At 36.3% G+C, this 72,089-nt stretch overlaps 1 protein-coding gene across 4 annotated transcripts; it reads left to right on the plus strand.

Annotated features, from left to right (window-relative positions):
• Nucleotides 1-13,109: 13,109 nt before the first annotated feature.
• On the plus strand, nucleotides 13,110-58,715 carry LOC131052173 (two-component response regulator-like PRR73). 4 transcript variants are annotated; one of them, XM_057986785.2, is made up of 9 exons: nucleotides 13,110-13,898; nucleotides 35,320-36,164; nucleotides 53,866-54,027; nucleotides 54,135-54,274; nucleotides 54,539-54,769; nucleotides 56,018-56,180; nucleotides 56,316-56,751; nucleotides 57,005-58,202; nucleotides 58,357-58,715. In XM_057986785.2, exons 2-9 carry the CDS (start codon nucleotides 35,834-35,836, stop codon nucleotides 58,459-58,461), a joined length of 2,766 nt encoding a protein of 921 aa, XP_057842768.2. In that variant the 5' UTR covers nucleotides 13,110-13,898; nucleotides 35,320-35,833; the 3' UTR covers nucleotides 58,462-58,715. The 4 variants fall into 4 exon arrangements, with proteins under 4 accessions (XP_057842768.2, XP_057842769.2, XP_057842770.2 ...); XM_057986786.2 differs by having other exon boundaries at nucleotides 54,135-54,268; XM_057986787.2 differs by lacking the exon at nucleotides 13,110-13,898 and having other exon boundaries at nucleotides 35,991-36,130.
• The last annotated feature ends 13,374 nt before the right edge of the window (nucleotides 58,716-72,089 follow it).

The following is a 72,089-nucleotide window of genomic DNA, read 5'->3' on the forward strand; positions in this document are numbered from 1 at the left end:
ATATAGCAAAATGAGCCTCTTGGCCAACAATAAACAAGGCATATTAAGCCATCAAATGCTACCATCAAATAAAAGATAACATCACAGTAAGGCCAACTCACTTGTTGGTTCAAATAGCATAATAATAATCTCAAAGATCCATGGCTTATCAACATGGAAGAGAGTCTATAATATCCACAAAACATAGAGAAACAAATATACTCAAAACCATCAAAATGCATCAAAACTGATCAAACCCAAAACTGGAAAATATTAACAGACCTCAAATAAAGCCTCTGGTACAAAATCAACTTGGGAAAATACCTCAAAAATGACCAAAACTGAGAAAACACAAAACACAGATAGTTTAGTGCTTTTGTCCCATAGAACAATGCTTCTGTCAAATAGAACAACTCTTTCATTTCATAGAACAACGCTTTCATTTCCAGAATCGTGCATACGTATCCTGAGACAACGCATTCCTACCCAGATTCGCACTTATGCCTTTTGAAACAACGCTTATGCTGAGTAGAACAACACAAACACCAAACAGAACATCGCTTTTACACATATAAACAACACTTTTGCAGAAACAACGCATTTACACAAATTTCATGGAAAACTTAGAAAACTTACGGGTAAAATAATAAAATCCACAGTTAACCAAAGGGCTAGAAAAATACATGAAAAGAGACACCCAAAAACAAGGAATACATAGGTGAAAACAAAATGAAACAACTCAGACTATAAGCCAAGATTCAATCAAATGTCTTCACGACATAAAACATACAAAACCACTGCAAAACTCACAGAGAATCCAATGGAACCAAAACCAAACACTCACAAACTAAAAGGGGAAAACCATTCATTCAAACTCCCATACCAAAACAAGGATTTATCACCAGAGATTTTCACAAGAATTTCACAGAGCCACAGAGCCGAGAAATGACATACATAGGAAGAACCAAATATATATATATCTCCAACAACTATATGAAAACCGAAATAATATAAGGTTCCCTCCCCAAATATTAATCTTCAACCATATTAAAATTTATAGAATAACTTAATACTTCAACCCAAGCCCAAAACACTTGCAGACACAATGCATACACAAAGGAACCATTAAAATCAAAATGCAAAGGTACAAAACTCCAACCTGCAACCTGAAGTTATGGGATGAAACTGAAGAAGAACTCCCACAAAGCCAAACCAAAATCCAACCAAGCTCTAGCCCAAACCAAGAGTGAAGAAATCCAAAACCAAGGAAGAAAGCTTGCTGGAAAAATTTCCAGAGAATAGCCAACCCGAAAACCATCACCATAATGAAAATTAAAAAAACAATAATAACCAAAAACCCTAGCCTCAATCTTGGCCAATCAAAATATTCCATTTTGGAATATATTTTACCAACCCACCATATATTATAATTCATTCTCCCATTTTGAATTTAACCAATGAGAGTAAAAGGGTAGGTAAGGTAAATATAAAATATACTTATCTAGCTAAGTGGGAATGTTTTATTATTATTTTAATTTAATGTGTTCATACACCCCACTTAGGAATAAAAGTCGAAGTATTAAATAAACATAAGATGCAAATAAATAATCCAAATGGGGATTAAAATTAAATAAACGAAAAGCTAATAAAATAAATTAAAGAACCAAATAAATATAAGATATCAAATAAATATTAAACCATAGAAAGTCAAATAAATAATTATAATCAAATGCCATTAAAGATTAAATCACAAATATAAGATAAATCTTAAACAACGATAAAGCTTACCAAATATTAAATAATCATAAAATCAATAAATGTTAATTATCAAATAAATATAAATATCAAATAATTAAATATTCAAAACTAATAAATTAAAATGCATTAAAATAAACATTACTAAATATAAAACCACACATCCAGAGCCACATAATTACTCTAACATAATCAAGTAAAACCAACCAACATAAACTGAACTCACAATACCAAGAAGACCAAGCTTACTAACTGACAAGGCGAATTATGCCAAGACACTGACTACTCGCGGTGAACAACTTAGACCTAGAGTATGCAAGGGAAACTCATGCCATCTCCAAACCCCATAAGCCATTTGAAATAAAGACACACTCAGACCTGTGAAGCCAGGTGGAGTCGATGTCTAGTACTTGCAACCACAAAACGACAATATAACATATACATATACATATATAGAACAAGCAAGTGAAGAGAATCGCAATGACACATCCCACTCGCAATGAGTGATGTGGAATCATCTCTATCACGAATACAGACAAACAATAGTCAAACACATCTCATAAACATCTCATCAAATGTTATCATGAAGTAGGGTTAGCGTAAACGTAATCATCATCAAAATCATGATAAATCTAATATATCAATAATCCATCACATAGTGAGCATATAAAATCCATCGAGTACATATGTCATCAAATCACATGATCAATCATGATAATACCAACATCCATATAGATCATCAAAATAGCATATGTCCAATAGTGTCTAACATCAATCATAAGTAACTGAAGCACACGAGCAATCATCATTCAAATCATTAAATATAGACTAGATAAGTCTATCAAGCATAATATAAAAGTCAACTCTAGTCAAAATAAGTCAAATCAAGGGTGGACACTACACCATTAGAGTAATAAAAAACCATCAACTATATTTGTATTAGTCATGGTATAACAACCTTTTTCACTAATGTACTCCAAACCTTGGTGCCATAAATATATGCATTTTTATAATTATAAATTATATTTATAGAGTTACAAAATATGGAGTCATTCAACCAATACAAAGTACCACACCGAGATCCTCTAGCTTCCTCCAAATTTCCTCTCAACAACCTATAACTAGGTTTGTCAAATGTCACATGAAATCCAAAATACTTCAACTTGGATATAAAAAGTATATTTATTGCAAGTCCTAAAGTACAATTCAATGAGTATTATTTTCACCATGGATATTTCTCCTCCATTATAAGATTTATATAACAATAACTACTCCTCATGGGGAGTCATATGGAAGGAGCAACCTAAGTCAACGAGCTAAACATCATCACTAATAGTGCTAGTAGAAATAAATAATGCATCACTATCACCATCATTAGAATATTTCTTTATGGCATCATTATGGAGTTTATGTTTATTTCTACAATACTTATTCAAATGTCAATCTCTGTCCTGGTGTGATCCCACATAGTGTGTTTCACTTGTGGGACATCCTTATCTTTAATAAAATCATGTAAGTGCTACATCTAAATTTGTTTCATGATATAAGCCTAGAGATTGTTTCATCTAAGTGTTAGAAAATGAAGGCAACCACTACAATATGTAAATATGACATAACTTGCAAATCTAAAATATAAACATGTATAAATTAATGGATAAATGATTAAAACTATAAAGAAGTCACACTACTCAAAATATATACACATAACACACAAATTTATGTGGAGAAAATCCTTTCAAGTAAAAAAATCAAACAAGAAAAGAGGGTGAATATGTATTATTCTTCAAATAGATTACAATATACAAAATTTCCTCAACCTTGCATTGAATCTAGCAACATCTATGTATTTTTAAAACATCTCATGTTGTCTCCAACTCAACTCCTTAATATATGGACTCATGGGGGCTCAAAATACCACCATAAAACATTACCGTGGGTCGGAAAAAGGTTCCAAAATACCATGGTAAAAATTGATAAAACCCCTACATGTCAAATGTAGTCTCTTACATGACATTGTACCCTCTTATAAGTTGTCATAAAAATCCCCCCAAAATATAGGATACTCTTACATGCGTCACAAACTATCAATAGCTTATGCAAGGATTCTCTTACGTGTGTCATAAATGATTCTCACATCCAAAATGATCTCCCCTATTACTAGCTCTTACAAAATTTGTCATAGAATCTATCATAACATTCTTAAAAATAGGACCTCCATGTTAGACCACTTGACGAGCATATTTTGATAACTAATAACTTGTTTTTAAAGGCACCAACATGTGGCAAAACTGCCAACTCAAAATCCCACACCCATTTTGATGGAGCTTGAATATTTAATAGAATAAATGTCAAATAACCATGATAAAATATAAAATAATAACAAATATCCAAAATTGCTAAGGTTGAGACACCTTAATTCCCAAAATTCTCCAACTTTTTGAATACCTTGCAAGAGCCTAGTGAATCACATCATCATGGAGTCAACTAGGCCCAAGAGAAAACACATGTGACCTCTCTACACCAAGTAAAGTTTCTAGTGCTCACATATTTGATGTTATAATATAAAACATTCACTTAAGTGTCAAGTTTTTTCAACATAATTTTTCCATTAACAATCATTTTAAGAAAAAAAATGGTATTGAACATCTACATACTTAGTTCGATCATGATACATAGGATTATTGGCTAAATGAAATACACTTTGTCTATTGCGACTAATCTGAAGAGTCTTGCGATCAAAACCAATACCTGAATAAAATATTTGTAACCATATTGCCTCCTTAGAAAATGGGTAGCAGCCATATACTCTACTCTGGTGGTGGAAAAATCAATTGTTGGCTCCCTCTTACTCATCTAACTTACAAATCCTCCAAATAAAGTAAACACATACCCACTTGTGGACCTTTGACTATACAAGTCACCTACCCAATTTGTATCAACAAAGCCTTGTATTTCCAATGTCTTATCCATATTATCAATACTTGAATAAACTAAAAAATAATTAGAAGTACCACACAAATATATTAGCACCCTCTTTGCATAAAAAAATGCACTCTATTAGGGTTAGACATAAGGCTGCTCAAAACTCCCACTACTTGGGCAATATATGGTCTAGTGCACACCATTACATACATAGAAATTCCCACAACACTAGCATATAACACATTAGACATATCCTCCAAATCCTCTTCATATTTAGGACACATATATAAAGTAAGCTTAGTGCCAACTAGTAAATGAATTCTAACTAGTTTGTAATCCTACATTCTAAATATGTGCAAGATAGTGTCCAGATACTTAAAATTTGTAATAACAAAAGCTTTCTATTACCTCAATCTCTTTTAATTTTCATACTAAGAATATACCTTATAGCTCCAAAATCTTTCATGTCAAATATTTTTGAAATTTTAGCTTTTAGCTCACTAATAATTGCCCCAGTGTTATTGAAAAATAACTTATCATCCACATACAAGACAACATTTAATATATGATCCTCAATACATTTAATATATACACAATGACCTTCTTCACTTTTGACTAAGATTAATTTTTAAAATAAATGGGTCAAACTTTTGGTACTACATTCGCTAGGATTGTTTCAAACCATAAAGAGACCAATTCAACCTACAAAATAAGTGTTCTTTCTCTTTTACCTCAAAATTGCATATAAATTTCCTCTTCTAGGTATCCATGCAAGAATGCAGTCTTAACATCCATTTGCTCAAGTTCAAAATCATAATCATCCACTCTGGATAAAATAAATCTAATAATAGATAATTTTTACTAACATTAGAGAAAATTTCACCAAAATCATCTCCCTCTATTTAGGAGTAGCCCTTAGCTACCAATATAACTTTATGCTTCTCCAATGAATCGTCTACTCCAAGTTTCTTTTTATAGACCCATTTACAACTAATGGCTTTCCTTCCTTTGGGAAAATAAACACGATATTAGGTGTCACAAGAGTCTAAGGCCATCATTTCCTCCTACATGGTTAGTTGTGAAGACTCACTATCACTTGCATAAATAGCTTCCTATAAGATCTAGGTTTATCATTAGTACTTAATAAACAAACACAAATGAAAATTTGGTGGGCCATACCTATCAACTAGACTTTGTTGTGGTGTGGATCTTCATATGGGTGGAATAAGAAATTATTTCTCATGTTCTACAATATGTTCAACTTCTTTTGCTACAATAGAGCCTTCCACTTCAGATTTTTCACTTGAAATATCTTCTTCTTTCCCATTCCCCAATCCATTATTATGTTATTCTCAATGTGTATCTTCTTATTGTGAATAAAAAAGCACTATCTTTTTCATTTGTTTCTCTTTTTGTTCTAGAGGATCAGAAATAGATCAAAGTTTCTTGAAAATAACATCTCTAGAATATTTTTTTGGGGGGGTTATAGGATTCCATAGCTTATAAGCTTTGACATTCTCACGATATCAAATGAAAATGCATTTATTATTATTTTGGATCCAACTTCTAGAATGCTTTTCTTTGCACACATGAACAAAATCCTCACAACCAAAAACCTTTAAATGTGAAACAAAATGTTTCTTACTTGTCTACACTTCATAAGGTGTATAATCAAGAGCATTATAAGTGGATCTATTAATCAAGTAGCAAGTAGTACACTCGACTTCTACCTAGAAGAATTTATCCAATTATGCATCACTCAACATACTTCTATCCCTTTCCATAATAGATCGGTTTATCCTTTCTGCAACAACATTCTATTGTGGTGTATAAGGAGTTGTCTTTTGTCTTATGATACCTCTATGCTTACAAAATCATCAAATTCCTTACAATAATATTCCCCTCCTGTAATATCGCCAACAATTTTTTATATATTTTTAACAGTTTTACAAGCACACCAACACCCATTGAGGTTAGAATATTGAAATCTAAACTAGCTGAAAGAAATCCTACACCTTTTGATCACCGAGAGCCCAAGCTAGGAGGGTGAGAGCATATGGTGGCAGGGGATCGTTAGATGCAAACTTTTGAAAATTCTTATTACAATAATGGGCGGCAAGCCAACCCCTTCCACTTTTTAGCAAGATATGGAGAATATTAAAATCTCTTGGCGGTAAACCAGCCAAGGATGATGCAAGAAACTAAACAACAATCACTCTACTGCTTATGCAGTGGGAGGACTAGAAATGAAATTCACTATCAACTCCACCGCTTATTCAGAGGGAGGACAATAAAGAAATTACAAAATCAACTCTTCTACTTATACATCGGGAGGACAGTATTACAGAGCCAAATGTAGGCGGCAATCCGACCTCTTCCACTTTTCAGTAGGAGTTTGCTTTATAATCCAAAAATGGTTGTTAGTACTATTATCCAACCTTACAATAAAGAGATACAATACATAGAATAGAGAGATTGTATTATCCAATATTGATGAATACTTCCAATCTTAACACACTTAGCAAACTCAAACACACTCATAGATAAAATAACACACCATTGTTCACTAAACTAAAAGAGAAATATGTTGTACGCATAACACGCAGAAAAAACAACCACTACCAAAATCGTTGTTATGCTCATAACTCACCTAAAACTTCACTGAATGACACAAAAATAGAAGCAAATGAAAGCTAAGACAAAGGCAATGCAACCAGAACCTCAAACCTGCACCACAAACACCACCAATAGCCTACACACAACCCAAGGTAACCAAGGAATGGTACGACCAACAACCAAAAATTGACTTGCAACCAAAAATCAAATTGAACACCAAAACACACGACAAACTAAGAGAATGATCGTCTTCCTGATACGCTTCCAACGAGCCAATACCCAAAATGATGGGTCACACAAGCAAGGATATCAAATCTTCGCTTCAGCCACACCAAACCAACAACATTGAAAAACCACACCACACACTGAAAATCTTAAAAATGCACATTGAAAACTTCACCAACATTCCTCCACTCATCTAGGTACTATGTCTCAAGTACAAAACTGGCAAAACTAGGGAGCCACAACTTCGAAGCTCAAGTTCACTCACCATTCCGACGACATAACGATATGATCTCTTCAAGATGATCAAATGAGGTGCCCCACCTTATATATATAGAATTTTGAATCTCAAATTCACATGAAATGGTGCCCAAATTTTATTACATTCATCTACATTTCATTTCATAACCGCCTCCAAGTATGGCGTCCACTTTCCAATCTCCCTAGTCGCACTTTTCTCAAAAAAATTGCCATGTTATGACATTAACATTACAAAGCATAAACACATTCATTTTTTATGCCATCAGCTAAGGGAAAAAAAAGTGACTTAGGACAAATAATATAATATTTTTCTTCCTAAGTCATTCCTCCAAAATATAATCAGTGAAATAATTAAATATTACTTTAGAATAAAGTGATAATATTTAATTAATCAATTATAAATCGCCCACTGATCACTGCCAAATCAACCATATGAACTGGAGCGCAGAAAATACAAATTTTGGACTGGATTGGAACTCTACTCAAGACTACCACAAATATCTCTACCTGAATTGATACTTACTAAAAATAGTAAGTCATGAAAACATCTCCGAAAGACATGCTCGTCGAACACTGTGAGAGAGCTTGGAAAACCCAAAAAAACCTCAAAATCTAGTCATCTGCCACCAACTTACTAAAAATAGTAAGTTTAGAAATCACTCTAGAACAAAATGCATGTTATACCACCATAAAGCTCTCGAAAACCCCAGAAGGAATCTTTAATTCTTTTTGCCAAACTCCAACCAAAACATCCTTGAAAACTGCGAGGAATCCTCCTAGAAAATAGGAAACCCTAATTCCTCATTCCAGTCAGCCTACGACTTTCCAGAATAGGCTAATGGACCACTGATTACCTCCAACTGAGAAGGGGACATTGCACCTCTATTAAGTAATCTTAAATTTTTTATTTCCAATCCTGATTGGTTTTGTACTAAGACTTTAAATTCCTTAAACTTAGTGAAAACTTCAAATTTATTCATAAAGTCAATCCATGTAAATTTGGATACATCATCAATGAAGGTGATAAAATATTGAGATTTTACAATAAAATACTTATCCACATGACCAAACACATTTGTATGAGTAGTTTCTAATTTCTCTTTTGCTTTATTGCTTGATAAAGGAAAAGATGCATTGTTCTATTTTTTAAACACACAATGCTCATAGAAATCAAAGTTCTCCTAAAGATAAGTTAAATTGTCAAATAAATTTTTGTTAATAATATATTTCAAAATATTTTTACTTATGTGGCTCAATTTATGGTGCCACAACATACATGTATTTTTAGAATTTTCAGCCATACAATTAGACTTCCAAATAGTAGTGGTATCAAGCTTAAACAAAGTTCCCATTTGAGTTCCCCTTGCTACCACCGACCTTCCTCTTGCTAATCTGCAACAATGCTCATCAAATGTTACATGCGTTCTTGAATCATTCAACTTCAAAATTGAAATAATATTTCTAGCTAATCGAAGAATATGTAAAACACCAGAGAGGGTTTTAATCCTTCCATCAATGAAACACAATTTCCCCATCCAACAATCAAATGTGTAGTGTTGTCCCCAAGGTAGATATTACCTCCACCATATTTCTCATATGTGGAAAACCTCTCCTTATGAGAAATCATGTGATACGAGCATCCCAAGTCAACCAACCAATGTTCATTAGGAATTACATTACAAACATAACAGTAAAACATCATCATCTACATTGGATGATTTTTCTAAGGACGAATCATATTTTTTCTTTTTATTTCTACACTCCTTCACATGTCCTCTTTTCCCCCAATTTCAACAACTAACTTTGTTCTTCTTTCTAGGAATCTTAGAATGACCTTTAGACTTGTCCTTAGTCCCTTGATCTCCTTTTGAATCTCTTTATTTAGGCCTGTCCCTAATATTGAGAGCATCACCCCAAGCTATCCGTAGCTTATCTCTTCATTTCTTGTGCCAACAAAGTCACAACAAGTGCATCCATCTTTGGATCTTTAAGGTTAGCAGTGATAGAAAGAATGAAAATTTCACAAGATTCAATGTAAAGAACAAAGAAGCGTAATGCATCTATCTTCTTCCTCAACTTTAACATCTATGGAGACTAATTGACTCAAAATCAAATCAAATGAATTTAAATGCTCAACAATACATTCACCTTCTCATCTCAAGAGCAAACAATTTTCTTTTCAAGTATAGTATATTAATAAGGCTCTTGGTTTGGTAGATCTCACCCAAATGTTTCCATAAAGAAAATGCAACCTTTTCTTTAGACACATTTAAGAAGACAAAATCTGCATCACATAACCAAATAGTACCTCGCACCTTTTTGTCTATATTCTCCCATTCATCTTGACTATTTTTTTTAGGTTTCTTTTCTTGTTTTCCAGCCACCCTTTCATCTCTTTCTTCAAGGAGATCCTCCATTTTTAGCTCCCACAAATCATAGTTGGATCCATTGAACTTTTCAATGTCCAATTGAGACGCAAATGCAACCATAATTCCTACAAACACAAATCTGCAAAACAAAACTCCCACTACAATACAACTTTTTTTTTATGCTTCCACCTAATAAAAAAAGTTGGCCAAACTCTGATACCACATGTTAGAAAATGAAGGCAACCACTGCAATATGAAAATTTGATATGACTTGCAAATTTGAAATATAAACTTTTAGAAATTAATGGAGAAAAGATTAAAACTGCAAAGAAATCACACTATTCAAAAGCCATACACATAACACACAGGTTTACATGGAGAAAACCCTTCTAGGTAAGAAAAATCCACCAAGAAAAGAAGACAAATCAATATAATTCTTCAAAAGGATTACAATATATAAAATTTCCTCGATCTTGCATCAAACCTAGCAACATCAATGTACTTGTAAAACATCTCATGTTGTCTCTGTTGGCATTTTGATGATGTTTGTTGTCATTGATGGACACACACTTTCTTGATGTATGAGTTATGCTCAACTGGTAATTGCTCCAACTGGTATTGTGTATTATTGAATGTATAGTCTTTAGACTATCGACGTTTTGCAGAAAATGGTTTATCGGTCACAGATTGACTGAATATCCCAAGCGGTAGTTAACTTTTGATCGGAACACTACGATTTTCCAGTCTTCATTTTTGTCAACTGGTAATCGGTATATTGTATTAACCGGTATATATCTGTGATGAGTTACCAACCGATATTACTGTAATGTGTGATGAGTTATCATCCACCGACACTTTGGCGATGTTTTTGTGTCATGTTACCAAATGTGTCTAAATGCACTGTACCTAGGAACTTGTAGTCTAATTCTATTGGACCGACATGAAATTAGTTTCTTTTATAAGGACATCATGTCTAGGGTTTGCATGTATGAGAAAGAGTGTGAGACATAGAAGAGAAAAGGTTATGTGCGATCATTGAAGAGAAGAGTAGGTCTATGTGAAGAGATAGAGTGTGGAAATATTGAAGACTGAAGTAATGCTGAAATGCATTAACAAGGAGCTGTCAAGGATCTAATTAAGCAGACTGTGTTATTAGCTAGATCATTCACTTGTTGATTACTCACATCTTCGACAAGTCTAGAGCCCTTAACTGGGTAGGCTCATCAAAGGCTTTGTAAATCCTCTAACAAGGTGGTTCACAACTATGGATCTGAAATCCTTTAACAAGACTTATCTCCTAACAGATATCTAGATTCCTAATAGGATCTGTTCTAGTGAAGAACATTGTATGACCTTAACTAGTCTGGTTTCTATTCTACAGATAGTTACTTGTGAGTTTCTGCTCACCGTGGTTTTTCCCATTTGGATTTCCACGTCAAATATCTCGTGTTATGGTGATTGTACTCTTGTGGGTGAATGCTTTGTTTGCTATTTGGTTTGCATTTATCTTAACCGGTTTATTAGTGAATCTGCTGTATCGGTTATCTGCTAAATTGTTTAAAAGTTTGTTTACAATATTTTTTGGTATACTAATTCACCCCCCCCTCCTCTTAGTATTCATCAGCCCAACCCCTCAATATATAGACTCATGGGGGACCAAAATACCAAATAAAACATTACCATGAGCCAAAACAAGGTTCAAAATACCATGGTAAAAATCCATATGACCCCTACATGCCAAACATACTCTCTTACATGACATTATACCCTCTTACATATTGTCATACGAATCCCCCCAAAATAGGAGACACTCTTATATGCATCATAGACTATCAATAGCTTATGCAATGATTCTCTTACGCATGTCATAATGATCTTCATGTTTAAAATGATCTCCCCTGTTGTTAGCCCTTACGATTGTCATAGAATATGCCATAACATCCTTAAAAAAAAGTTTTCCATGTTAGGCCACTTGATGGTCATCTTTTGACAACTAATAACTTGTTTTTAAAGGCACTGACATGCGACAACAGTACCAACTCAAAATCTCACACCACTTTTGACAAAACAAAAAGATTTAATAGCATAAATGCCAAATAATCATGAGAAAACATAAAATAATAATAAATACATAATCCATAATTACTAAGGTTGAGATACCTTAATTCCCAACATTAAATAGGCATAAATAAATGCGGTTAAATCAAACCCCCTTAGATTAAACCCGATTGGATAAAACCTGCCAAGACTTAAATCAAAATTCTAACATAATCCCCTCTAAAGCTATCAAAATTTTAATTAAAAAGCAATTCTTCTTTTCCTTTTAGAAGATCAAATTATTTCATTGAAAAATTACAAAAAATTATATATATAAAATATCTTATCTTATAAATAAATAAAATTACAAATAAATGAAAGTTTGTTTTAATAACATCCACAAGAGCGAAGTATCATAGAATAATTAAAGAAAATTTATAAATGAATTAAATTAATTAAGACGAGAAAGATATTTTTCTCCGGGCAGTAAAGTTCCCTTTGCCCGGAAAGTACATACCGGCCATCAATAAACTAATTTTCAGGATTTGCGGCCGCGATGGAGTCTACGCCCACCCATCAAAATCTGACGGCCAAAATGCTGCCACACAATCTTTAAGCCAATTTCGGGAAGTCGACACATACAGTATCAAAAAAGCAAAGCATATCAGATAAGCCATGACATGTGTCAAGCAACCCACGGTCGGGCAGTATGGGAGGAGGCCTTTTCCACCCATCACTCCACCGGGAACAGCCGGTCATAAGGCTACAAAATATCTTTGCTGATGCCTCGCCACGTCAGCGCCGAGGTGGCATCAACCACTCTCCACTCGAGGCGGAAGTTTTAATCTCCACCTCGTATTTGATTTACTGTGCCACGTGTGCACCCTCGCGGCCTTTCTGTTGATCTCAGAATATCTTCTACCGGATTCTCACGTGGCGCACAGTGAAAAAGGAGCTTTTGAGGTCGCCGGTTCGAAACCCGTTTTAATATTTTCCTTTTGTGTGCAGTGTATTCTACAGCAGAGGCGGACAATTCTTCGGAAAGGAAAATGATTGGGAGTGAAGAATCTATCTGCGTTGGAATTATCAAAGAGTGAAAGACATAGAGTAATGTTGAGTTTTGCTAATGTTTACAGTCGCGGACAGAACATGTCCGCTTTACTGTTAACATGATGAGGCTTGGTTAAGGTTGTTTGTTTGGCCGACGAGTATGCCTGCAGTCATTTATGAAATTAGACTACCGGTTGATTTTTGATTCTATGCCCGAGGTGTTTGTCTTATAACAAACCAAATTTTGAGAAGCAGACGAATTTATAATCATAATTATCCGTCCACCAGAACGAAGCTGCAGGGCCGCAAGGTTGATCTGGTTAACCTTGATTCTATTCGTCGTGCCACGGAGTCTAAGACTGTTTTGATGTTATGGTGCAGATCTAGTTGCTTCAAGCCATTGATTTCATAAGCATGTCCAGAGCTTAAATTTAACTGTTGGAGAGCTTAAATCCATTTACTATAAGCATGTCCAGAGTTTAAATTTAACTGGTTCAGAGCTTAATGATATATATGCTTGGTATTTTAAGCTCTGGACGTTAAATCTTGTTTCTTTCGGTCAAAATGAGATATTCGCTCTCGAAGGTTTGACCGAGTCGAAGGATTTTTCTGTTTGTGATGCACGTAAGGGTAATTACGATCACTCGAAGTGTTTCGAGTGAGGGTCTGTGGACTGTCATGGCAAAGGTCAGAGGAATTCTTGAATGTTCTTGTTATTTAAATTAAAAATCTCTTTTTATTAAGTTGGAACAGGGCCGTTGTTGTAATGGAGCCTTTTGGTGTTGTTTATCTTTTCTCTGATGTTTATTAAATGTTATTTATACTTCTGTTTTAAGACCGCTAAGATTTTCAAAAAGATCCAGTTCTAGAAGTCCCTCTGCTCTGTTTTGTGCTTGGCTGTGAAAGAATTCTGTTAACTGATGTCATTTCAAAATGATTGCTCTGCTGTGATATCCCAAAATTTCTGACTTTCATGCTCATGCAATTTCAAAATAATTTGTGAACGTTTCTTATGATATCAGGCACAAATTTGCACCTATTTGCAATCATAACCTATTACATGATGATGAAATGTTAAATTAACACCATTAACAAAGCTTGCAGAATTTAGGCTCAGTTCAGATGACGAGCTATGATTAAGATAAGGCCGAGCTTCTTGAGGATAACCAGGAGCTTTTAGGTTTTCACTGTTCGATCTACAAAATGATTGTAGCAACTGGACTTTGTGGCTCTAAAGCCTAAACTATCTTCTTTTGCTTCGTATGAGAGTGTGTTTGATGTTTGATTAGAGACTTGTGTTTGTTAATTGTTCAACGCTCGTCTGTTTAGCCTCGATGTTAGGCTTTCTCTATAAAAATAAATTCAAAACAGAGGACAATGCAAATTTTCTAAAAACCAGTTGAGTGATATTCTGGTAACACCAAGAACCTACACTACCACTTCCCACTAGAAGGGTGTAGAATTTAACAAATTATGGTTTTTCAATGCCCAGAAATCATGGCATCTGCTTGAAGATTTGTTGTAACCTTATGAAACTTTGTCTCCACTCAAGTTTGTAGTCATTAATCATGTTATACTTGTAGTGTTGTCAATGTCAACTTAGTTGTATTCCCGTCGAGTTGCAAAGTTTTCCGGTCATAGACTAGGTTTTTCAACTAACAATGCTTGCAAATTGCTCGAGGATGGACTATGCCGAATGAAAGATGGAAGTCCCTGATCAATGGTGGCTCCAGCAGTAGAAAGAAGAGACAAAAATATCAAAGATTTGAGTCTGAATACGGGACTGGCAAAGGTCTAAGTAAATTCCTCCAGCACTCCATTTAGTGACAAGGTCAGCACAAATTCCCACCTAGGCAAAATCCAAAGACAAATTATAGAAGAAGCAGACTTTTTCAGTGACAAAGTCACATCAAAGCTCCACCTAAGCATAAAGAAGGGCGACTAAGTAATGAAAGAAATGTGCTCTAGGCTTCAGTGTATGAATTGGCAAGAACTTGGTCCACATACTTGATGATTTGTCCTTTGCAAAACTGCACTAAGAAGAGTTGGCAATGTTAGTCACAAACCACGCCTAATATAATGTAGAAATAAGTGAAAAGGGGTGCTAGTTCAAGGAGGTAAAGCCAAGTCAAAACTCCGCCAATGTTTTAGATGTGTCAAATGTGATGAACCCTTGCTGGTTCAATCCTTCAACCCGCTGTAATTTATTATTCTTTTTTTTGTGTTTTAAATATTAGAGATGGTCTTTCAGAAATAGACAGAAGTTGCAGAAGGGTTTCTTTAATTCTCAACACATATTGAAAGAATACATGAAATTAATCAACTGAAGCAATAAACTGGAGAATTTAGAAGCATACCCGTAGGTCCTGTTGGTGTCTGTTTCATCATCTACCAAACATTAGGATAGGATACCTTTGGGTATCCTATCCTCTCCTGAAAAATCACTACTGATTCCAAGGTCTATATGTGCGAATAAGTGACTTTAGTGGAATAGCTTCTTGGGTAGTGTATGCTGAAATTTTCAAGGGGGACTTACATTTGACAAGTATCTTGAACTGCTGGACTTAGATGGATTTAGCAATTTTAGGCTCTTCTTTTTTTGGGAATTTTTTGGGATTTAGACCTTCAAAAGAAAGGGAAAAAGAGATAGGGTTCAGGAAGGCTAATCTAATCCTACGAATTCTGGAGACGGTATCAATTGGGTGCTCTCGAGAAACCAAACCTTGCTTCGCCACACTAGGGACAACTACACAAGGCCGGTGCAATCTTCAATGGGTTGTGCATATGATCGAGATGTTGGGATGCACAGGGTATGGGCTCAGACTAACTTTGCACGGTAGAATGGAAATCATCCATTTTACCAAAAGTATGAGCGGAGATACACCATTGATTGACACTTATCAAATTCTTTATTCAAATTAACAACAATGAAAGCAAATCTAAACTAATTCTTAACTAAGTGTTGAGGCAATTGAAACCATGCAAATCATTCAAATAATAGAGATTACAAAGCAACGCACATGCAATATATTATCTGGAAATGACCTTAAGCAACAATACATCAAAAACCTCACCCTCTCCAAATGAGAGGAGGTAGCCTTATATAGTTTTCAAGAATAAATGAATGGCCGAGATCAAACAGTGATCAAGGGCCCAGATTGAAAGCTATAAACCCTAATTAGGGTTTCCCAAAACTGACTACCCTCGACCAATTACATTTGGGACACTTGTCCTTCTTGCTAAATATGAACCATCAATGAAAATAGAAGGTTGTTGCATTATGAAGTGTGCCCTTCTAGAAGCTTCTTGATAAGTCATGTTCATCGAACCTGGACATGCTGACTTGGAGCGATTTGATTGGTTGGAAAATGACGAAGCGCCACCTCAACGTGTTGGATGTCTTCCTTGAATTCTCCAATTTGTTGCAAGAAATCATCTAAGTATGGAAATTTGATTCCTTCTTGTCGCCATTTGATTCTGCTTGGGAGCTTGTCTTTTTAATTTCTTCAGGAGATGAAATCCTTCAAGAAGTTGGAAGTTTATTTAACTTTCCCATATTTTCACCAAGTCTGAGAACTTTTCTTTCTTGATGCCTTGAGATTCTTTCAAGTGCCTCGAATTTGGAGAAGAAATCTCTTCGCGAAGTATTTCTCATACTTAGCCAAATTTTGTCCCTCTCTATGCTCAGACGAACCTTGCTCGTGGTCCTGTTTTCAATTCTGAAATTGGCTCGAAACTCCATTTGTGTTTTCTGTGATGATCCTGCCTTCAGTTGCCGATTTATGTTGTGTGTGGGAGGAGGGTTAAAAAGCTCTGGGTAACCCCTTGCAAATATGAAATGATGGGATCAAGCTGTTCAGGCATTCGCTGTGATCATGTCCTCCTTCTCGATACCCTGACATTTGGAGAAGAATTTCTCCATGCCTTCATCATAATTGAGGAAATTGGAATTTTCTTTGTGAAACATTTCCCATACTTAGCCAAATTTTGGCTATCTTCACGCCCGGATGAACCTTGCCTGTGAACTTGTCCTCAATCTTTCGTTTGGCTTGAAACTCCAGCTGCGATCTCTATGATGATCCTGCTTCTATTTCCTCCTACGACCTGTAAAACCAAAGGAAAATAAGTTAGAAATCTATCTTGGATTAAAGAAAATCGAGGCTGCGAACGGCTAAGTGTTTGGGAAATTTCACTTTATTTTCATACTTAGCCATAAAAATCGAATTTTCACCTTAAAACCCTCAGTCTTAAGGCTGGTTGTGGTCACCACCAAGTGTCAAAACTTTCAAAAAAAAATTTCATACTTAGCCAAAAAAATGATTTTCTTCTTTCAAAATTTTCGAAAAAATCATTTATTAAATTCTGGAAAATATTCAGAAAATTCACAATTTTAATTTCACCTCTGACTTGGATAGAAGTAAGGCTAGAATTTTCTCCAAAATATTCAGAAAATTCAGAAAAGTTTGGATGATTCTTCCTCGTACTAGTTGTCTTTCTCCAGAAATTTGTAAACCTTTTGCCAAAAATATTTATCCAACTTCCAGCGATGTCTAGAATTTTCTCCAGATGATCTTCAAACTGACGTACTTTACTAAGCTCTCCTTAGTAACTTTGAACTTCTTGGTGTAATAATGAAGTTGATAATGAAGCATTTGTAGACAAGGTTAAATCTTCAAGTAAAACCCCTAAAATCATCCAACTCATACTTCTAATTTAAAAAAAAAACTTTCCATTTTGATTTAAGTTTGAAGATATTCATCAATTCTCCAATATTCCCTTTCAACAAAACTTTCCATTTTGGATTTAATTTTGAAATCTCAATGGATTTTGTGACATCACCGGCATCTTGTTGATTTTGTTTGACTTTTCAATGCGTAGGTGGATTTTTGAAATTTATCTCCATCTTCTCCAAGGTATGGCGGACTTTGGAGACCTTTCCTCATGGCTCTCTTCAAGGCGAAATTTTTGGCGAAGGCATGGGGCGGACTTTAGCCTTTGCTCCTACATGGTGAAATTTTGGCTAAGGCATGGGGCGGGCTTTGAAGGTCCCTCCTCATAACTCTCTTTACCCTTGGCGAACTTTAAACTTGGCACCCCCTACCTTGCTCTCTCACTTTGGCGGACTTGGGTGAGGGCTCCTACATGACCTCCATCTTGGGCAGACTTTGGTGGCGGCTCCCATCTTGGGCGGACTTTGGTGGTGTCCCCAACTTGGGCGGACTTCTATCATCTCTCCCACCTTGGGCGGACTTTGGAGACACCTCCTCATGGCTCTCTAACCTATGGCGGAGTTTAGACTTGGCTTCTCATCACTTGGCATGCTTGGGCGGACTTTAGGCTACACCCCTATGCACCCTACACATACATGGCGGACTTTGGAGTGTTGGCCACCATGGCCTCTTCAACCTATGGCAGACTTTGGAGTTGCTCCATGCAAGGCGGACTTTAGGCAACACTCCCACCTTGAGCGGACTTCGGAGACACCTCCTAGGGCAGACTAGGCATCCCTCCTCTTGGGCGGACTTCAAGACCTTTGCTCTTCAAGGCGGACTTTGATCACTCCTCCTCCTTAGCCTCCCAACCTTGGGCGGATTTGGAGAGTGCTCCCACATGGCCTCCAAATGCATGGCGGACTTTGGCTAAGGCACCTTCATGGCCTCCATCATTGATGTTATTTGGCTAAGGCATTGGGGCGGACTTTAGCCTTTGCTCCAACATGACCTCCTTCAAACTCATGGCGGACTTTGGTGAGAGCTCCTTCATGGCCCCCCTGAGGTGTGGCGGACTTTAAGGATAGCTCCTCCATCACTTGGGCGGACTTTAGCCTTCCCTCCTCTTGCTTGGGCGGACTTTGGAAGGCTCTCCACATTGACCTCTTAGACCTTGGCGGACTTTAGAGTGAAGACCTTCATGGCCCTTTTACCCTTGGCGGACTTCAGAGTGTGCTCCCATGTGACCTCCCCAAACATGGCGGACTTCAGGATGAGCACCCACACAGCCTCCTAAGGCATGGCAGACTTCAGGCAAGGCTCCTTCATGACCTCTCTTGCATTGTGGTGGGGTTTGAACCTGCAAAAATACTTCAAAACCCTTGTTAGCCAAACTTGGAATAATTTTCAGAGAAATTTCAAAATTTCACAGTTTAGTCTAATTTAATCGGATTAACTTGAAATTTGAAATCCATGCCTAGGTGGATCATCGGAAGCAGCAAAAAGCCTAAAATCTAGGGATTTAGCTTTTTAGGTCGAAACTTGGAATTTTTGAGTTTCGATCGAAGCTGGTCAGTGGTACAAGTGTAAACCCTAGGTTTGCATCCCGAAAAAGCAAAAAGCCTAAAATCTAGGGATTTATCTTTTTTAGGTCGAAACTTGGAATTTTCGAGTTTCGATCGAAGCAGGTCAGTGGTGCAAGTGTAAACCCTAGGTTCCCATTCCGAAAAAGCAAAAAGCAGACATCCCTAAAAAATAGGGAAAACTTTCTAAAAATAGCCACACCGGGGATTGGGCTATAAAAAGGCCAAAAACGAAACTTCCTAAAAAATAGGAAAAAGCAAAAAAGCAAACTTTCTAAAAATAGTAAGTTGTCCAAATTTGTCCAAATCAATTGCGATCTTCGTCCTTTGGCCTCTCTAAGCACTCTGGTGGTGTTCGCATTTCAGAATCACATAACTTGCAAAAACCAACTTTCAATCGTCAGGCCTGAAATGCTCTGAACTGGACAAGGCTTGGTGAAACTGCAGCAAAAGGTCATAGGACACTAACAAAACCCTAGAAAGCAGGAAAAGAGAGGGTCCCCATTTGCAATGGGGCGATGTGTGAAAAAGGTCACAACAGGTTCTTAGCCAATTTATTGAATTAAAAGAATTCAATCAGCAACTTACAAAGTTCTAATTTTTTATTCTGAAACAATTCAGATATGCTCTTATTCAATACTAAGGCACCCAAATAGTGGAAGATGGCGCCAATAAATGAGCAAGCTGTGTGTTTGGAAAAAACAACCTCCAAACCACAGAAAAATTAACAGCAAAACAGTAAATAGGAAACCTACAATAAATCTGCCTTGTAAGAAGCCAAATCTGCCCCAATTTAATTCAATTTGACTTCTGAATGAAGCCAACCAAGCTGCAACAATTCGATTGATCTTTCACAATCTCAAAGCTACTGAATCATGCTCTCCAAAACAGGTCCAAACCCTAGCCGCCATAGCCAAGTGCTCAGAAGAAATGTCAAATGCTCAATATCAATGAATGAGGTTTCATTTCATCTTGGCTGACTAAATACCCAAAAAGTACGATTTTTGGCAATTAGGTTTTCTAAAAATCATAACTTGCTTTTAGGATTCCCAACTTAACCCTAAAAGCAATGCCCAACTTAGGAGATATTAAATTTTCACTTAAAATAAATTTAAGTGATGCACTTTGTGGTTTTATTTTAATATTTCATTAAAACATTAATTGCCTGTGGGAATCACTTAAAAATTCATATCTCCCTCATTATTGTTCAGAAACTGAATCTGTCAGAAGCTGGGGCCAGAGTTGGCCATGCCAATGAAAAATAGGACCATGTCTATTTTTAGCAGTTTTTCCCTAAAAATTAGGAAATCCTCATATAATGTCAGAAACTGATGAAATGAAGACCAGAACTAAACTCAACAGTGAACTAGAACAAATAGACAAACCACTCCTCAAGATACTGCATCACTGACCCCCTTATCCATACCCTGTTGGCCTACAAAGGTCCAAAAATAGGCTAACTACTCAAACCACTGTCCCTGACAAGGATGGGGACATTACATCAAACTCATTATGAATCTCCACCAAGTAGGAAATTATATTAAATAATAAATAATAAAGTAGGTACACTTTTGGCTTGGCAAAGCCGGATGGAATTAGCACTCAAAGTGGCCAATGCTTTAGTGAGCCATGCCCAAGGTAAAACATTTAAAGATCAATAAAGAGAGGCACATTTTATGTGTGGCAATGCCAATACCAAGTTCCACCAAATTATGAAATTGCACGGAGGACAAAAAGTTGTTGAAAACATAAATTAGACATGCTTTTGTTTGGTCTTTACTAATTCCTCAGGTGTGGTTTAGCAGTGATGTCGTCATTATGAAATGGCACTTAAACTTAAAAACATGAAAGTGGCACATTTTTCCATTGGTGTGGCCACCACAAAACTCTGCCATAGCTTATGTTAGTCAGCAGCATTCAAAACTCATCCCCATATTTAAAACAAATATCAGATAAAACATGGTGCCAACTTATCCCAATCAGCCTATGTTTTGTAGAAAGCAAAGGATTAAAGCAGAAACTGCCTATATATGCATGCTTCCAGTCATGCAACACATGAACAAGTTTTCTTCTGCTGTTCATAGCAGAAAACAATCATTTTCCTCTTAATTATTGCAGGTTTGAAGACTGATCTGCGGTGCTATGTTGAAGAATTCTTTGAAGTTGCTGTTGTAGGTGAAGGATTTCAGCATCAACATCATTTTGTGATTCAAATTCGCATTGTCCATTGCAGTTGTTCCATCTGAGTTTCTCTTCCAAAGTGCTTTTTGCCTATTTCTAGCAGGGTTTTTATTCAGTATTATACCTTTCAGAAGTCATTCCATGCTGGAGGCCAACATCAAAACGTGCAGTGATATTGGTTCAGATTTGCAGTGAGTTGTTGGCTTTGGCTTGGGTGCCACCTTTTTAGAATCATTCGCACTTGATTTCAAGTCATTCAAAGGTGTGTGGGTAAAGTTATGAGCATTTAGGTGATTTGTCTCATTGCTGGTCTGTTATTTCAATTAGCTGTTCTTTATATCAGACCTGAATTATTTACCTGTTTGGTTACTTTCCATATGCTGGATAGCTCATATTTGTTAGAGGATCCATTCCTAACATTTTGGTGTGATTAGATATAAATTTTCTATTGTAATCTGCAAGCTAATGCTCTCATTGTAACGCTGAAATCAGTAGTACTGATCAGCCTTTGCTTATGGCATTTTACATTTTGTATTTCCCACTGTAGAATTGGAAGAGAATGGCTTAGCCGCCTATCTGTTACTTCAATTGGTTTTCAAGTCCTTTTGAATAAGTGGTTGAGTGATATCATTTTCAGTATTGTAATAGTTGTCCTCCCACTGGAAAGTGGTAGTGATTTTAGATTTGAGTTGTTCTTGCCCGCTAAGCAAGTGGAAAGGGTTGGCTTGCCGCCTAGCATTGTACTTCAGTTTGTCTTTGGAGCTAACAATCCTCTATTCACCGTATGCTCTCACCTTCCCATATTGGGCTCTTGGTGAACAAAAAGTGTAAGGGTTACCTTTCAGCAACATTGTATTTCACTTTCCTAACCTTAACGGGTGCTTTGATGTGTTAAAAAATAAAAAAAAGTAAGGGGGTCATTTCATGGAGAGATCCCTTACCGGATCAGCTTTGAGTTGTTATCTGAGCTTATCTTGGAATTGACCTCATGTATTTGAAGATGCAATTTTTCTTAGTTCACTTATTTCTATTGCAATGAGCATTCCGATAGTGAGATGCATTGTAATCAGGCAGTGAACTAGTTATATTATCTTGAGAGTTAACCCTCTCTGTGGTTTTTCCCATTTGGGTTTTCCACGTATAAAATCTAGTGTCTATCTTGTGATTATGTTTTTCATTTATTTTGCATTTGCTGATTCAACCCTCTCAGTATTCCGGTCCATTCAACCATTCAACAGTTGTGATACCCTTTTTGGACACATGAAATACTTGATTTGAAGATGGATGAGAGGATCAGAGAGGGGAATAATTTGGCCATCAAATTGGTGGAAAATGGACATATCCAAGCTACCCCGTTTCCAATTACAATTAAATCTCTTGAATTGATAATAGCTTGTGCTTTCCATTACAAACTTGGGACAAGAAGAATTATGTTTTCAAAGAACTAAGTGATATGTAGTTTGGCTGTTGAAATCCTTGATTTTGCATTTAGGTTGCAACCTTGTGAAGGAACCCAATTGATTAACTAGGAAGAACGTAAGGAGCAATGGAATAATAATGTGTACGATTACCTAAAGGAGAGTGAGCTTGGTTTGATGATTACATATTTACAATGTTTAATACGGTGATAGGCAAATCAAAAGCAAGAACTTTCTAGAGTTGGATGTTCTACATTATCAGCCTCATCTATGAAAGAAAGAGGCATATTGGTTGGGGTCATCTCATTAGCAATTACATCCTTACCAAATTGATGAGATTTTCTAACACAAGTTCTTTACAGATGGTGTTGCACTTAGTTTATTTTTTGGTGCAGGCCAATGCATTCATAGGATTGGAAAAGGTCCATAGCAAGGATGCTTTCTTTTTTTGCAATATCCCTAGCTGGAGTATCAAGAGGCTTTGAAGCATTTAAAAGGGGTGAACGATATTTCCAGAGTGCAAGCAATCAAAGACTTGTTGATGCCTTGTTTAGTAGATTCGCTGTGACTTAATTTGCTATTGTTTAACCATGTCCATATCACTGCCTTGGCTTATGATGTTGCTGATCAAATGAAGTCGATCTATTGTGAACAAGTTTGACGCCATAGATATATTCATCCTAGTCGTAATCAAAATTGCATTTTGGATGAACTCATTGTGGCTGTGTATGTTTAGCGCAGCCTAGATCAAGATTAAGCCCAAGGTGGATGTGCTGAAGCTAGGTGTATCACAAACTTGTGCAAATATTGCTGCTATCATCAATAATCATAGAGTCATCACTTTGAATGGCGGACTGTCCTTACTTTGATCCAAATCGTTGCTAGATGAGGATCGCATACTAATCGCACCTAGTCATGATCAACATCTCTGCCACAAATGGATGAATTCACTGATTGCATTTAGAGGTTGAATCAATGCTCTCAAACTTGACGGTGATATTTATCAAATGAAATGATCAATATATAAAATGCTTGTCATACTTCATCATGAATCGCTAGATGGTTTTCATTTAATACAATGCATTTAGAATAGTAAGGCGATCTGATTGCATTCAGTTGATATTTACATAAGTTATTGGTTCGATTTGAAAATGAAAACACCTCATCAATGTTGTGGTGCCTTGGAGGAACAAATTCGTTTCACTTTGCCTCTTGCATTAAATGTTTCTCAATTGACTCATAAAGGCGAAGTGTCATGCACTAGATGATTCGCCACTAACTTTAATAAACTTCTTCGATCTTTGCATCTCAATTCTTAAATGCGTGGCAATTGCCGTTCGTGGCCATGCTTAGAACTTCCAAATTCGAATTAAATGAAAAAAAAACGTCTTGCATTGATCGCATGAACTCGTTCTTGAACTTCAAAACTCTCATTGAATGTAGCATACAAATTACTTCGTGGAAGCTCAAGTGCTGAAGTGGCATCATCCAATGCTCATACTTCGCAACCACTAAGGTTGTCATTGTTTCTTCATTCATCGCATTCATTGAAAGACCTGTATCGTTTGGAGTTCAAGGGGTATATCTCCTTTCTTCATCACATTCGAACTTGACTTGATTGCTAAGAGATTGCTCATCTTGTAAATCATTGTGATCAAAGATGGGGTGTTTGGGTCAAAGACAAGGTGTTCTAAGCAATGACAAGGTGTTCAAAGCTATGACAACCTAGATCATTTTCATGCCTTAGCCAAATTTTTTATTTTTTATTTTGAAGGTAATCAAAGATAAATCGTGGGCTGAGTTCATACTTCTTAACCCAAAGGAAGTGCTGATGTCAATTTAGCCTCTATGTTGAAGTGGCATTGTCAATGCCTTAGAAACATTTTTGCTCCCTACTCTAAATTTGGTGGGGCTTAAACAATACCATACACACTGCCATAAAACCTTTTAAATTTCCTCCATAGTGTCTTGTGGTCCAGCATGCTAATACCTTAAAAAAAAGCTCCTCCTTAGTCCCCACGTTAAGAGCTTGTGGGCACATACAATGCCATGGTAGTAAAGGGGAGTCAAAGGCAAATGCAATGGCTTAAGAAAAACTTTTTTAAGTCTCCATGCTAAAATTTGTGGGCCCAAGCATGTTACGTGGCAAGGTTGTGAAGAGGGAAAGTTAAGGTAATGAGTTTAGAAGGGGTGTGCGGTGAAGAGAGAGTAAGAAATAGGATGTGGCAAATGGGAGATGCTGCGGGAGGTATTTGAAGGAAGATATGGGGGTAAGGTGAAGGGAAAGGTAAAGATGGGAAGTGGGTACTGATGGAGTTGGCGGTAAGAAAAGGGAGTAAGAGGGGTAAGGAAGGCAGGGGGTAGATTAGGATCTGTGGGGTTATAAGGAATGAGGAAAGGTAAGGATGTAAGCTAAGTTACTATATTCTTTTGCAAAATCCCTAGGTCCTGGTTCAATTCTCTCCAAATTCTAGTTCGCACAAAATTCTCTTTAAATTCTGCCAGGGTTTGTATATTGCCCTGTGGGTTGGATCAGAAGGACTAGGAGCAAATTTTGCTGAATTTCTAGCGAGTTTTGATTCCAGTGGCAAAACCTAGGCCGAATTTGAGTGATTTGACACATTCCTATTTTTTAACTATACATGTGCGTTCTGTAGATTTAAAAGGACTGCAAGAAATACCATAGTTTTATTCCCTCTTGATAACTTGTAAGAGTAAGAAACACTTATTTCAAAACTTCGTGAATTGACTTTCCAAACAAAAACAAAAACTTAATTGAATGCTTGAACTGAAAGTTGGGCTTTGTATAACACAGTATATTAGAATCTACAACATTTTAAAGGGTGATCCAAACAACAACTTGTGTTGGCTATGTACTAGTTCAAACCATCATGAGTCACCACCCACTGAAAACACCTTTGAATCAAATTTTCAACAAAAGAACAATTCACCTTTGTCCAATGCTTGAGCAATGCATTTGCCCTCCACACCACATAGATCCTTTTCTTCCCTAAGAAATAGAGTGCACTCATAGGCCAGCCTTGAGTGAATGAAGAAAGTACTCTTTTCCAAAAGTTATGTTCAAACTTTCAAACAAAGACTTACATTGATATTGAAATAGATTTACTAGATGGAGAGGCGTAAACCTTTGATTAAAACAAAATGAGTAACCTCTCAAACAACTCACCTACACTGTCATATTGACTAGATATAATGTACTTAAAAGTAGTTCCATGCACAACCTATCTACAATGTGGACATGTCTCCACCTGATATATTTAAATTGGTTGTGTATTTTGCTATGCTACTTTACTATTAGTCTATTAGCATAGTTGACACTTGACTGTGGTGTATTATGAATTTATTTGCTGCTGTATATATATGTGTGTGTTTTTGTATGGACGAACCCAAATTGAACTCGAATCCACCCCCCCAAAAAATTGAACGAATTTGCGAACAAAAATCTCGAACTAGAAACCAATTCTGTACCGGGACCGACAACTTAGGATGTAAGGTGGGTGATGGAGATTGGGAGGTATAAGGGATAGGCTAAGGGGTTATGAAAGGATAGCAAGGAAGGGATAGGGTTTAGGCTAAGATGGGGTTGGGTTTAGTGAGGATAGGGGTTATGAAGGGTGTTAAAAGAGGTATGGGTAGTGGATGGGCAGGTTAAAGGGAGTAAGATATAGGATGGGTAGAACAAGGGAGTGAGAGGTTAATGAGGTGTGGGTTGTGTTATCACAAAAGCTTGCACCCTTGCTGAGCTATCAACTCAGAAACCTTGTGAAACATGGAAACAACCCCGAAGTGTGGGACCTTGCGCAAGGGGGTTGAATCTCCGGAGAAGGCCGACTTCCTTCTCAACCCAGGTGTAGGTGTTGAACCAAGTCAACACTTCAAAACTTACTCCTAAGCCTATCCTAACAACTTGCAGAGAAAAAGGGAAGAGAGAAATGCTTAAAATAAAAGGAGGTGATGCACCAAGAAGAGATTGTTTCTCTCCCTACCCGAAATGACACAAAGAATCAACTTAAATACCCAGGAGATGCAAACTTCAGTTGTATGAGTGACCCCAACGCATGTATGTAGGTTAGAATTTGCTGAATGTCAAAGGGGAGAAGATTTCCCACAAGTCACACTCAGAAACAAGTAAACACAGCATATATGAGAGAAGAGCCACAAAGCATACACCTATGATGAAGGTAAGGAAACATACACAACATATATAAGTTGAAGGAAGGCAAGAATGGTGATTTCAATTCATTATAAGGCCAATGGCCAAACTTACAGTTGCAAAAATGCAAGATAAATACAAGAGAAGTGAAAGAGCATAGAATAGCTCAAGCCAGCAAGGAGAGAACCCTTTACAACGAGGCTTAACAACCTTTATATAGAAAATTGGTTACAAGAGTGATCATGACCCCTATGTGTGCAGGGAAATGTCAGTCTAGGAGTGCAAGGAAGTGCATGCACTTGACTTCTTTCTATACATGCAAGCAACCTAGCCACACCTTGAAAATGCAATCTTGAGAAGGGTGGATTGACTGACCTTCCAAAGTCAGAGCATGCAGACATGACATAAGTTATCACAACAAGCATGACCCTGTACCTCTCTTGATGGAAATCTTGCCAAAATCATTAAATGCACCCCTGTGGCTCCACAAAAGAAGGTGCACAAGTCACAAAAGTCGTCAGAGCATTTAAAGCTCTGAGTGTTGATCACGCTATCCGGAAGTGTTGCCAGTCGGAAAGAAGTCCGAGGACTTCGGAAACTCGGGTTCCCGAAGTGGGGAAGACAAAGAAAGAACTTCGAAACCTCTAGGTTCCGGGAAGGAGAAAGGAGAGCAGCAGGGAACTTTGGAACCTTGGGGTTCTGGAGTTTTGGGGAATTGAAAAAAGGGCTAAGGAACTTCGGAACCTCGGGGTTCCAGAGTTCTGGGAAAAAAGGGAAGCAAAGGAAGAGAACTTTGGAACCTCGGGGTTTTGGAGAAAGAAAGGAAGAGAGGCTAGGAGGGAACTTCGAGACCTCGGGGTTTCGGAGTTCCAGAGAAGGCAATGGAAAGGAACTTCAGAACCTCGGAGTTTGGGAGCTTTGGGGAACTGAGAAGGAGGCAAGGAAAAGGCCAGACTTAGCAAAGGAACTTCGGAACCTTGGTGGGGAAGGGAAGAAGAAGAGAAAGGAACTTCAAAACCTCAGGGTTTTGGAGTTCCGGGGAAGGAAGAAAAGGCGAAAGAAACTTCAGAACCTCGGGGTTTCGGAGTTCCGGGGAACAGAAGAGGAGGGGAAAGAAAGGGATTAACTTTGGAACCTCGGGGTTCTAGAGTTACGGGAAAAGAAAGGAGAGGTAGCAAAGGGAAAGAACTTCGGAACCTCGAGGTTCAGGAGTTTCGGGGAACATGAAAGAAAAGGCAGCAAGGGAACTTCGGAACCTTGAGGTTCCAGAGTTTTGGGGAAGAGAAAAAAGGCTAAGGAAGTAACTTCCTCCAGACAAGACAACACCTCCCCATAATTCTTCTGCATTTCTCCTTGATCAACTGGGGCAGCGCTGGTTCATGGATCGTATCTCTGATCGGTTCTTATTGATGGACCAAGGGTGTCATAAAATGACAACAGGTTGTAGGTTAGAGAATGTAGGAAATGGGAGGTATAAGAGGTAGAAGAAAGGTAGAAAGTGGGGGTGAGGGTGAGAAGGAGATGGAAGGAAAGAAGGGTGAAGGGAGATGGATGTTAGGTGGTGATGATAGGTGAAGGGTAAGAAAGGAAGTGAAAGGATAAGGCGTGAAACAGAGGGAAGTGAGGGAAAGTAGAAATGTAAGATGGATGGAGAATGGGAGAATGTGAAGTGGAAGGGATGAATGATGGAGAGGTAGTGAAAGGAGATGGGAGGGAAGCAATCGGGCTTGGGCATCAACTGGTAGTGTTGAGAAAGACCGGTTGGAAGCTTGGTTGGGCAAAAAAGTGTTGCACCTCAAGTCATCCTAATGAGAGAGCCTAGACTTGATAAGCTCCTGACAAACTACACTTCTTCAAAACAAAGGCTAATAGCCAAAAGACTCACAACTAACCTATAAAGCAGAAAAAAGTGGGGTCCCCATTGCAATGGGGCGATGTGTGAAAACTTTACGACAAGACTTTAAAGAATGAGGATCATGTTTGCATTTCCAAGCATTTAAGGATGATTATCATAGAGTGGACTGATGGTTCATCTAGTTTCCTACTTTTAGTTGCATCAATTTTTTTATTTGACTTCAATCCATACAAGCTCCCCTGTATCCAAGTGACCCAGAGTATTGTAGGCAGTTTTCAGTCACTCACGAGTATTGTAGCAAAAGACATAAGTTGGGAGCCAACTTTTCAATGCAATTGGGTCATAAAGGTGTGCAAATGCCATAGATGCTAGGAATATGGAAGCTAAACTGTCAAATTTTAATCTCAAGTTCCATCAGAAAATAGGTACTTCAATTCTCAAAGCATGATACTTTGAAGGCTTGGACTCAAGTTTACACATGGACTTGGTATGGGAGACTTTTGGGCGAATTATCTTGATGAATATAAAGTCCATAGAAGAAAGCATAGTCATATGATCTTAGATCAGCTAAGGGTACTCACATTTGAACTAGTGCTATAGGACTTGGTTGATTCAAGAGATCTTTTATCTGCCCAATTTGTTCAATCAAGAGGGGATATACAAACACTGTCATTGGTTGATTGGTCTTTTAGAGATGGCATTTTTGAAGATTTGACGGATAGATCAAGAGGGTTCTTAGAGAGGAAGTTAGTAGAACAAGTATTGGTGATTCTATATCGAAAATGATCAAGGATACATGATTCAAGTGTTGGTTGAAAATTTTGTACACCCAAGGGATATACAAAAATGTGGTTTCTCCTATCAACCTTTTTAGATGATTTTCTGCTAACTAAGCACAATATGTAGCAACTCAAAGTCCAACTACATGATGCATTTCACCTTACATGCACAAGTCTTAAAAATAGAAGTAGCACAAAGTCTACAAGCTATCTTCCCACTTTAGCTTTCCACACTAGTTTTAGATATGATAAGCAACTCAAAGTCTGCAAGACCAAATCTGAAAACCAAACATATAACTCTAAATACAATTAGCAGCTCAAAGTCTGCAAGGTTGAATTTAAATCCCTCTTTCACAATAGAACAAAACTCACAATCAACTCTGGAAATTGTCGTCACATAACAACTTGAATTGGCACAAAGTCTCAACATAACTTGCCTCTTTTATTGAAAGCAATTTGATTTACATCTAAAGCTCAATGTCTTAGAGTGCACATACAAATTGGCAAAATTTTGTTGCATTGCCAAAAGATATCCATTACAATAGACCCCCTCAAGTATTTATAAGAGAGGAGCCTTGAAAAAAAGGTGGGAGGATCCCAACTAATTTGAGAAATTCTCTCAACCACCATGACTTATTCAACAATTAACTATGACTTATTCCAACTACAGTCCTAATTGAACTCAACTTGTAGTTGCTTTACATGTAATTACAAAAGTGCATGTGACGAGTTAACTTGCAATTACAAAGTTAATTTTTTACATGTAACTTGTCAAAACAAAATTACAAATGCATAACTAAAACTGTTTTCATGTGTCTAAAGACACGACTCTAACTGCATCATCCTTTGTCTGTGATGATCTTCATGTCGCTTCAAGATGCTAAAACTTGAAGTATTCTGAATCAATGAAGACATCTTGAACCGGAACGAGAATTTGCATCCTTAATGGTCTTTGTGTCCTTGGCCAACAAACTTCAACCTTATCTTCTTGCTTGGGGTAGTACTGGATTTTCAAGAGGGAAAGGGCTGCCTTCCCCTTTTCATGTTATGACCATCTTTGTCTTGAAAGCATTCTATGTTCTCAACCATGAATTGTTGTTGTATCTCTTCTTTGTATCATCTTCCAATCTTGAAATCTGCTTGCAAAATAAGGCCCATGCCTTAATCCATTGATTTGGTAGATCGTGTGTGCAAATCGAACTGACAAGGGAAAGGATAAACTGATGCAAAAATGGGCTCACAAGTGAATTTCGGGTTTTGGAAGCTGCATTACATTTGTGGGAAAAAAAAGAGCATTAACTTGCAATTGTGGAGAACAAACATGCAACTTCATATGTGTAATGGGTAAACACAAGTTTGCACTTGTAATTGGACCTTTAAAACTCATTTTCAAGTGTTTTTTGAGTGCATTTTGGACCAATTTCGGGTTTTGGATGGCTGACTATAGGTAGACTTTAAATGGGAAAAATGAATGAAGGTGTGAAATGAGTGGATGAAATGGTGGGAATGGTATGTACGGATGATGGAAATGAATATGAGTGAAAATGAAAAGATTTTGGGAAGATCATCTTTATGAAAATGGGAAGAACTTTCAACTTGTAATCAAGTTTTAAAAACCCGATTTTGAAAGGATGAGTTTTTCCAACTTAGAAACTTGGAATTTCACCAAAAGATGATAAAGGTTTTTCAACCAAAGGGGTAGATCAATTATTTTCATCTTACTTGCAATCGGGTTTTTAAATCCCGAATGCAAGCAAAGAGGGAAAATGGGGAAAGACAATGCAATTCACAAATTGGTTTGCAAACTTGGAATAAAGGGGAAAATCTCTCACAAAATCGATTTTAGACAAGAACTAACAAAACTAACATATATACAAATTGACCAAGGAAATCAAAACAAACCAAAAACAAGAAATGAAAACAAAGAAGAAAGGAAAAGAACATACCTTGATCAATCAAAACATCCTCCAAGAAGCAAGAAACAATTCTTGAAAGAAGAGAGGAAAACTCTTAAATAGATAATAAACCACATTCCAAAACCCTAGCCACGTTTTTGCCAAAACACCATATGTATCAAAACACCCATTAATAGCATGAAGAAACAGTCAAGAAAGACATCTAACCTCCACGCCTAGGCAAGACAAGCAAAAACGACTTGGAAGAAGTAAGATTCGTGGCACTTAGATGAGGAAAATCGTGGCATTTTTCAGACACGTTTTTGCTGTTAAAACACCATAAAACCAGTGATAATGTCTTCCAAATGGCATGAAGAGAGTTGGAAAATGCATGAAAATAGAAAGGAATCCAAGACGCCTTCCTCCTCCTAAGATTTCTCCACAAAAATCGGTGGAAATTGTCAACAAAATCCTTCAACAATGCTGGTCGGGTTTTTGGGAAAGAACAACAAGTTTAAAATGCATGCAATAAGGAAAATCGGGTTTCTTAAACCTTTTTACATGTTTAAAATGTTCATTTTTCCCCTCATAAGGCAAAATTGGGTTTGTGAGAGCAAACAACAAGTTTAACATACTTGTAATAGGGAAATAAAACTCCCTTTACAAGTTTTTAAACAAAAGACTAGTAAAGGGAAAATAAAATTCCTTTTACAAGTCGTAAAAGCAACTTAAAAATAAAACTTGTAGTAGGGAAATAAAATCCCTATTACAATTTAAAGTGACTATAAAACTTGTAATGGAGGAGAAAAACCCCTACCATAACTTAAAATCACTTAAGTGGAACTTTTTAAATAAATTACAAGTTAATTCAAACTTTATAATTTAAAGTTCACTTGTAATATGCCCAAAAAGTTCCTACAATGACTTAAAAGGCCAAAAAGCAATAAGGGGGAAATAAAAAGTAAGTTACAAGTTCTAATTTCATAGAGTGCACTCGTAATTAACTAAAAATTTCCCTAAAAAGACTAAAAACAAAGGAAAACATTAAAACTTGCAACTTAAGGAAAATTTTCCACTTGCAGTCAGGGAGAAAAAACCCAAAATTAAAGGAAAGACATAGCAAACAAACTCAGAATGCGATGAAATTTGAAACGTGGTTTGAGGATGGACTGGGGATGGACTGGGGATTAAGCCAGTCCAGGGGTAAGGCAAAATTATGCCTTAGAGAAATTTTTTCATTTTTTGACAAAAAAATTATGTAATGGTCCATCATTTTTGAAAACAAAAATGAGGACAACACAAGGAAATTGGCTAGATAAGTTGGGTGCTATATTAGAAGTTAATAAGAGGCAAGTTCATATAAACCTTTGGTTGGGTGTGATGCATAGTCTAGGTTGTGCGTGGAAGTGATTGATTGCTGGGCATAGAGATCTTTGTTGCTGGCATGAGCTCGTCTATTGTTGGCATGCGAGGACTTTGTGGCTGAGGTGAGTGTGTTTGCATCCAGAGTTGGGTGTGAGAATCATTACATGCTGGGCACTTAAAGGCTGGGGTCATTTTGGATGAAGTAACAACATTGTGGACCGTACGCCCCCTTCCTCGTGACAATATGAATGTTTCCTTGCATTTATCAGCAGATTGAATGGGATGTGAGGGCTATTTATTGACTTAGGACCAATCACAACTATCCTAAAGTGCTTGGATAGGTTATGAACATCAAGCATGATCTTAGAGAAACAGTGCACTCAAACCCTTTTGGAGTGATTATAAGGTCAGGACATTATATGAACAGTTTTCTGTAGTTTGTTATTCAAGGCTGCATACTATCATTGTAAAGTTTAATATAATCTGCCATTTTGGTTTGGTGCAAATGAAATATATGTATGTTAAATTTGTTATATGAATGTTAATGTGATGATATGATGCTTTGGAAATTATTAAACCAAGTAGCATAAAACATTTCAGCAGAAACCTCTTCAAATAGAGTGCATACAAACTGTTTGAAAAAACGCCCTATCCAATAAAGGGGAAAAGTGAAAATTTTGGTATAGAAACTGGCATGGGTCTTTACAAAGGACAAATTAAAACGTCAATAGGATACACCTATGGTCCACAAAGTTTTGGCAATGAGGGTTGTAGAGAACAAGGAATTGAGTTTTGAGGTGAATCAACAGACCCAGGTTTATTTAAAGGAATGGTGCAAGGGAGAACATAGTTATATAGTGGTGCTACCATATGAACTCCAGGAAAAATTTAGAAACCCACATATTTTATACATGGTGATAATGATTGATCACAAGTACATTATGCATCAAACTATACATTCTTATAAAGACACAAATCGTCAAATCATTGTTTTCCTAAATAGATTAAAATGTTGCATCTGGATTTCTTGTAGATTAAAAGGAAAAACTAAAAAGATGATTCTAGATGAAAAAATGACAAAACATGCCATGAGTTGTCATATGACATTATGAAAATAATAAAATGATAATGCGGCATGGAGCAAATCAATTTGCAGACTCAAAACAGTTGCTGCTTGGTCCTCTGTTTCCATGTGCTATACTAATGCATCATGATTATGATCACCACCAATCTGAGATTTTAAGGATATACTCCTAAGATATGAAACACGTCTTCAACAACTAAAGCAAGGACTTTCTTGTAAAAGTCTCTATTCTCCGAGCTTCATTTCTGCTCCAAAAAGCCTTATTGCTATTCTTTTCTACCACTGGGCTATTGCTGTGAAAATCCTGCTCATATGGAGCAGATTTAGGATCCAATTGGGTGTGAGGTCCTTGTGGCTTGTGCTGCATAATTTAATTATTTTGTTTTCTCTTTTGTTGGGTGGGTGTTTCCAACATTTTGTTTACAGAAATACTTTCTGTGGTTTTCTTGTTCAAACTTTTAAAGGATACACAAATCCTTGTGGTGCAAAATTTTGAAAAGGAGATTTGGCCTACTCTTTTTGTTGCATCCACTGTTATCAATTTAAAGAGTATTGAATGTCTATTTTTCATCATGTGCAGTGTCTGATCCTATAATTTTAAATAATTTATTGAATTTCTGTTCTGCATCCTTTCCGGTTGTCATCCGAAAGACTTAATTGAATATCCTTTGTAAAATAGGCAATCCTGGAAAGCATATGTGCAAAAATTTTAAGAAATGTATGAAAGTTGTTTGAGCTAGTAACAGTTGCTTTGCTCCTATTTTAGTTCCAAGTAGTGTATTCAAGATGTGACCTTGTTTTCAATATGTATGCAATGTACATGAACCCAAACTGTTCATTGGAAGCCATGGTTTGATTTCATTTATTCTACTAAACCAATCCATAAATTTTGGTTGGTCATGGTATTTTCAGCTTTACAATGTGTAGCACAATCCATAAATTTTAGCTTTTCAAGGTTTTTTCACCTGAAGTTTGTCATGCCTGCGGGTGCATTTTCTTCTGTTATTCTTGATAGTGGTCTCTTCCATGTTTCTTGGTTATGATGGCGTTGCTTTCTTATTGCAGGTGAGACACTGGCATTTGTTGGCAAGTTTTGGCAAAGAGTTGCATGATTTTTTCTCCTAACATCTTCTATCAAAGAATGATTAAGCATTTCTAAAGGTTTCATAATTCATTTACGAGTTTCAAATCACACTCACCTTTTCTCTATTTTAAGGGAGGTGGTTGGAAAGCAAATCTGCAGAACTCTGATTGAAAAGGATTTTTTCATTCAAGTATCAAAATTTTTACTGGAAAAACAGGATGCTCTCTATGAAATGGAGGCACAGAGGATATTCATGCAGGCTAGGGGTCACATGAGATAAAAATTAAAATACATGTAAAGAAGATTTGATTGGTTTTGCAGGAGAAATGGAAATCATAAACTTGAATACACAAGACTTCTGTAAGATGTCACATAATGCAGCAGCAGGTTAGGGGAAGCAATTCGTGCTGCTTGTAGATATCAAAAATAGAAAAAAGCACAGTATTTTCAATTGATTGGGAAATTGAGAAAAGGTGCTCCCGTTGAACTGAAACTATGCAGATTAAACTGGGAGCAGAGCATGGCCAGTGCAAGGTGGAGCCCATTAGCAAAGATGAAGAAAACAAAAAGTACAAACAACAATTGTCTGAGAAAAACAAATTACAGAAAACAAATGTATTTCGAGGTACTGTTGGGGGAGATGGTCATCAACCAGAGGTGGATTTAGTTTTGAGAGGACAACTCCAACGAAAGGAACATCATCAACGTCTGAGAATCTGCTGGGAGAGGATCCTTCCACAGCGTTGTCTGAGGGTGCTGTTAGTGGAGGATGACGATTCAACTCGGCAAGTAGTAAGTGCACTACTGCATCATTGTGGTTACGAAGGTCATTATTAACCATAACTCTATTTTCTTTTTTGAAGTTCTTCTGTTCTACTTATTGTCGGAAAAAATTCATTTCTCTTGCCAGAGTCTAGGTGTAAAGTTTTCAGTATTGACATGGTTACTTGTCAAATATATTTTTGTGACTAAATTCAAGTTGGGATTATTAATGATGGAATTTTTTTTCTTTTCTATTTTTTCCATTTTTTAGACAGTAACTGTGGGATGTTGGGGATCATTTCATGGGACTCTGCAAAATGAGACAAGACAACCACCCTTGGGCTTCAAAAAAACCCGCACATACACCAGTGAAGTTGGTAAAATTAATGAAACTTGTCATTTTTAGGTCAGAGGAAGATTGTGATGAACCAGATTTGAACATGAAAATCCCTTGATTTTCATGGCCACAAGGCTTTACTATTTAAGGACTCCACACAATTCCATTTATTCATCTATTCCTAAACAAAATAAAGGATTCCAATCTCAAAGCAATTCAGTAATTCAATAGGCATCTTATACAAGGAGTTTGAGTGCTAGAGTTTCGTCCATCTCAAATAAGGAGCATAAAAAAGCTCTAGTCTCCCCATGTTGGGATGAGGAGGCCCTTTCTGGATATTATAGTTGGGGTTGATCTTGTTCTAGGAGAACTGAATGTAATGTCCCCAATTTATAAATACCCAAATTCTGCCCTAGCTCACAAATTTTAATTAAAACAAGACAGGTTTAGAGATACCTTTTAATTTGATGGAGATCCTACAAACAAGTTAGAGACTGTTTCACAATTATAATTCATAAAAATAGATAACTTCATTTGGGAAGTAACAAACATTATTTTTGAGAAGGTTCAACCATTGGGAAGCTGAGATAGGATGGTTCGATAGGGTGCCCTAGAGACCCTCTATCTCAAGCCCAAGGGCAAACCTCATTTCCCTTGGACTCGTGTGGTCCATGCCATTCATATGAGGTGGCATACCTAGTGAGGTGTCCTATCACTGTTCCCCTTGATTTTGCCACTTCTATCCTACTTCCTATGATTGAATATTCTTTAAGGTGTTCATTTACCATGATGGATCGTGAGGAGCATTTACCATAGGGTGCCCAGAAAGTCCATCCTTCACAGGCCCAAAGGCAGTACCCTTCATACCCCTTTGGCCTCATGGGACTCCCTGGTCATATACCATGAGGTGGCGTACCTGGAAGGTGACCCCAACACCGTTCCCCTACTGATAAGCTCGCCATCCTCTATCATGGCTGAGAAGCATTCAGAACATAAAAAGATATACACAAGTCTCATATAAAACAATTTAACTACATAATGTCTCTAATCAGATTTATATTCAGAACATATATAAATAATGTTGTCAGCAGCATATGGTTTGCCATAAGTATGCAGGAGTAGATATACAGTAACATTATGCTATGTTGAATAATCATACACAGCAGTATATATCAATTAGGAGAATGCAGATATAAACATAGTTACTATATCATGTATGTAAAGTTTAAACCATACCACAACCAGAATATATGATCGCACAACTGAGTGTTAACATCGCAGTAGTCATCCAGTCTCTATCCTTCGATAATTGATTGCTTGATGAATAATTGATTGATTGAATGAATTCCTTTGATTGTATGATTTGAGGTATTGGTGAGTGATAATGTAATGAAGGCTGGTTTGATATATTGGTGAATGATGATTGAATGTACGCTGATTTGATAGAATGATTTCTTGATTGATTGTTCCTTGATTTGAATGATTGGAATGATGATTGATAAGTGATCATTGAATAATTGGAATGATCTCTTTTATACTTCATTGGTAAAAGGGTCACCACCTTTCATAAGACTTGGGTCACCACCTTTCATTAGAATTAGGTCACCACCCTTCATTGCCACCTCTTAAAATAATATATTTTTCCCAATTGTTCTCTCTTCCTCCCATCCTCAAATGAGACCTTCTTCCCTCTATATCTTCCATTGTGAGGGAGAAGTCACACCCCTTCAACATGCCTGCCCTTCAAAAGAGTCACAACCTTTCACAATCACCACCCTTCGAAAGGGTCACAACCTTTCGCAATCATGACCCTTTGAAAGAGTCACAATGTTTCACAATTGCCACCCTTCAAAAGGGTCACAACCTTTCATAATTACTACCCTTCAAAAGAGTCACAACCTTTCATAATTTCTGCTTTCCTTTGGAAGAGTCACTTCCTTATTTACTTCTCATTGCTTCCTTCTTCCATTGACTCTTCGTTGATTCACATGCTCCCTTATTTCTTTTCTCCTCCATCTCCCTTCTCAAATGAGGTTCTCTTCTCCCTTTTATATATCATGTTCGAGGGAGTCAACTTTTCATTTTATGCCTTTTGACTATTTATTAACTTACTTAAATTTTTATTATATTTAATTATATATTTTAATTTAAATGTTATTTTTATTCTTTTGTATTTTTATTTTTTTATTATTATATATTATTAAATCCTATTTCAAGGTGGGGACATTATACTGAATCATACCACAAACAGAAATGAGGCCCCCTTTCTAGATGTGGAATTTAATAGAACCATGTCCACTTAAGGACAAAGGAGGATACTAGAATTGAATCCTTTTAAGATACAAGACGGGCATAAACTAGGTTTGGGTCTTGTCCCAGGACAGCAATTATTACAATTCAATTATGACAGGTACAACAACATTTGTTTCTTATAACTCATTTGTAGCAGTCTAATTCATCATCATTTTGCAAGTGCAACAGTAAAAATCACAAATAGATTAATTGAAGTCAAAACTTGTCAAAATGGCTAGTATACCACAATAAAGGCTACCTTGATAAATTTTTGGTTAACGATAATATGATAGAGTCAACAGTTTTACATTCTAGGTAATACAGCAGACTCTTAACTCAAATTGGTCTAAAGTTATAAAGTGACTGGTGTCATAATTAATGGTGTCAAATCAACAATCCTCTTTGGTGATGTCATCAAACAACAGTCTTTTTGGTTAATTCAACATAACAGGTAGTCTAAGGAAGGTTAATGCAGATCTAGTGAGTCAAGGCCCCTAGATTGTTAGTATATCAGCTGTATTTACTACATGAAATTCCATTTTTTATGCTTCACAGATCAACACCATTTAGAAGAGAGAATTTATTGAAAATTGCAGTAGTTAGTGTCATTTGATGATATTTATGTGTGTTAATTTTGCCTAGTCATCATTTCACTTCATTTAAGGCTGATTTTAAATGGCAGGTAAGGCCTATTAGAAAGGATGATAAATCAAATATAGAATAGCTTTTGTTCTTAAATTGTAAGTGGGATCTAGTTATCTGAAGTGTGATGTGTTGTGTAATGAAGTTATTAATAATGAAATTATAGGTTTTGAGAGTTCCTTGTTTCTATTTGCCTATAAATGTAATGTCCTATAGCACAGGGATGTGCCCTGATGACCATGTGTCTGTATGGGGTTGTTGTAAAGCCTCAGATGCTCAGGTGGAATGCCTGCGGGGCCACCCTTAACACCTATGGTGCTGCCCTTACCACTAGACCTGTCTTTTAGTGTAGTAGTTGGGCCTTTGTGGTATTAGAGCTGAGGTCTCAAGGTCGAGACTCGTGGAGTGTGGTGGACTGTAATGTCTCGTAGTATAGGGATGTGCCTTAGAAGCCACGTGTGCCCAACCACTACACCAAAAGACCAGCTTAGACTACACCAAAAGACCGGCTTGGTGGTGAGGGTGACATCCACAAGCATTAAGGGTGGCCCTGCAGGCATTCTACCTGAGCATCCAAGGCTTTATGATGACCCCATACAGACACATGGCTGCCAGGGTACTTCCCTGCGCTACTGGACATTATAACCCACTACACTTCGTGGGTCTTGACCTTGAGACCTCAGCTCTGATACCATTGTAAAGACCCTTACTAAATTTTTGCCATCTTTTGTCACTAAATGCTATAATTTTCTAAATATATCATCACCCACTAAAACTGCTTTTTGAAGTTGAGGTTTGTAGATATCTTGTTCATTGTGGTTTTGAGTTTTCAACATAGAACATGAAATAGCATGATAAAATAAATTGCATTTGTAATCGTAATATCACCAATAGATGCTTAGAAAATATAATATCTCAGATAGAAGTAAATCAGATCGGACCTTATAAGATTGCTGCAGAAATACTAATATGAAATATATTTGTCCAACATTTACATTTATTGAAAGGAAATTTATTGCTTGGCATTGGAAATCACCCAACAATAATACAATCTCTCAAAGTCTCCAACACCAAAAAATCGGAAGGATAGATAGAATTTGTTCACTAAACCTTATAGAACAGCAAGAAAGGAATTTCATTATCAAAACTAACTGGTACATACAGAAGAAATTGATTCTTTCCCCTGTAGCTATCAAATCATCCAAGCAAACCACTCCAATTTTCTCTTTCCTTGCAACGACTCAACAACTAAAACCATTATTGCATTTTATTGAAAGACGTCCAGCTATAGGATAGCAAGAAAGTCAGTGAACTATCTTAGGGAGGGTGCGCCAAGTCATAAGAACTCACCATGTAAATGACAGTTCACGTCAGAATAGAGTCTCGCGTCCAACAAAAGGGCTCATGTAGTATGCATTGTCGTTTTTTTTTTTCGGGTTTTTATAGAGAAGTAGACAAAGATGCAGAAAGGGTTTATTTTGTACAAATCACACTTATAGCAATATAGAGAATGAAATAACTTACAGAATCACAATATTCAGGAAAACCCACAACTAGTGATATTTTAGGTTTATTTCCATAACTAAAAGTACAATGTTTCATCAAAATAAGAGATACCTGGATAATGAAATCATATTACAATGGGATTTTAGACATTACCCATTTGTTGTTCACAAATAACATTGGTGATATCATAAAACCCTAGCAAACCAGAGACCCAAATATGGAGCTACTCCTCCAAAACTGATATTTCTCTTGCAAAATGAATATTACTCAGCATATATGCCCTAGATGCCTCAAATGCATCAACAAAACCCTCTCCAAAATGGATGCCTAGCTTCCCACTCTCCAACATCTATCTACAGTTTGTATGGCCAGCTAGGATAAGATTGGCAGCTAGCAAGAGAGTGCAACAGAAAACAAAACCCCTCAATATTCCTCAAATTGAACTCCCTCAAATCTGCTCTGTATATTTTATGTTCAAACTGAAGATATGAAACCAACAATGAGGCCTAGTTGTGATTCTTGAATGAAATCGCCAATGAATCCTCTAGGTTAGATCTTTCACTAACGTATAGGATGTTCCTTGCAAGGGTTTTCCTCCTCACAAAGCCATAGGATGAACAATTTCAACCAATTGAATCTGTTTGCAAAATATCAAATGCAAGCATGTAGAAAATGAGCTCAAAAATTGACTTTTATAGGCTTCCAAAAGACCACGCCCAATTGAGAGGGCTTCCTTTTTAATTAAATTAAAAACCACCTTATACCTCCTCAATGTTGGCGCCCAACCTAATAAAGTTACCTTATTTAATATTTGCCTAGAAGCACTTTTTAATTTTAACTTGGGCCAGCCATATAGTTGAATATTAAAAAAACTAAATAACGATAAAGTTAGATATCTAACTTTATTACTTATCATTATTAAATTAAATTCACGATGAGTCCCCTAACCCTAACTCACTAGCCTATAGGGACCCCTTGAATAGGTTAACAGTCACCATACTTAAGTGCTTAGGAAGGAGACATTTGTAATGTTCCTAGTTGGGGATTGGATTATTTGGTGTTCAAGTCTTGCAAACAAACGTTAGTATACAAACAATATGAAAGATAATTAAACATATATATTTATTTGTGCAATTATACAAGAAAGAATGCTATACGTTATTCTACATATTTAACAAATAATGTTAGCTGATTTATTGTTATCTATAAAAAAGGATACAATACTCAGTTGGACCTTTACCTGGATTGACCCAACCCTCTATTGAGAAATATTTCTCAGTTAGGAGCAACCCAGGATGTCGTCCTCCTAAGGTCTCTATTTGGGATCTCTATTAATGAGTGAAATCATTAATGTTCTCAAAGCTTGGGTAGAGATCCCACCCCTGCTCAAGCTTCTCTATTTCTAACATATGCATATGGTTAACCTCTACAAAATATATATATATATATATATATATATATATATATATATATATATATATATATATATATATATATATTGTCTCTAAGAGATTCCCTATGAATCTCTCCCTGGATTCCTCTTGATTCTTGGCATTCAATTTTGCCCTCTGGTCTCTATGGCTCCTTTAAAGGGAGCAATCATCGTAGACATATATATATATCAAATGTACCCTACCATTGTTAACATATGCATTACATCTTCTTTAGTCACATCTATATTTCTCAATCATTCTTTAGTGTGTAGATTAGTATGTTAATTAATTGTATCCATTAATGTATACAATAAATAGCCTTAACATATTCCTTACCTATGTTCAATGAGCAATATATATATTAATTAACATTAACATATTAATTAATTATAATACTTAATACTTTACCTCTTTCTTGTTGGTTCTTAGCAGAAGTCCCTCTCCCTGAATATTACTCACGCGCTACCTCTCGTTTTCCTCCTCTTTTCAGTCAGCATATACTTCAACATATATATCTGAATTATATATTTCTTTATTACTTATCACTCATTCTTTTATTTCACTCACCCTCCTTATTGCACACAACTCACACATATTACGTTATTCACTCACACTCACCACATACACCCGAAGATTACCCTTTTACTGAATTATTATTCCAGCATTGTATTTTGCACTACACTTCTTAAATATATATTTCTTTTTCATGGCATGCACCACCCATGTCTGAGAACTACTTTATTTTTTGAGTTGTAATCTCAAAATTATTCTCTCACACACTCCATCCCCTTCTCCATCCCCTTTCTAAATCTGTCTTTGAATTATTTATTCTCTTTATAATTTATATACCCATTGGCTGGTGTATGTACGTTAGATCCTCCTCTCCCATACCATAATTATTATATCACTCCTTAATTGATCTTGATGTATACGTAATTGACTGACTGTGTCTGATTCACAATAATGTCTGACACTGAAGAAAATGTTCGATGCCACTTGCTTGAGAGATTGCGAATGGCTTCTTATATCTTGGAATAGGAATGATAAGTCATGTTACCAAAGGACATGTCTTATGACCATTCATTATCACTGCACCTTTCCATGATTATCGATTAGACTTAATCTGATCTTTTCAATATGAACGATCTTCAACTAGTAATCGCTGTTTACTTATCATGCCTCTTTAATCATTTTTTCATAACAATTCAGTTCTTTCAATTTAATCGAACCCTTCCTCTAATTAGAGTTTGCTAATAACTAATTAATCTTCTTTATTAAATCTATAGTCAGTGCTAACTTACTTAGTCGATACTCCTTTGCTTTGACTTAATCATTCACATATCGTTCCTTAATATACAAATCGGTACTGAACACATTGATAATGATTATTTTAATCGCTGTCTCCATTTGTTGCCACTTAATCACGATAATCTTTATTATCGTTATCCACAATTTCTCCAAGTCGCTGTCTAGGGATCGATTCTTGCCAACAATTGGTCTGAGCAATACTAACCTTTCCGTAGGATGCACTGAGCTTATGTCTGGCCTTTGGCAGCGGCATCAGTGAAGAAACTATTCCTTGTCGACTTAATAAGTTTACTATCACTTATCACCAGTTATCGTGGATGTTGTCCATGTCTTATGTCTTAATTATTATGTGTGTCTTACTCGAATTACTAATTTATTAATCTTAATTAATATCATTAATGATTATTTCCTCATATCTTTGATGACCGCTGCCTTATTGCATTATAATTGTTTGGTAGTTATTATATAAATAATAATAAATAATAATCATATATAACAATAATAATAAATAATAATCATAACAAATAATAATAAACATTAATAATTATATATTAGAGGAAAATCGGGAAGTCTCATAAATGAGACGATTTTCCAATATTATTAAATGCTAATTAATAAATGTTTTAATTATCGTATTTATTTAATCCAATGTTCAAGGAGGGGTTATGACAACATTATAGTCCTCCCTCCCCAAAATTGCTTGTCCCCAACAATTCCAATTCTGGATGTCGCAAAATCTGCTCATTCTCTGACGCTGCATCCTCTATTGGTAAATTCTTCCATGTAACCAAGTGCTCTTTGATGATCTTCTTTCGCAGAGTATGCTCCTTGTAGTCAATAATGGCCTCTGGAATCAAGATTAACTTCCCCTCCTCGTCCAAAGGTGGCAACTTATGAAGGAACAATATTATGCCCAAGTTCCTTTTTGAAACGACTCATGAAAAACATTTTGCACTTTGTTGCTAGCTGGTAACTCTAGCTCATAAGCTACTTCTCCAATCCTCTTGGAGAGTTTGAAAGGACCATATAATCGAGGCTTAAGCTTCTCTAACCACACTTCTTGAGAGTAGACTATATGTATGGCTGGAGCCTCAAATAAACCATATCACCCACCTTAAAATTGCGTTCTATACGGTGCTGATCAACATATAACTTTTGCTAATTCTGTGTCTATTGCAAGTTTTCCTTCAATGATTTCATAATATCGTAACTCTCTTGCAACAAATTGCTTTCCTTAGGCACTCTACTATCACCAAAGAGAAAATCAATAAATTTAGGTGCCTCGTACCCATGCAATGACATAAATGGTGACATCCTAATTGATATATGATAGGTATAATTATATCAATATTCTCTAAGGTGCAGCCACTTCACCCATGCTCTCTACTGCCCTAAAATATAATTCTTGAGATACCCTTCCAACCATTTGTTCACTATTTCCATCTGTGCATTTGTCAGTGGCTGGTAGTTAGTGCTAGGTGTGAGCCCCACTCAATCAGAAAAGTTCTTGCCAAAAGAGGCTTAGGAACTTCTTGTCCCTGTCGCTAACTATTCTCTTGGGCATCCCATGAAGTTTGAAAATCTTCCTGAAGAACAAATCAGCTACCTATGCCATAGTGTATGTTTTAGAAATTGCAAAGAAATGTGCAAACTTATTCAACCTATCCACTACAACATATCTGCAATATTTATCTTGTACCTTAGGTAGCCCCGTGCTGAAGTCCATGGAGATGCATTCCCATTTTATATTAGGAATGGGTAAGGGCTGAAGCAAACTAGTTGGATAAGTGTGCTCATTTTGTTCTATTGGTATGTGGGGCACTCTTTGACATACTCAAGGACTTTGTTTTTGAGACCTTTCCAAGTAAACCTCTCTTGAATTTGTCTATAAGTCTTAAAGAGTCCCGTGTGACGAGCCATAGGTGCATCATGGAAAACCTTCAGCATTTTTACCTTAAGCTATGAGTTAGGCACCAAATAAATCTTCTCCTTATAAATGATTAGCTCATAAATCACTGTCTACCTGTCATCTTGAATAGTGCCTCAACAATTCTTGCTGCCCAAGAATCTTTAGCATACTCTTTGAAACCATCCCTCTTCAATTAGCAGTGATCTCAACCAATGACCACAAATGAGGCCTCCTGGAAGGTGCATCAACAACCACATTCCTTTTTCCTTTAACTTATATAATATTAAAATCATAGGCCCAAAGTCTATTCACCCGCTTTTGCTGCCTATCATTGAGATCTTTGTGGTTCATTGTAATGTCTCCCTTTTGAAATAGGATTTAATAATAAATAATAAAAAATTAAAATATAAAAAAGATAAAATAAAATAAAATAAATATAATTATAAAATATAAATTGAAGTTTAATCAATGGTCAGAGGGCATGAAATAAAGAGTTATGACTATTGGAGGATTAAAGCTATAAGAGGAGTGAATCAATCAACTCGGAAAGGAATGGAGGAAAAAATATAAGTGACTTTAGAAAATATAAAACAAATAATTATTTTCAAAAGACAACAATTAAGGATGAATATATTTGACTCTTTCAAAGGGTTAAATAGTGAAAAGTTGTGACTGCCTCCCAATTTTAAGATATAAAAAGGAGATCAAATCATTTGGAGGGGCATCAATTCAAATCACAACAATTCAAAGCAGAAATTCAAATGACACAACAAAAAAAGTTTCCAAAAGATTTGGAAAATAATTTATTATTATCAAAATAAGATATAAAAAGGAGATCAAATCATTTGGAGGGGCATCAATTCAAATCACAACAATTCAAAGCAGAAATTCAAATGACACAACAAAAAAAGTTTCCAAAAGATTTGGAAAATAATTTATTATTATCAAAAGGCAGCAATGAAGGGTGGTGACTCAATTCTTGTGAAAGGTGGTGTCTCTTTCACCAATAAAATATAAGGGAGAGATCATTCCAATGATTCAATTATCTCTCTATCAATTTGTTGGTTGAAAATTTTGTACACCTGGGGGATGTGCAAAATTGTGGTTTCAGCCACAGTGTGTGAGTATGATACTCTTCTAATTTAATCTAATATGGGTGAGACAACATTTTTTCTTCTTTCAAGAAAAACTATATTCTTTTCTCTTCGCAGAAAAGTAATAGCAATTGGAAATAAATAACAACAACTAATAAAGTAAATGAGAGAGAGGAAATGAAGTTTCTTGAAAGCACAAAGACTTCCGTCACCTCCTTCGGGACGGGAAAACAATATCAAGCGCAAAGTCTTGAATATCTGAAATCCTATCTACCCTTTTTTAACAATAATTTTCAAGAACAAGTGCAAGGTACAACACCACAAAGTCTGCAAATATAATGCACTTCTAAGACTAAAATGAAAATTATCACAAGCACAAAGTCTTGTAATACTTCACAATTTCAAATTGTGAACTAAAACTAATTTCACCTTTGATCTCTGCAACACAAAGTCTGCAATTATTTGGGGTGAAGCTCTTTCCAATAGCCTTCTACAATCTTAAGTAAGCACAAAGATATATCCCTCAATGACAAGAACACAGTGGGAGCTAAGCAAGATTTCAACACAAAGTCTGAAATCTTACGCTTCCTTATATTACTTAGAAAATGACAATTTACAACTATAAAGCTCAAAGTCTTTATGAGTATAAAATCCTGCAGAATTTACTTGCTTGCAAAAAGATAAGAAATACAACAGACTCCCTCAAGTATATATAGGAGAGGGAGTTTGAGAAAAAGGTGGGAGGATCCTAACCAACTTGAGAAATTCTCTCAACCACCATGACTTATTCCAACTACAGTCCTAATCTAACTCAACTTGTAGTTGCTCAACATGTAATTACATTTTACAAAAGTGCAAGTGAAAGATACACTTGCAATCACAAAAATCATCTTTACATGTAACTTGTCAAAAGCAAAATGCATAAAATAAAAACTAAGTGTCTTGAGACACTCTTTATTCCTTTTCATTCCTAACCATGAAAGACTGGAAATTGTTGATTGATCTTTGCAATTTATCTGGATCGGACCCCAAAGTATTCTTGGCAACCACAATGGTCTTGATAATCACATCATAATACCTCACTGTTTCTTCTTTATGTTCTTCAAGAACAACCTGCATTTTATCATAAAATACCTAACAACTCACAAATCTATGGATTGAATGCACAGTAAATTGTTCTGCTTCTAGTTCCTTGCGGAGTCTTTAAACCATCTCTACAAGTACCTCATCTACTGCAAGCAACTCTCCATCTGAACTTAGAATATTACAAGACATTTTATCAAAATTAGAAAGTATGTCTTGTTCAACCTCGCCACTCATCTCAAGTGTTACCTGAATATCTTTGATGAGTTCTTTGACAACCAACAATTTGTTTGTCAAAAGTTCATCAAATTCTATGTATTGTTTTCTTTCAAATATAATCATATTGTTGCACAGTACCTCTAACTTAATCTGATCCATTTGATGCCAGATCTTCAAATCTTCTTCAATTGAGCTAAGACTTTGCTCAAAAAATTCCAAAATCTCATTCAATTTGGTTCTTGCTGCTCTAACGCTGCTCAAAACATGCAACACCTTCGTCACTACTTGGGTGCTTTGATCAATCAACCGATCAACCCAGGCATCAACTGCTCTAGCCTTCTGAGCAAACCTTTTGTAATTGTTTGACGGATTCTTCAGAGGTAGAGGATGTCAATGGATCAACTTGCTCTGAAGAATTCCTTATCTTTTGAATTACTATAATGAGCTGTGAATTCCTATCTTTAAACTCATTCTTCTTTGCCAGTAATTCATCATAATTCTGGGCCAAGAGAGCTACTGAATCCGTGACATCATGCATGACACCTGTATGCGTCTGCTTACCAAGTTCTATCCTTGTAAGCCTGTAGTTTGACAACTGCATCTCTTTTGGTGGCTTCTCAATTAGTGGCTCTGCTACTTCTGCATACTTTATCTTTTATCCTTGTCTACCACCACCCGCAAGGTTGTTTTTGCTTTCTTTGCATCTTTGGGCTTAAGTTTTGCAGCTTTCTGAAAATCAAAGATATCAAGAGAAATCTCCTACTTCTTCCTCTTAGGTGTGATCGAACTCAGCCAAGGGGGTAGTTCTAATGAGCTCGTATTTGAGACAACAACTGTGATTTCTGAAGGAACAGCTTCTACTTGTACCATAGTTGCAACTTGAGGAGAAGTTTCTATTTGAATAGCAACAATTATCTGCTTAGGTGGTAACTCATGACTTGCCTCTGTCATGAACTTCTCAAAGTTCAAAGTAGAAGTATCAACCTCTGGAAGAGAAACACTGGACATGGCCACATAAGAAGGATTTATCTCAAAGACATTCTCAAGGCTGCCATGAGACGTTTTAGCAGATAGCCCTGTGTTAACACTAGCAGATGTACTTGGTTCCACAGGGTTTACATATATAGTAGAAAATGAATCCACATTTGTGTCAATTGGAGACATAGGAACATCCAATGACAATTGTGGAATAGTTGTACGAGGAGAATCTAAACCAATTGAAGGGGGTGATTCCGCAACATTCTCATCATGGGTTTCATCCTCAGAATCAACATGGATCTGCACCTGTGATTCTCCTTCCCTTTCAATGACACTACTGGTGGGGGGATAACCAAGGCTCTACTCACTCGCAACTTAATCCTTGTGCCAGAAGAAGAGGCACCTTCCTTAGCCTTGATCCTGACTTCACATCTTCGCCCAGCAGGCCCTGCCAAGTCACTTTCATTTTCAACTTTGATCTTGATAGTCTTGACCCTATTTTCCTCCAGCCAAGCATTTATATTTGCAAGGATGGGCTGAAATCTATCAATGATAGAGTCACATTCCTTCTTTGAATATTGTGGAGAAAGAAGAGGAGCTTCTACAACTCTTTGCTCAACATACTCAGAATCGAGGATCTTTCCATCATCTACCGTGCCCTCTGGAATTCTAGTTAAATCAAGATCTACAATCTGTTCCAGAGTCAACCTATTATAGTCCATTCTCTTGATTTCTTCTTCAATGCGGAGATCAACCTAGATGTCTTCCAGACGATGGATATGGGTGAAGGCCCTTTTGATCTTGTCCTTCATGCCTCAGTAATCAAAATCCTTCCTGCTATGAACGTCCTCATCTTGATTTCCTGAAGTTCTGTCTCCATTGCCTTAGCCCTCACTGAGGTATTCAAAGAATATTGGCCAATCTGTAGTGGATTGTGTGAGGAAATATTTATATTGAGTTTATGATTGGCATGTTGCATTGCATGAACTGCCATCAATTGTCTTGCGAATTCCATTAGGAGAACCTTATCTGTAGGATCGAGGTAACATTTATGGCTGCCCCTCAAAACATCCAATCCTCATATTTGTGAAGGTTGGGAACTGCAAAAACAAACATCCTTACTCATTCACCTTCTTCCATGCAGCCTCAGAAACCCTCTTGTTCTTGAGCGTCTCATCAAAGAGACACATGAAATGACCAAAGTATGTGTCCTGCACTCTTCTGTAATGAAGCCTATTGGGCCTTGGAGTCAACTGATCATAATATTTCCATACTGGCAGTAGAGGTCTGTCACCCTTGGTAGAGAGACCAGGAAACTCAGGAAACTGTATGAGTGACGCTGCAATATAAACCAAGTAGGAATTCATATAGAAAGTGAGTGTTAGGAACTTGTGACAACTGATCACACAAGTTGTCACTGATGATCTCTCCCCAGAAGATGTGAGATGCATTCTTCCTCATGACCACGATGTACTTGTACATCCAGATTTCAAATACATTGGAATGTCTCAAACCCATGATTCTGCTAAGAAGCCTTGATCATGTCTCCTACTTCAATGAAGTCACATCTATACAACTTGGGCCATCTCGAGAAACAGGTCCGAGGATTTTTCAGCCATTTTGCATTAATGTGCCTGATACAATCTGATCTTCTTTGATTATAATGATCTAAGGCACTCTTCATGGTTATGTTAGCATACACAGGGGATGCGGGAACTTTGAAGATTTTGTCTATTGTTTCTAGATCCAGTCTTATAATTACATTCCTGTCTTCATCTCTGATTGTTCTTGTTTCTGGATCAAAATGAGAAGCACATGCGAGAACAAACTCGGGTTCTAGGGCAGCCACTGGAAATGAAGACACTAGATGGATATGACTGTTTAGGAGCAATTGCATCCCATGTGTTGGCGAACGCTCTGTTCTTTCCAAAAACTCGGACATGTCAAATTGTCCGATCTCTGTATCTCGGATCTCATCAATAAGAGAGACCACTTGTGTGGAAGCAACCTCATTCTGGTACTTGTCATACTTGTATTTCATCTTCTTGTTTGGTGGTGAAGATGGCTCTCCTGACATTGAACAAGAATCTGCAATACTGTGATGAAAAGTCAAAAGGGTAAGAACATCTTCTGCTGGAACTAGCGCGATTCCATAGCCTTCAAGCTTTGAAAACCGATACTCACACAAGAATGTGGGAAGGATTTTAACATAAAACTGCTTGTATTGACTCAACAATGCTTTATAGATGAGCTTGGACAGCGATGGGAGGAAAAGTGGATCTCATGAAGGTGATTGCAAGTGAAAAACTTTCACTTTTCGCACTTGTAATCGAGTCTCCAAGACTCGAGTGCAAGTGAAAAGGTGAAGATTTGGAATAGGGAAAACTTGAAATGGAAGGTCTGAAAACACGATTGCAAATGATGATGACTGCAAGGCATATGGAGAGCATTGTGGAATGAAAGGGAATAGCTGCAAGTATCATGAGCTCACCAAACAAAGGGGAAGTAACCATTTTGGCACTTGCAGTTGGGTCTTGGGAACCCGATTGCAAGTGAGCAACAAGGGGAAATAAAGTGGTTTACTTGCAGCTATAAAACTTGCAATAACATGCTAAAAACCCGATTTTGACAGCAACATTTTACTTGTGGTTGGGTTTGGAAACCCCGACTACAAGTCATCTAGGCACATGCTAAACACGTGAATGCAAAGGATCGTTTTGGGGAGGATCATTTTGGGGTCTTATCTCTTGAATCAGCTGGCATGGTGAGGAAATATTCTCACAAAGTTTGTCAAGGATTTCTTTCTTTCAGATGTGTTCTTGGGCAACCTTTCATTTTCAGGTATGTTTTTGGTTTCTCCTTTCTTTTCTTTACTTGCATTTAGGTTTTCTTTAATGTTCGTATTTGTAAGTTTGGATGGTTTGCAAGATCTTCATGACCCGATCACAGGCGTAGGGTTCATAGCCATTTTGCTTTCCATATGCTTTCATGTTTTCCCCTACACCTTGCGCCATACTACATGTTCGCATCCATTTGCCATCTTCCATTTGCCATACTTCTCACATCTTCATCATGCGAGGCTTAAGCATTCAAATCGCTTGCAATTGGGTTTGTCACACACATTCGCAAGTTTGGGTTTTGCACATATTATTGCAAGCTTTAAGGATGACTTGTAGTCGGGGTTTTCAAACCCGGCTACAAATTAAAACTTTTCATTGCAAGTTAAGTCGGGTCTTTTTACTTCAAGTGCAAGTTTTATTAATACATGATTACTTGCAGTCGGATCTTAAAAACCCGACTACAAGTAGATCATGTGTATAGTATTCCCTATGCAGTCGGGTTTTTCATGCATCCCTACAAGTTTATGAAATGCAAGTAAAACATTTTCACTTGTATTCGGGTCTATTCATAAAACATTCTCACTTGCAGACCCCCGACTACAAGTAGATCATTTTAATAGGCTGGATTGATCCTAATTTGCATGAGTACTGGAACAGTGAAGAGGATGTTATCTTTTGTACTTCTCATCACAAAACAAGTAATCAACTTCTTGTTGAAGAAAGATTTAAAATTCAAAGAATGTGCATATCATGTCAGGGTTTCAATGATTTTCCAAAGGCTCCAAAAAATTTCATCATTTATCAGAAGTTCTGTAGGTTTGAATAATTTCAAGTCAAAAGTTGCTTCAGACTTTTGAAAGGTCACTTATGTGCCAAATTTCTATTTTTTGCAAAGGTACATTTGGTAATTTTCATCATCAGTAGTGGCTATTTCCAGGCAATGGAAAAAAGCCTATCAAGACATTTTATTTTATTAATTGTTTTAGGATTGGATTGTTTTAAATTAGTTTTCGTTCTATTTTTCTGTAGATAGGAATATAGTAGCTTTAAAGCAGTACCTTGTGGGATATTTATTCAATAGTCTTCAATCCCTACTAGTTACTTTTGGTGTAGAGAATTAGGGATTGTCATTCAGCTACTTTTATTGTTATTTAGTGATTGCATTTATGTAATTTCATCAAGTAAATCAAAAAGAGATTACATTTAGTCAATCTTTGTATCAATGAGATCGCTCTTTCTAAATTTTAGCTTTGAATGTGGTTTATTTGTTTTCTTTATGAAATCATGTGATGTTCAACTCATTTAATTATTTCTTGTTAATGCTAACATATTGGTTTCTGCTTTAGCCAGTAATAAGCAACATTTTATTTTCCATCTCATTATATCTGTATTGCATTGGAATACTAGTCTCTGCTTTAGCCAGTATCTATAAATCTTGTTAAAAAGATTGGCTGTAAACAACTTGGCACTTGCAAAACTTATGAAAGCTGTTTATAGCTTTAATCTAGGGTTAATTTTAGGTTTAGTTAGGTGCATATGTGGTGTTGCATTTTGTATAGTCTTGCAAAACAATTAAAACACCAACATAAGTTACACACGTTAAATTTTTTGAAACTTTGTGTTAGAGATTTCTGCTCTCTATTGAATATTTAAATTTACACAGCAATTTTGATGATTGCATACCAAAAAAATATTAAAGTTTGGCTTCCTGGATTTTATTTTGTATGTGTCTCTTAGGCTTTCTTTTATATTAATTAATGAATAGAGTTATATTTGAAAAATAAATTGAATGAATGATTTAATAATCGGATAATGTATTCAACAATATACAAGCGTATATATAGAGATTACATGACGACATTCTAAATTAAGAACAAGTCGTTTAAAGTGAACTGCCAAAAAGCTAAACGCTAAATAAAGCTTAAAAGCTAATTAACTAAAAAGAAAAAGCTAAATGCTAAATAAAACTTAAAAGCTAACTAACTAAAAAGCTAAATGACCATTAAACAACGAACTAAATATAGGTGACTAATAATAATTAAATATTCTAATTATATTGTGATTGATATTTAAAACATTACATCAGAAGTGATTCTTTTTTGTTGTATTGTTGAAATTTTGTAGTTACTGCTGTTGTAAATGATATGGAAGCATGGGAGCTGCTAGAAAACCCAGGTAACCATTTCAATATGGTCTTGGCAGAGGTGATGATTCCTTGTCTCTCAGGCATTGGCCTTCTGAAAAAGATCATGGGCCACCAGATTTATAGGAACATCCCTGTAATTAGTAAGTTTCTATTTTTTACAGTTATGCTCTTGTTTTTGCTTAAGAATTCCGACAGTTAGGTTATATGGTTATTTAATATTTTAGTGTACTTTGCTTGCACTGTACAGTGATGTCCTCACTTGATTCTATGAGTGTAATTTTCAAATGCCTGACTATGGGTGCGGTGGACTTTCTCATCAAACCTGTTAGGAAGAATGAATTAAAGAATATATGGAAGCATATTTGGAAGAGATGCCAGAATGTAACTGTACTCTTTCTCACCTTTTCTTAATGAAGTTTGTGGACCACTTTTGATCATGTTTTACATCATTTATAGAAGATATGTGTGACAAAATACACCTGGTTCTTAATCCTGAAACATAAAATTCTGATGGATGAATATCCTATTTATTTCTATAGTATTTCTTATTTTTAGTAATAACAAACTTCATATTTTTCTATCATAGTTTGTATACTATAAACTTTTTTTTTTTTGACTTAATGGTTGGAACTCACTAGTTCTCTGTTTCAGTCAAGTATCAGTGTTTGTGGCAATGGCCTCGATAACCAAGATAAAAAATCTGTGGGGCTAGAACAAGCATCTGGCTCTGGTAACAACACTTACAGTAATGAGGAGAGTAACAATGTGGTTGGTGCAAGAAAGTTCCAAAAGGGTATGAGCCTTGAAGGGAGAATCAATGCTGGTAATACATGTACTGACAAAATTGAGATTACTGACAGTGACAAGGGAAGTGATACACAAGTGCGTATCTAACTTAGCACTCAAATTCTATATTTTTTATTTTCTAAATTAAATGTCCATTTTTACTGGTAGATAAATGTTTTTTTTTGAAACGAGTCCAACACAGTTTTGATTCTCTTACTACACTGAGTATTTGGATACATCTTGATGCTTTTTTTGTGCAATGCAATTAATCTGGGTAAATTGTATACCTATTTGATTATTGTGCATGTATTCTTATGTTATATATATATATATATATCTATATATATATATATATTTTATGTACATTAAAGAACTTACATGTATATAGAAACAGGTGGCTTTCGGGATTATCCAAGCAGTAAGTATGTATTTTATATTTCGGGTCAAGCTATGTATGGAAAGGGGAAAGTAAAATAACATGAGATTCATCGGTGCAGAAGACCTTTTTTACAAAGATATTTACAATGGATCAAGGGATACTCTCTGCAAGAAAGGCTGCTATGTGCTTAAGCACAAGCCACCACGCCCTTGTAAATTTACTATCAAGCTTATAATTGTATCATGTAAAAATTAAGCCTGAGAGATAAGTCCTTAAACTTGGTCTTAATGATAGAGGAAGCCTTTGCCAACAGTCATATTCTGCACACCTAGCCACAAAATGCCCTTTTGACTTGACAGTTTCATGCTAACCCTTTAGTTGTGAATTTGGCTGAGTCAATACTGGATGGACAAGCACCACAATTTATGTCCAACCTTTTGGATCTGTGAAGAACTATACATGTTTCTAAAGAGACAGGATTATCTTTTATCAGTACTTGTTTTTAAACTAGTCAATGAATAAAGAACCACTTGGTTGCATCATCCAAAGGCTGCAGAATATAGATAAGGGTCAACCAACAGCAAAGGCAGATATCTGTAATGTTTTACAGAGATTTTTTTAAATGCTTCTCACTAGATCTATGCCTATTGCTTCCATCAGCTCCTAAATCTGCAGCACCAGTCAGCACTGAACGAAACTCCTTTGAATTCTAATACTCAGCTAGTTCTCCGAGGAATGCCTTTTTAATCCTTACTCTTCACCTTCCTATCATTTGTGCGATACCAGAAGCATAAATGCATAAATGGCACCCAGAAGTAAGAGGAACTTTCAACTCCTTCAGAACCCTGCCCAATGTATCTTCATAGAATTGACTACTGTTCACATTTTCAGTTGATCCAAAATCTGTTGTGTAAATCGACATCTGTATTTATCTTCTCTCATTTAGCTTCTTCCTGTCAAAACAGGCAGGGAATGAAGATCTTGAACAGGGTGATGAGTACGAGCTTGACTGCAATCATAATAATACCAGCTCTTTCAACACTATCAAGCCAAAGAAAGATCAGTTTCAGAAAGAGTTTGCGTGCCTTGCTCAAACTTCTGGGGATTGTAGTGATCAAAAGATAGAGGGTAACTATCTTAAGTTACTGTTCTTTTTTAACCTATTTTTCATATTAAATTTTCTGAAGTCCCTGTAACCAGGGCTAATGTATTGATAATATGAGACGCTTTAACTGACTAAGATATGCTTTCTTTTTTCTGCAGACTGTGAAATGGGCAAGAATGTAGAATTTTCCTTCCCAATAGAAACATCAGCAGATCCTCAACATTTCAGGGATAAGAAGATGGTTTGTGACCAGATATGTGTGGAAAAGAAAGATGTACTCTCAGATGATCATGTGGATCTTAAAAAAGAAAATAAAAATTTGACAACTTTTGGCAGCGAATGTTCTGAGCCTTGCAGAGAGGCTATTGACTTAATAGGTTCCATAGCTAGAAAAAATGAGGAGAGAAATGCAGAAGAGGAAACTTTTAGGACAAAGGAAGAAAATGACATTCATGGGAAAGATGAAACCATATCTGATTCCAATTTTTCACCATTACTGGAGCTCACACTAAAGAGACCAGTTTCCATTTCGGAAGCTAGTTTACCTGAAAATTGTTGTGTCTTGAAACCTTCAGTTGCTTCAGCATTCTCAAGGTAAAAACATTGATCTTCTATTTTTGTTTGGTTTAACTGACACCCATATTTCTATCTTGCTTAAAAAAGATAGATGTTTATGAGAATAATTTCTAAAAATAAATATTACATCTTATAGTTTCAGTTCTTAATTTTGTAGTAGATTGTTTATTCCAGTCAATGTATAGATGGTATTTGTTCCACTTAAAAGGCTTTTTTCACTCTCTCATTCTAACAATTACATTATCTTTTACTTTTGAATTGGTTGGTGTAGGTACAACACAAAATGTAGTCGCATTGAACATCCATCGGGTGGCTCCTGTCCTCTCAATACTCATTCATTGCCAAAAGATTATGAACATAGTCACACTCTTTGTATTCCAGGAACTCAACAGACAATGTCACCACATCGTGTGCTTCCATTTGAGGGAGTGAACAGTTTAAAACGAAATGCCATTGATGTGTCAATACCTTCTGCCAGGCAACCACAGATTTTATGTAGGAGTAATAATCAAGAAGATACGAGTACCACTGCTGGTTTTTCAGGCCAACATAATATTCCATTTATGTTGCCAAGAAAAGATGAGATGGTGCCAGCTTTGTATGCACCCTCTCATATGGAAATGATGATGCCTGTTCCTATAGTCTACAGTGCAATTCCTGCTTATTATGGTCCTGCATTTCATGCTATGATCTATTCTCGATCTGGTGCACCGTCAAAATTTCCAACAAAGGATGATGGAACACAGAGACAGGATGATTATGACATTTCCTTTTGTAACGATAAACAGACTATGCCTTCTGAGAATTCTCAATCATCTCAACATGGCAATCATCATTATCATTATCACATTGAACATCATCATCATTGCTGTAACTCTCACAAAAATCAATGCCCGCATCAACATGCAAAACAAGATGAACTAAGTTTAAATAACTCAGCAATGATTGAAGCTCCAATAAATGGTTTGTCTAGCATGGTTGATAATAATAATACACTTGATGGCCGTCATGGAGAAATGGGGAGCAGTGGCACTGGAAGTGTGAATAAAACTTCATCCATGACTAAAAATCAGACAAATGGGCAAAATGAAGCCTATGACCATTATAACCATGTACTTCAATACCAGTCTCAAGAACATCAGCATCCTAAAGTGGATAAGCAGATTGTGAAAGAATCTAGAATGACAGCTCTTGTGTGTAGTTCCTGCAACACTGTACAAAGTGGAAGTAGCAATGGCAATGAAATCCTCAACACAATTGAGCATGGAAATGACAATAGGATCATTGAGAAAACTGACCATGGTAATGGACAAAGTAGTGCTACTGTCAACCCTGTGACAAATGGAGAAAGTGGGGTTGTCAACGGGGTTACAAGTGGAGGTGGAGTGGACCAGAACCGATCTGCTCAACGCGAGGCAGCACTGACAAAATTTCGACTGAAGAGAAAAGAAAGATGCTTTGAAAAGAAGGTATGTTGGTAATAGAACAATCTTTGAGATGGAAGCCACTGAACTGCTTATTTTTTGGGTGTAAATAAAACAAATGGATAGATACAGAAATATTTGAATTATAATGAAAAGAACTGCTTACTTGGTGTTCTAATACTACATTTTTGTTTTGCAGGTTAGATACCAAAGTAGGAAAAAGCTTGCTGAACAACGCCCAAGAGTCAAAGGTCAATTTGTACGTCACTTAGTACAAGAATCCGCAAATGGGAGTGTAAATTGAGAGACAATCTTTGAAGTTAAATTATGCTTTCCAATCATAAACTCATATGCAAAGGAAACAGAATTGGGTTGAGTATATTTATCTTTGATTTGTTATTGCAAAGCAGTCTTTTCATGGCATTGACCTGTTTTGTCTCTGCAAATGATGCAAATCTGTGGATATCTTATCTAAAGATCAACACAATATGCTTCTTTGATTTGAGTTGGATTCATTGATAGGGGTCCATATTAATATTGCAACAGTTCCCTTTGATATGTCTTTCTTTAGAGCTTGATCTACATTATCAGAGTTATTTTCCTCAATCATCTTTTTGAAAGTGGCTGAGAAGTTACAAACTAACTTGATTAATGTTTGTCTGTAGCAACCTGAATTTTTGCATTTCATCCTGCAGATAAATCATCTTTGATTAATGTTGCATCAGTAGTTTACCTGCAACAACATAATTGTTGCATTATCTGTAACCACTTGTAATAAGCTACCCATTTTTTAACCCAATTTTTAACTTCACCTTTCCACTTCGAAGACTTAATAATGTTCAGGAATAATGTCAACAGTTTGCATGCATATAATGTGAAAGAGTTTGGGTTTGATGCTGATGAACAGATAGGTTTATGCAGAAGTAAGAATACATGCGTTGATTGAGAATAATAGATTTAATCTTTCTTTAAATATAAACTGAAACAATAGGCTTTCCTTATTTTGGACCAACAGTTAAAGCTTACAAGAACAAGTTATATAATTTTCTGTCCTCTCGAGTATAGATATAAATCTGAGTTGAACAGCAGTGATCTGAAAATGCGTCACTCTGAAAATTATATCTAATATGCTCATTACATCTAATATGCTCATTACATCTAATATGCTCAAGAGCTGCACAGCGGCACTTTAGGCTTCCAATACTTATATTTTCTTTAACAAAGAACTCAACTTGTCTGTGAAGATAAAAGTCCAAGCTTGCAGAAGTTTGCAGCAGATTTAATCTTCACACACTTAAATGCTTGGTTTGTTCTTGTAGATATTAATGTGACCAGCAACCATCAAGTTTACTAATCGCCCTTATTTATTTCTTCCAAATTTTGATCCACCAAGAATGAAATCACCTTAATTAATAATGCAATGCCCAGCAAAATCACAGTCACGCACCAGGCCCAATGCATATCAACCAAGAATAATATATATCTAAGCAGCCATCCAAAGAGTCCAAACCCCAAGAAGCTGAAGCTCACACCAAACAATGGAAACCCTCGCCAAAATAGACTAGCTAAACTGTCACATCCCCTCCTATATACTCTTATTTTGGTACTTAGTTGTGTTATGCCTTGGATGGATAATGGTTTCTGAAACAATGATTTTGATGCCTTACAAGATTTTGGTTTTGCCAACAGTGGTATTCAGTTAAACAATGATGCCCTAAATGGTATTGAATGCTAGAATCAATAGTTTAGCCTAAATGGTGCCCCGGTTGGAAATTGCTTTATTTCTTATTTTTGAATATTATAAAGTATATGAAATGTTGTGTTGTTTCATTTTCATAAAGTAATGTTGTAACTCATCTTTTGATTTAATGAACATAAACATTAAGGTTGAAATGTGGAGATGTCGGACTAATTACTCTAGTTTGGACAAATGGATGTAGAAATGACTTGGCCTCCAAGAAGGGGAAAGAGATATCACGGGGAAACAGGGAAGCGAAATGGTTATGGTCAATGATTGTATGGTATATAAGACTGGTATGTACCATCTAATGTCTAGTGTGACCTTGTCAACTTAGTTTTCCCTATTAGAACCATGAGAATTATGTCTGTTAGTGTCCTAGACTTGCTCCGGCTCATTTGTCGAATCTTTGTACTTGCGTTGCGAAATCATTATTATGTATCTTCTAATATCTTCTTAATTAATACCTTTATTAGACATGTTTTCCACTTGAGAAAGTCGACTCCATATATATTTACATTAAAATATATATATTTTGATCAATTGTAAAATATTTCTAATAAAGGTATATTGTTATTAAATTTAAATTGTTTAAAAAAAAAGAGAAATATTTATTACCTTTATTATTAACTTAATGTATTTATTAGAAAAAAAAATATATGAATTGACTTAGTTATTTTAATTTTCTTGGACCTTAATTTCGTTTATTGTAAAATCTAATTTTAATAAATATTAGTTCCATTTACGTTAGAATACTTTTCATTCTATATTCCTTATTGGCGAAGGATTCTTTTCTTTTCGAATGTTTTATCATATCGTCATGAGGTATGCGATAGGAAAAATTTTCGATTGTAATTTTTCTCCCACGGACGGGATATCGCCTTCCAGAGCCATGACGGGAGAAGGCGAAATTTTAGTGCAACTCCTCCGATAGATGTTAGGGTGACGGTGCGTTAAAGGGAGGGGGAACGATTCTTTATGGGGGAGATGTGTTTGGTCTTGTTTTTTCCCTTTTTTTTGATGTTATGCTCTTTCATGTTGGGGGCCGAAGTAAAACGGCAACAATAAGAGAAGACACCGTATTTCTTGTATGCTCTGAGGTGGAAGGAGGTTGATATTAGCCACTGTAGCAGCTAGGACTTCACAACAAGTTGAGCAGTTGCAAAATAAAATCTTCATATTTCAAGCGCGTGAACTCTCTCCTGATAATCTTTGTTCATCAAAGGAGGTTTAATACCTGCTGAATTAAAGATGGGACTATGTCTGCAAAAGAGGTTCATCAGTTTTCTTCTTGTATTTTCATGGAATTTGAAGCTTTTCTTTCTTCTTTCTATCTTTCCTAGAGTGCGTTGATGTTATTGTTGGAGAATTATTTTATTTTATTTTTTTCTGAAGTTTAAAATACTGGAAATTCCTTAATTTGTATTACTGTTCGGAAGGAACCTCAGTCTCAGTAAGAGAATTAATGAGAATATAATTAATGCGTGATAATTTGAATAAGGGATTCCTCTCAGCCAGTTTAAAACAAAAAAGGCTTGTAATGTGAGAAAAGAGTGTCAACCTCACCAGTAAATTAAGAAGAAACCTTATGAGTTACTGTTTCTATTTTTCTATTAATAAATCTAAGAGTGCAAGTCGGATAGAACTGGTCCACATGTAATCTTGTAGACAAATCCTTGGCCAGGGTGCACTAGCTACATGTAGTGCTTGTCAGTTCTAAGATTCTAGATACAGTCATAGTCAGGTCATAGTCAAGAAATTATACCAGTTAGCAGGTAGCTATAGGGTGTAATTTGATTACGGCTGTAGGATCTTACACCAGTTCCAGCATGACTTGACATAACCAATTTCTTTACGCTTGTGGAGGGCCAGACCACTTAAGTTAGAAGTGAGCAAGGGGGATCGGAAACGATTTAAGGATGGGTGGATAAACGCCCCGGTGATATCTTTTTCCCCTCCATGATTCAGAGATAATTTTAAGATGAGCAAGTTTGCTAGATAATAAATGAAAAGTACATTCTAAACCCTTCATCTTTTCCTTTATATAGAAATTAGTTGCAAACATATTTTCTGTTCATGTTTCCAAAGAACCAATGTTTATTTTGTTCAATGAAGAATATTTCTCTTCCTGCATTGTAATTTTGTTTTTATTATTAAAAAAAAAGCATATGATAATGGCATCAGCTTTTCATGTTCATTATTTTCTTTTAAAAAAAAGGGGTTAAACTAGCTGCTACTTGTTTTCTTGTTATTTAATGTTCATAAATTAGCTGTTATATGCTTGAGTTTTTTATGTATTTTACATAAATGAAGCCCTCAGCTCACAAAGACTATGCCCAAGAAGCAAATCAATACTTCATTTCATACCAATGAGATAATCAAATTCACTAGGTTTTCTTCTCCACCAATATCTTGCAAAATATCCAAATAAATTGCAAATCTGCTACTAAAAGAAACCACAAAAAAGATAACTCAAATCAAAATGCATTATGAAATATCTGAATGATATCTCCAACAAATATTAGCTAGGGTAGATCTTTCACCACTAGAGTTATCTTCTCCAAGAGGGACTTCATCATCTGGAAGGCTAAGATGAACCAAGCTCAATCTCCAAAACCATGCAGGGTTTTTCTCAATCAGAGAGAAATATTAGAAACAATAATCCTCAACATATTGAAAATGAGCTCTAAAATGCCTTATTATAAAATCTAATTCGAATGCCTTAATTAGGGTTTTGCAAACATTTAATTTAACTTTATCAACTCCTATGTCTTCCTTTGTTGGTGCCCACCTCAAAAAGCACTTTATTTGATAATTTAAAACCAAATTACAGCCTAGGCACCAAAATAAGGTCAATTTATTAAATTAAATAACGTTAAGTTTAATTTAACTTTAATATTTAAACTCTCTTTAAAATAATATCTCTAAACACTATAAGTCACCAAGATTATTAATGCAATCACCAACTATCCCAAAATGATAACACAACCATAACCAACCAAATTTGTTAGGTGACAAGTGATGCCGACATGAGCTCATACTATAAATAGTAGCGTTCTCCGACGACCAAAGAGAAAAATCTCGAAAAAGCCCAGAAAGTTTAGTGTCATGCAAGAACTTAGTATAAATAGCATTATAGTAATGTTCTCAGGGACCAAAGAGAACAAACCTAGAAAAAACCCAAAATGATTAGCACCATGCAAACACTTATTTATAAATACTAGTGTTATCTGGGAATCAAAGAGAACAAACCTAGAAAACTTCAGAAAGATTAGTGTCATGTAAACCCTTACTATAAATAGCTATGTTCTCTAGAAATCAAAGAGAACAAACCCAAAAAAACCTAGAAATATTAGCTCCATGCAAGCACTTACTATAAATAGTAGTGTTCTCTAGGAACCAAAGAGAACAAACCTAGAAAAACCCAGAAGGATTAATGTCATGCAAAAACTTACTATAAATAGAAGTGTTCTTTGGAAATCAAAGAGAACAAATCCAAAAAACCTAGAAATACTAGCGCCATGCAAGCACTTACTATAAATAGCAACTACTATTGAAACCCACTGAAACTGAGAATTGAGCTCACCAAGAACATTGAAACATTCCTAACGAAACTGGAAACCTTTGGGAAACCCTAGAAACTAGCTAACACTTGTAGAATAGGATGGCATTAAAATGGGGACATTAAACCAGTTGCACTACATTCTCCTCACCCACCTCAACTAAGAAGCTTCACAAAGGAATTCAACATTTTTGATGTTTTTCGAAGCATCAATAAATTTGATGAATACTATGCCACTTGAGGAAGAAACAAAATCAATGATTCAATAAAAGCATAAATTAAAAATTTTAATCAATAAATCGATGCATTCTAAGAAGTACAGTCACTTGAGGAAGTAACAAGAAAATTTAGCAAATCTTCTATTCATCCAATTATCAGTTGTGATGGTGCAATCCTTCTTCCATATCTCTCATTGCTCCTCTATTGTGGCTTTCACATTAGCCACCTTTTGTGACAAAATGGGGCCCTTCATCTCCTCATCATTAAGGGCTTTGAACCCTACCCCGCAAACAATAATGGCATCACAACCATGTTTTACCAATAACGACACCTAACACAAATAAATAAAATAAAATAAGTTTGTAAAATGAAGGGTTTTAAATTTAAATTCGACATACCTCTAAATATAAAAATTCAAGAGACAAAGAATCAAGCCATATGTTTTAAAACGAACTAAAATAAATTACCTAGTTGTGTGGAATGGAATGGTGCAATAGAACCAAAACCCTTCAATTGCACATTTTAGCTGCATCATGTTTATCTTTGTTCTCCAACCCATGCTCTCAAGTGACGGTTGGGAAACTAGAGTAGTGCATGGGAAAAATATTGAATCTAACCTACATGTACAAACTGTAGGCCCAACGCTAACACTAACACTACCATTGCTACTAGCACTAGCATTAGCACTACCAACACTTGAAGATGGATGAAATGAAGAAATGAAAGAAGACTCTCCAATTGCACTAGTGGTTGCCATCGCCTCTTTTTGCCTCTTTTTAGTTCTTTTTGTTGCTCAAAGATGTCTAATTGAACTTGCATTTTACTCATAACCTCAGTAGTCAGTTTTAGGCATGGATTGGCATCTCAAGTTGGTATATGTGCAAGATGGTATTAATTTGTTAATGCCTCCCCCAAGCCATAGTTATTTTGCAATGAAAACAAGTTACCTCTCCTTTATTTTTACCTAGGGGTCTTTTGCCTAGGGGTAACAATAACATGTTTCCAACAAAGGTCCCTTCTAATTGGGATTTTGTACATTGTGATAAAGACAATTTATAAATCTAAGAATGCTGCTTTAATGTCCCCTTCTCAGTGAGGAGAATTTCAGTGGGCCATTAGCCTATTTTGGAGACCCGTAGGCTAACTTAAAGAAGAAATTAGGGTTTCCTACTTTTGAGGGGGGTATGTGAGACTTGTTTGATGCTTGACTAGTAGGAATTCTACGATTCTAACTGTGGATTCCTTCTAGGTTTTTTGAAGGCTTCGCAGGGGTATGACATGCATTTTGTTCCAAAGAGAATTCTGGACTTCCTATATTTAGTAAGTGTCATATTTGGTAGTTCCATTTTTAGCAGTTCAATATTTGGTAGTTCCATTTTTAGCAGTTCAATATTGAGCCCCAACACAGTTCAGTTTGATGGTTTGCAACACCACAATTCATCGTTCAATTTGAGTTTATCAGTAATTGATTTATAATTGAATTATTAAATATTAATACTTTATATTAAAGTTTAATATTTAATTGTGGGTGTGGTCAACTTAAGGAAAAATACCTTCACTTAAAAACTTAATATTTTCCTATGTCACTTGGTGTTAAAAAAAGAGGAATATTTCATGTTTAAATATTTTTTTATGTGCAAAGTGTTCACCTTGGGAAAAGTGCAAACTTGTGCCTAGAAAGGGGACGCCAAAGTCATGTGGTGATTTGAAATGAAATTCAAATGAGAGTTTGAGAATTTGGGCATTATTTGAAGATGAATTTGAATCTTTCTATAAATACAAGAGCTTGGCTTTTCATTTGGCATCCATGAAGAAAATATAATGAAGTGCTGCTGAAATTTACATTGAGCTTCGGGGAAAGCATACCTCCTAGCATTTGCTAGATTTCTTGTTTGAGAGATAGCAACTAATCGAGCTTGAGACTTCTCTTCATTCAGGAGAGTGGATTGAAGGACAAAGATGCAGATTTGTTTCATTTTCAGAAGTATGGAGTGTTTTCTGAGTTTTTTCATGTTGCTGGTTTGTGTGTGCTGAAGTTGTTTTTTGCTCGTGGCTCCCTGTGTGTTTGACGTGTGGTTCTGGGTATTGGCTCAATCTATTCCTACACCTTGGGCGATGAAGTTCACCAATTTGTAGCTTGTTAAACACTGATTTGGATTTTTGGTAGCAAGTCAAACTTTCCAGCTGGGTTGTACCTTTCTTTGGTTGCCTTGGGTTGCGTGCAGATTGTTTGTGGTGTAGGTTTGAGGTTCTGATTTTGTTGTCTATCTTATATCTCTCATTTGCTTTTGATTTTGTGCAATTCGAAGTTGATTTGGAGAAGTTATGAGCAATTTGGGGTGTCTGTAGCTTGCTGGTCTATGTGTTTTCTGTGTGTGTTAGTGATTTTCAGAATTGCATAGTTGTGTATTAAGGAGAGTTTTGGGTGTGAGTAGCTTATGTTGGTTGGGGAGTGATTTCCTATTGTTGCTGCAACTGTTGGACTTGTTATCAACACTTGATTCACCATTCTATATGTTTTGTAATGCTGGTTAGTAGTACTGACAACAAGGTGTTGTTCTTTCTTAGTCCCACTGCATAAGTGGAAGAGGCTGGCTATGTCGCCTATCTTTGGGGTAGTGATTTCTCTTAATTTGTAATCCATATTGTGCTTTGTAAAGCTGGTTGGTAGTACTAACAACTATCTAATTGGATTATTGCTCTTAGTCCCACTGCATAAGTGGAAGAGGCTGGCTTTGCCTCTTACTTTGAATATTGTAATACTGTCCTCCCGCTGCATAAGCGGTAGAGTTGATTTGTAATTTTATTTTACTCCTCTTGCTGGATAAGCGGTAGAGTGATTGTTCTTCAGTTTCTTGTATCGTCCTTGGCTGGTTTACTGCTAAGTGATCTTCAATATTCTCCATATCTCGCCAAAAAGTGGAAGGGGCTGGCTTGCTGCCCAAATAGTGAAATCAATTTTCAGTTTGCATCTAACCTTCCCCTATACACTACATGCTCTCACCCTCCCAGATTGGGCTCTCGACGATCAAAAGGTGGAAGGGTTACTTTTTGCAAGATTTGTGATTTTATTTCTAACCCCAGGTGTCTGTATTGCTTGCAATTTGAAAATAATTGGAAAAAATTAAGGGGAATATTACAGCTGCAATAACATATAAATACAAAAGTTAGCATTTGTGGTTTATAATTAAACTCATATAAAAATCTAGGGTTTGTAACTATAAGACAATTTTTTCAAACATAAACCCCTAGGATTTGATTAACAAAAAGTTAAACACACCTAGGGTTTGTTCTTATTAGAATAATATTGGCATATCTTATTATTTAATGGTCAATAATTTTTTTTTAGGTAGTTTAGATTCTTTGTAATTTTTGCATTCGGTTATGGATGGTTTCTTAAGGAAACATTGACAATGTAATTGCCTACATGTACATTTCATTCTTTCAATAAAATCAACCAATTACCATTGTAACATGGTATCAAAGCTGGAGTAAAATTTTATAATCCAAATTATTTTTCTCATCAAATTTTTTTTTGTGAAATTTTTTTGAAAGTTTTTTTCTAGAGCCGAGGGTTTCTGTTATTCGCGTTTTTTTTGAAGGGTTTGTGTTCGTGTTTGAGGGCTTCTGTTTCTGCAGGTTTGTGGACCTATTATTCCCATGCGAAGGGTGTTTGTTGGTTTCTGCAAATCACTACGCACCATTTTCACGCTATCTTCTGTGACGCCTGTGTTATTCTCCTCTGTGCGCGACCTCGACCTTCAACCCATGTGCTGGCTAGGTTTCGCTTGTGGCTGTGTTTTTTTTCCTCTACGGATTTCCACGAGTTTTGTGCACGATTTTTTTCGCGACTTGTCTTTGCTTTTACGTGACGGGTTTCTTCATCTCTCTATGACATTTTTTTTACTAGCAAGTAACACGAGTTTTTAACTCATGGGTTTTTGAGCTTGAACAGTGACAATATTTTACTTGCTGACCTTGGGCACGTTATTAGATTCATGGGTTTTCTTTGTTCTCAGCTAGCACTATTCAGCAACCTCGGGTTTTGAAAACTAGGGTCTTTTTTTTTGCATTGGGATCCATATGTCAGAATTATTTTCTACCTTGGAATTTGTGCTTCAGAATTTGCCTCTGTTATTTGTGCACTAGAATTTGTGCCTCGAGTTTCGTGCAATTAGATTTTCACTAGTTTTTAGCCTCTTCTATTTACCTCATTTTTCGTTCCTTGAAAAGCGTGAAAGATGGCCTCTTTGACCAACATAATGTTGGAAGGCAGTAAGAAATTTAATGGTCGTAACTACAACACTTGGAAGCAACATGATGACAATTTTTGATTGTCAATGCCTTGACCAAATTGTTTTGATCAATTCTTCACATCCTACAACGACGGGTTCATATTAGGACAAATTTGATGAGCGGAATCGGGAAGCCATGATGCTCATTAGATTGTCGGTCATTGATGATCAACTACCTTAGGTACCCTCAAGAGCTGCATGTTCTTTCTCAAGAACATGCTTTTCAATCATGATGGATGAAAAGATGTCCCTACAGGAGCATCTCACAAAAATAAAGGACATACATGATCAATTGGAGGCGATTGGTCGGAAGATGGAGGAAGAAGACATGGTAGTCATCACTCTGAAGAGTCTACCAAAGTCTTATGAGCACTTTATTGAGACACTCGACATTACTTCAACTAATGTTGACTTGAAGTTTCCAGATCTTTGCAACAAACTTTTGCAGCAAGATCGTTGGAGACAGCTGTTCGGTAGTGGCAGTAGTTCGTCAAACACAAAACACAAAACAAACCTTCTCAATTAAATCCTTTGCTAAGGACAAAGGGAAAAGCTAATCCTCTCAATAGAAAGGTCCAGGTCAATCCCAGGACAACTCCAAGAAGAAGAACATTATGTGCAACTATTGCCATAAGTACGGTCACATGAAAAAGCAAGGAGCATCTCAGGGGAAAGCTAATGTTGCAAAGCACACCAAGCAGAAGGTATCTTCCTTTTATGCCTTTATGGCTAAAAGACCTGTAGATCATGCTAAGTCCTCTGCCTAGTACATTGATTCGGGTGCTTCTTGACACTTCACTCATCAGAGTGATTGGTTCATAGAATACATGCCTTTCACCAATTCAATGACCTTTGGAGGGAGGAGTACACTGTTGTCGGCAAGGGCAATGTGCAAATTCAATCTGGTGGGAGGAATTTAATTTTTTTCAGTGTATACTATGTTCCAAGCATGGAACTCAACAAATGCAATATTGTTGATCGGGAGACTCGTACTACAGTTGTTGGGGGTATTGAGGATCATGGTCTTTATAGGCTTGTTGATACTGGTGATTCTTAGGAGCATGCCATGGATGCCAAAGTTCTTCTATTAGCAATCCCTGGCATCAATGGTATGGGCATCTGAACATACACTACTTCTCTCAACTCGTTTGAGAGGGTTTGGTTGTTGGCTTACCTGAGATTCAAACTCAGTATCATGGAGTTTGCGAAGCTTGTTAGATTGGAAAGCAACATTAAACTCATTTTCGGATGGCAATACATGGCGAGTTTCCAAGGTATTACAATTGGTTCATGTTGGTATTTGTGGACCAATGAACACTCCTTCAGTTACTGGGTCCAGGTATTTTTGTTATTTGTTGATGATTTTAGTTGCAAAATGTGGGTGTATTTTCTTAAACAAAAATCAGTGGTGTTTAACATGTTTCAAAAGTTTAAGGCCTTAGTAAAAAAAGAGTTTGGTCAACAAATAATAACGCTTAGGCTAGACAATGGGGGGGGAATTTTGTTCTTTTGATTTCTCCAACTTTTGTGCACATCATGGCATCAAGCACTAGCTTACCATACCTTACACCCCTCAACAGAATGGCGTTGTTGAGCGAAGAAACAACACAATAATTGAGATTGCTCAGTCTATGTTGGAACATAGAAGTGTTCCAAAGAAATTTTGGGCATAAGCAGTCTACACTGTTGTCTATCTTCTGAACTAGTCTTTAACTTAGACCATTAAGAAGAAGATCCCAAAAGAAGCCTAGTCTGGCAAGAAGCCCAAAATTAGTCACCTGAAAGTCTTTGGCTCTACTGCTTAGTTTGGATTCTAGATGCCAAGTGCTCCAAACTGGATTCCAAGAGCCAAAAACTCATGTTCACAAGATACAATGAAAACCACAAAGCATATTGGTTGATTGATGTAGACATTGATCATTTCATATTTAGTCGAGATGTTGTCTTTCATGAAGAATGAGAGCCTTTTCAACTCTCTTCTTCTGTTTTGAGCCCTAAGGATCAGCCTCTAAAGGCTATGGATTTGGGTGTTTGTCTTCCCTTAGGTCCACTTGATGGGGACGGATTTGGCAAACTTTGACTTTGAAATTGTGGAGTCTCCTAGGCATGTTATTGTACCACCCGACTTTCCTCAGGTAAATGTTGATCTTCATCTTGATGAACCTGTTCCAGCCATTCCTGAATCAGATGTTGGTACTTCTACTCTCGGGCCAAAATGGTGGGCCAAGACCATAGGTGATCTTAATGATTATGAGCTCATTGGTGGTAGATCGTCTAGAAACAAGGGCAAACAACAACATATAGTAAATTTTGCTCTTATGGTCAACATTCACAGTGTTTATGGGCCCGAGACATATGCAGAGGCTAAAGGTATACCTGAGTGGGAACAAGCTATGGAAGCTGAACACCATAGTCTTCTGTGTTGGTTGAAAATTTTGTACACTTGGGGGATGTACAATTGTGGTTTCGGTCACAGCGTGTGAGTATAAAACTCTCCTAATTTAGGGAAGGCTCCCCCTTTGCTTTCTACTTCAACAATTCAAAAATAAACTCTAACTCTAAATCTATTTTAAATCTGGGTGAAACTCTATCTTGTTCTCTTTTTTCAGAAAAGACACTTATTCTTTTCTCTTCTTTCAGAAAAGAATCACAGCTGAAAGCACAAATGATTAATGAAGTAAACTAAATAAAGAAGCAAAGTTTCCATTAAGGCACAAAGTCCTTTGTTGCTTCTTCGAGATGGGAAAACAAAAAGAAAGCTCAAAGGCTTCAACTATCTACTCTCCTATCAACCTTTTTAGATGATTTTCTGGTAACCAAGCACGGTATGTAGCAACTCAAAGTCTAACTACACGATGCACCTCTTATGCACAAACATAGAAAATAAAAGCATCACAAAGTCTGCAAGTTACCTCTTAGCTTGAGCGTCCTACAATAGTTTCAAATGAGACAAGCAACTCAAAGTCTGCAGTATCAAATCTTAAAACCAATCTAAAACTCCAAACGCAATAAGCAACTCAAAGTCTGCAAGATTGAGCTTGAATCCCTCTTGTATAACACCTCAAAACTCACAATCAATCTCTTGAAAATGTCGTCACATAACACCTTGAATCAACACAAAGTTTGAAAGCAATTTTCCTCTTTTAATTGACTACAATCTGATATACAACTAAGCTTAAAATCTTAGAGTGTACATACAAACTGGCAGAGTCTTGTTGCATTGCCAAAAGATATAGATTACAATAGACCCCCTCAAGTATTAATAGGAGAGGGGCCTTGAGAAAAAGGTGGGAGGATCCCAACTAACTTGAGAAATTCTCTCAACCACCATGACTTATTCCAACTACAGTCCTAATCTAACTCAACTTGTAGTTGTTTTACATGTAACTACATTTCACAAAAATGCAAGTGAAAGCAACACTTGCAATTACAAAATTTGTTTTTACATGTAATTTGTCAAAACAAATGCATAATTGAAACTATTCTATGTGTCCAAGACACGACCCTATTTACATCATCCTTTGTCTGTGATGATCTCCATGCTGCTTCAAGATGCTAGAACTTGAAGTATTCAGGATTAATGAAGACATGTCGAACCAGAACGAGAATTTGCATCCTTAATGATCTTTATGTCCTTGGCCAACGAACTTCAGTATTATCTTCTTGCTTGGGGTAGTAATGGCTTTTCAGGAGGGAAGTTTTGTACAAGGCCGAGGTAAGAAGCCTATCTCTATCTTGAAAGCATTCTATGCTCTCAATCATTCATATCACTTATCCATCTCCTTCTATGGCTCCGTCATGTTGTTCTTTCTTTGTATCATCCTCCAATCTTGGAATCTGCTTGCAAAATAAGGCCCATGCCTTAATTTGTTGATTTGGTAGGTCGTGTGTGCAAACAAGACTAACCTGGATGAGAAAAAGGGGCTACAAAAGTGGGGTCAAAGCTCAATTTCGGGTCTTGGGAGGCTGATTGCAAGTGTGAAAAAACAAGAGCATTGACTTGCAATTGTGGAGAACAAACGTACAACTTCATATGTGTAATGGGAAAATACAAGTTTGCACCTGTAATTGGATCCTAGAGACTCATTTTCAAGTGTTTTTTGAATGCATTTTGGACC

The sequence above is a fragment of the Cryptomeria japonica genome, chromosome 2, assembly GCF_030272615.1.
Source record: "Cryptomeria japonica chromosome 2, Sugi_1.0, whole genome shotgun sequence".
NCBI classification, from domain to species: Eukaryota; Viridiplantae; Streptophyta; class Pinopsida; order Cupressales; family Cupressaceae; genus Cryptomeria; species Cryptomeria japonica.

Bases quoted from the DNA above. Each gene is read 5' to 3' on its own strand.
- LOC131052173 (XM_057986785.2), top strand. From the start codon at position 35,834: ATGCAGATTAAACTGGGAGCAGAGCATGGCCAGTGCAAGGTGGAGCCC. The intron at 54,028-54,134 runs GTAAGTTTCTAT...TGCACTGTACAG, and splicing joins TAGGAACATCCCTGTAATTA to TGATGTCCTCACTTGATTCT. The intron at 54,275-54,538 runs GTACTCTTTCTC...TCTCTGTTTCAG, and splicing joins AGAGATGCCAGAATGTAACT to TCAAGTATCAGTGTTTGTGG.